At 33.3% G+C, this 72,089-nt stretch overlaps 3 protein-coding genes across 3 annotated transcripts; 1 reads left to right on the top strand and 2 right to left on the bottom strand.

Moving 5' to 3' along the window:
* Positions 1-7,870: 7,870 nt before the first annotated feature.
* On the bottom strand, positions 7,871-8,929 carry LOC133181512 (uncharacterized). Its single transcript, XM_061316000.1, has one exon. It carries the CDS (start codon positions 8,927-8,929, stop codon positions 7,871-7,873), a length of 1,059 nt encoding a protein of 352 aa, XP_061171984.1.
* Positions 8,930-30,021: 21,092 nt separating this feature from the next.
* On the top strand, positions 30,022-32,090 carry LOC133183236 (transmembrane protein 196-like). Its single transcript, XM_061318186.1, has 5 exons — positions 30,022-30,320; positions 30,538-30,731; positions 30,819-30,875; positions 30,956-31,219; positions 31,782-32,090. The coding sequence occupies exons 2-5, from the start codon at positions 30,582-30,584 to the stop codon at positions 32,088-32,090; spliced, it is 780 nt and encodes a 259-aa protein (XP_061174170.1). The 5' UTR covers positions 30,022-30,320; positions 30,538-30,581.
* A 6,930-nt stretch (positions 32,091-39,020) lies between these two features.
* Positions 39,021-55,316, bottom strand: LOC133183235 (arrestin domain-containing protein 3-like). The gene is made up of 7 exons (XM_061318185.1): positions 55,136-55,316; positions 48,528-48,668; positions 48,032-48,255; positions 43,093-43,275; positions 41,701-41,883; positions 41,220-41,382; positions 39,021-39,503 (listed from the first exon to the last, which is right to left on the bottom strand). The coding sequence occupies exons 1-7, from the start codon at positions 55,251-55,253 to the stop codon at positions 39,322-39,324; spliced, it is 1,194 nt and encodes a 397-aa protein (XP_061174169.1). The 5' UTR covers positions 55,254-55,316; the 3' UTR covers positions 39,021-39,321.
* Between the last annotated feature and the right edge of the window lie 16,773 nt (positions 55,317-72,089).

Raw genomic sequence — 72,089 nt, 5'->3', positions numbered from 1 at the left:
TTTAATATTCTTATGATACAGAATTTATTAAAAAAAACTTCTACATGAAAAGAAAACTTGCTGTGGACTTCAATTCGACACTACCGCCGAAATATGGCTGAAATATTGCCGACTCGGCGTAAAACAATAACAATCAATCAATCAATTCGACAATATAAATTTATTGCATAATCGTTTATGATATTTATTTAATCGTTTAAGATTTATTTAACCAAGGAAAATAATAATAATTCCCGAGGGAAATATGATTTTTCTTGGCTGAATGAATCTTCGTGTTTCCTGAACATTCATGCAATAAATTCTTTATTATACAGAAACAAACCAAGTCTCTAAAAATAAACACAAACTTTCAAGTTCGACACCGCTTTCAGTTAAAAAAAATGTCAGAAATACTTTCCTGTTCAAAGTCCACTGGACACTTCACAGACAATTGTCTTCAACCTCTTTGTTTTGTAAACCATCCTTTTTGGAAAAAGGATCACTAATTTCATCACTCTGACGTCTGCTGCTCTCGGAAGTTTTACACAAGAACTTAAACCCTTTATGTCTCTATCTCTTTCATTACAAGTGTTAGTGTGTTTCTTGTTATTTAATTAAGATAATGATGATAAAATCCTAACTAGTGCCATTTTATATAGTCCCAGATGTGATAATTATATCCTCAGGAATACATGTACCTAGTCTACAAGGTCAGGTGATAGTCTACAGTGAGTAGTTTTCAAACACAATTGGGTTCATTTCTGCATATTCAAAAACTCTGTATGAAGATAGTCATGTTTAGGTGTCTTGTGGACATTAGTAAAGTTTTCTTTTTGAATATAAAATGGTCATATTGCTCCAGAAAAGGCAAAGAATTCCACAGAAAATGCGACCAAACAATTGTATATGTTTGGATTGCCTCAACAGTGAAGGAAAGTTGGTTTAAACAATATTTATTCAGAATACTGAATAGACTGGACAACAGGCATACAATGCCTATAAATACCTTCTCTATACAAGGAAAGTTAACAAACTAATTGAGTAATATAGGACTGTCCCTGTGTATTTGAAATTAGTAACAAATCATATATTGACTTCTTGTTGTGTCCTCTTAATTGGAATCGAAGACAAGATGTAAGTAAACTTTTTTTTTTTGCACTATTTATGGGATATAATTCCGGCTGAAGTATCAGTGACACAGCGTAAATCCTAATTAATCAATCAAGTAAACCTTACTTGAATTTCTGTTTTAGTTTTTGGCTAAAGATGATCATGAAGTCAGAAAGAAAGAGAGAGGGGAATAGACAGATTTTTTTCTTTACTAATTTAATTTGTAAATTTTATTAACTGTTTATTAACTGTTTAGCATATCAGGTCCAAATTAATTGTTTAGTGACCCTGTGCTGTGTCCATGAATGTAATTATTAGTACATATTTCAAACATAGAACAAAGGGCTTTTGCAGGTACCAAATCACTTGGTACACTCCAAGCCTAAGCTTCATGGTTGGGTGACTACCGTATGTCATTGTGTGTCTTGCATCATGTATTTTGTTTGATATCGTTGTTGTATTTTCTCTATGTTGTTTTGTAACCGGTTCTTGGGTTTTATATAAAAAACAACAAGAAGGTTTCGGGTGTGGATCCAATGTAATTGATATATGAATTTTCAATATTTTGATGATTAGGATCATTAGGATCAACACTACAATAATAGCAAATACAAACACACACATACATACACAGAACAATACAAAGACAATACAAACAGACAAACGCATCTTTAACACAAAATTATTTCTAGGTCACTTATATTTACACCATTAAATATTTAAAATAATTAGGTCGCATATCACTCAATTAGCTCTTTGAACCATTATACAAGTCTTTACTCCTAATTTATAGAGATATCCTATAAACAATAGTTACATTACTCAATCTGATGTGTACACATTTCTACCTTTTATCAGCATATACCTATTTATGGAACAAGGTGAATTCCTATTTTCTAAACTGACTTCACCTCAGATATGAAAATGACCTAATTAACAGTATGTAAAATTATAACAAATTCGCAAATCCCTTCTTTAAGATGCAAGAATACATCAAAATGTTAACTTGCAATTAAAACTCTTGCATATATAAATTTTATCAATATATATATATATATATATATATATATATATATATATATATATATATATATATATATATATATATATATATATATATATATATATATATATATATATCTTTCAAACACTCACACTTTATTTAGCACGTTTAGATTAAAATGAATTATGTAGATTCCTCATTCATAAAGAAATTATTTAGGTGCTTCTGTTACCGGGTTGACAAAGTAACAAATAGTGTTGGTGTTTCAATCCTTTATATATCCAATATTCAATATTCAACAAGTCTGAAATAAACACAGACATTATTTAACACACAATAACACACACACATATAAAATACACAAAGAGAGATAACTCTTCCTGTTTCTTTATACTCACTATTCAATAAATATTTCAGGCATAAAAACTATTTCTCACTTTAGTATAATATTGAGATTATCCCTACAAAAACTATAATTAACTGTATATGATTTACTTTCTTTGTATATCATAATTTTTATAAACTTCAGTGAATTAAAATACGACAGCAGTAATTCAAATGTAAGTCACTACTATTAATGAAATAGATACGTTTCCCGTTATGATTCACATAACAATGGAATGTAAATACATAATATACAGACTCACATTACACCTAACATGATACAAACATATACATCACATATCTTACCCAATATATGGTATCAGACCCTTGTTATATATACAGCAATTCAGCTACATGTACATCATATCAAGTGGATCTGAATAATAACAAATATCATAATATACTCTTTACTTATTAATTGAATTTATAAAAAAAAATGATTCACACATTCACTTTTACTATTCATCAAATGAATGTATTTATAATATTAAAATCAACTGACCTTCTATGGATAAATAAAGTCCAAGATCAATATATCACAAGAACTGAATGACCAAACTGATCATTCCAGACTCAATTTGAAAAAATAATAATATCAATAGAAACTTCAAGATAAAGATCACATGACTTAAACTTTCAGCCAACCAAAACAAGAATTCAATGATCCATGAAAAACTGACCAGAACTGGTATGGAAATCCATTTCTGACATATTTAAATAGAATGAGAATAAATTTATGGAAAGCTGTTACTGTAAATGATAAATGTTTTAAATTAAATTTATTTTATAATCTGTTAAAATAAATCAACTCACACACTACTACATACTTCCCCTCGTTCAATAAATGACTTCCATGTCATTTCATGCTAATCATCCTGGTAAATGAAAACATTAAACATGATTTCCCTGAATTACATTTTGAAAAAAAAAATGTTCATATATCAGCAAACATCCATTACGATTTTAAAATGATTTGTAAAATTGCACCAGTAGAATTTGGTGTCTCTTTAATTACACCACTCTTAATTAATTGCACAGCATAATCTGCTTTTTCTCTCCACTCACGATCTTTTGTTGTAGAGGATTTCGACACAAATTCACCTGTAGTCATCCACTTTGGCTTTCCTTTCTTTCTGATTGAACGCCTAGGGACTACTTCCTCTTCATCAACTACTTCTGCTGCTTCAACTTCAGTGTCAGTTTTGACTGCAGAATCAATTTCCTCAGCCTCGGCTTCAACTTCAGTGTCAGCTTTGACTGCAGAATCAACTTCCTCAGCCTCGGCTTCATGTAACTCATCATCATCAATATTCTCTTCATCAACATCTGTAGCACTGTCTTCATCTACAACAGTATCTTCAATACTATATTCAACAGTGTCGTCCATACTCTTTTCAACACCGGTGTTTTCTGTTTCATCTATCTCACCTATTTCTGTATCTGAAGCGCTTCTTTCTAATTCTGTAACAACATCTTCTGTAGAAAACTGAACATCTTTGTCATGACTGGATGAAGTCAGACTATCCTCAGTAACTACAATGACTTCTTCTGAATCATCTTCTTCTGATGAACTTTCATGAATTATAGCTTTAGATTTTGTTCTAGGCTTTGGAATTGGTCTTGTTTTCCTTTCTGTTTGTGTTGAAATCTTTGTGGAATTAACATTATCCTCCGATATGAATCCGATAGGAAATAAAAGGTTCCTGTGTAGTGTTCTTTCCTTGCCTTGACCATTCTGCTTCTTCACTGTATAAACAGGAATCTCTGGATTAGGCTGTTTTATCACTACATATATATCATCTTCCCATTTATTGGCCAGTTTATGCCTGCCATCAAATGCTACGATCTTTACAAGAACTTTATCACCAGGTTGTACCACTGTTCCCCTGGATCTTAAGTCATATCTGTCTTTTTGTTTCTTCTGCGCTCTCTGTATCTGTTCTGTGGCCACTCTGTATGCTTCCAATAGTCTCTCTCTTAAATCTTGAATATATTTGGTATTAGGTTTTTTATTGTCTTTTCTTGTTAAACCAAATGCGATATCCACTGGTAAATTTGGTTCTCGCCCAAACATGAGGAAATAAGGTGACTCTCCTGTAGATTCATGTTTAGTACAGTTGTAGGCATGTACCATAGTTGCAACATGTGACTTCCAGTTCAGTTTCTTGTTTGCATCTAAAGTTCCAAGCATATTTAATAGAGTGCGATTGAATCTTTCCGTCATGCCATTGCCAATCGGATGATAGGGAGTAGTTCTGGATTTATCAATTCCTGTTAAGTTACATAATTCTTTGATTAAGTTGCTCTCAAAATTTTCCCCCTGGTCCGAATGAATTCTTTGTGGTATTCCATAATTTACAATAAAATAGTTGAACAAAGTTTCTGCAGTAGTTTTTGCTGTTTGGTTTCTGGTCGGTATAGCTTGCGCATATCTGGTGAAGTGATCTGTTATAACTAAAATGTTTTCATAGCCTCCTTTAGATTTTTCTAGCGAAAGAAAGTCAATACAAACAAGTTCTAGGGGCTGAGTTGTCTGAATGTTCACTAGTGGTGCAATATTAGGTTCCTTTTTCCTCTTGATACACTTTTGACAGTGGCTAATCCAGTTGTCGATGTCAGTTGTCATTCCAGGCCAATAGAATCTGTCACGAATAAGGCTGGTTGTTCTGTCTCGCCCTTGATGGCCCATTTCGTCATGTAATGCTTCTAGAACATTGTTAATATGTAGTGATGGCAGTATAAGCTGCTTCCTCTCTTTATCCTGTACTATTGTTTTCCTGTACAATGTATCATCTTCCAATATAAGCTGATCAAAAAGTTTGAAAAATGGACTATTTGGCATTTGTCCTCGCTTTGGCTTCTTTCCTCTACGTACATGTTCTTTCCAAGCTTTTAGTACTGGATCCTGGTTCTGTATCTCTGACCAATTGACATCATGTCTCATATTCATCTGAAGATCTATCTCAGCTGGGCATAAAGTATTCTGCTCACAAGATATTGTTTCAATATATGGAATGCATATCCTATTACAAATAGATTTGATAGAATCTGCTGATATGTGAGTACTATCTTTTGATGTGGGTAATCTTGATAAACTGTCTGCATCCACATTACTTTTTCCTGGCCTGTATATGATTTCAAAATTGTAGACTCCAAGAGCAGCTAGCCATCTATGTCCCGTAGCATCCAAATTAGCTGTGGTTAACACATAAGTTAATGGGTTGTTATCTGTGACTACCGTAAAGGTGTTTCCGTAGAGATAATCATGGAATTTATCACATAGAGCCCATTTTAACGCCAAGAATTCTAACTTATGTGCGGGATAGTGTTGTTCAGATTTTGATAAACTGCGGTTGGCATATGCAATAACCCTCTTTATCCCGTTCTGCTCTTGATATAAAATGGCTCCAAGTCCTGAACTGCTAGCATCAGTGTGAATTTCAAATGGTCGATCATGATCTGGATAACTTAAAATTGGTGATGTTGAAAGTTTCTTCTTTAATGTTTCAAAAGCTGCTTGTTGTTCATTTCCCCAAATCCATTCTTTCTGCTTTACTGGTTTCTTCTTGGTTTTCTTCTTATTGTTGATTGGCATAAGTTCAGTAAGAGGTTTTGAAATTTGGCTGAAGTGTTGAATAAATCTTCGGTAATAACCTGCAAATCCAATGAACTTTCTGACTTCTTCAGGACTAGTTGGAGTAGGCCAATTGATGATCTTTTCAATCTTTTCTGGATCAGTCTCTACACCCTCTTCTGATATAATGTGTCCTACATATTTGACTTTGGTTTTAAAAAATGAGCATTTCTTTGGTGATAGTTTTAAGTTGGCATCTCTGATCCGATCAAACACTTGCTTCAGTCTTGTTAGGTGTTCTTCAAATGTAGATGAAAAGATGATAATGTCGTCTATGAATATGCAACAGATCTTCATGTGCAACTCTCCCAAAATATCCTGCATCAATCTTTGATAAGTGGCTGGCGCTCCTGTCAGACCAAATGGCATTCTGTTGAACTCGTACAGTCCAAGTGGGCCAACTGTAAAAGCAGTGCGTTCTTTATGAGGTTCGAAAATTTCTACTTGATGATATCCTGATTTCATATCGATGACTGAAAAGTATTTGTTGCCTGCCATGGAATCTAAAAGTTCTTCAATACGAGGTAGCGCATATGCATCTTTCTTTGTTCTCTTGTTTAACTGTCGAAAATCAATGCAAAAACGAAGAGAGTTGTCTTTCTTCTTGACTAATACAATGTTGGAAGACCATGGAGAATGAGATTTTCTAATAATGCCAGATTGTAGTAATAATTTCAGATGTTGTCTAACTTCGCCTATCATTGATGGTGGAATTCTTCGATAACGTTGCTTGAATGGATATTCATCCTCTAACTCAACCCTGTGTTGTACTGTTCTTATATGTCCAACATCAGTATCTCCTGTTGAAAATATATCTGCGTAATTGTATATCATATTTCTTCCTCGAACAAGTTCTTCCTTTGTCAAAGTTTTCTCATCTATGGTGATTTTATCCATTTGTTGTAGTGATTCATTGTTAGTAGCATGGGTGGAGTTCTGTACAATGGATACTGGTTGTATTTCACAGATAATAGCCTTCTCTGGTATTGATACAGTTCTGGTTGTTATATTGCTGATTTCTACTTCTATCAAGCTGCTGTCCATGTATCTGTACTCCATAAGAGATGGTACAATATCTAAATCCTCAGGTACTACTGATCTTTCTGTTCTCTGTAACATAGCTGCTGTATGGTGATAAGGAATCTTCTTGTCCAAATATCCTGTCAAAGTTATATTACTGTTTGGTGGAATAATGATTCTCTTTTGTGCATTTCTCAAAATGGCCAACTTTGAACTGTTTCTCTGCAACTCTTTTTCTCGTAAGTGTATGGATCTAAATGTAAGGTACCATTCGGTTGTCAAGTTAGACTTCTGTAGATATTTTTCACCTTCTTGTTGTTGAAGTATTTCCATAATCACACCCAAGACATTCGTTCCAAGCAGTAAGGGTACTGAGTTGTTGTAATTACTCTCTGGAATGACTAATAAAATGGCACTAAATTTATGTCTGATTTTAGGTACTTCTAATTCAGCTTCAATGAATCCTTCAAAGGGTAATGATTTTCCATCTGCACATTCAATATCAAGTAATAACTCTAATTTCTGGATAGGAATGTTGCTCAAATTTTCATAAAATTTTCTGCTGATAGTCGAAACGGTTGATCCTGTGTCTAACAGTGTTTGAGTTTCTATTTTGTTGATAATAATACTGGTTTCTGTAGGTTTACCGCATATTCCAGGTGGTAAATATTTAGCCATTTTTGCAATCAAAGGGTCCTTAGGTTGTTTGTCTACGGCCGACCCTAGCGCATAGACAGCATCTAGTTTAAATTCTTTCCATTGATATCAGTGTTGGCACGACATCCTCTCTCGATGTGTCCCTCTCTTCCACAACGTCTGCAGGTAATGCTAGGAAAAGTAAAATGTTCCTTACTGCTTTGCTTCGTTCGAGTAAAATCATTTCTCAATCCTCTACCCCTGTAGGTCTGATCTCGATACCGTGATCCTCTGAATGGTGTTCTAAATTTTGATCTACCTCGTTGTGCCGTCTCTAGATTTTCTAATCTGTGTGCAATTTGCTTTAATACTCCTTTTATCTCATCTGATGATGATGTATCTTCAACAATGGCCTTCTTTGATAGCTGTTTAGAAATTTTCCCTTCACTTTCTTGTTGATTTTCTTTTTCAATTTTCCTCAATGCTACTCGAAGTGAATCAAATGAGTGGTATTTCTCTCGCTCATAGTGTGTAATGTCTTTCAAATCTGGTCTTAATCCTTTCCATAGCATATCATGTAGCATCTTGTCAGAACTGCTTTCAAAAACTTGACCTGTCATTATCGCTCTTCCCAGAATATCTTCCAATCTGCAGCTCCATTCTGTGATGTTTTCAGTCTGTTTCTGCCTTGCACCATAGAATTCACTAAGGATAGATTCTTTCTCATCTACGTCTCCATAAACACTTGTAAGTTTATCCAATATTTCTGGAATCTTTGCTTTGGGTCCAAGTCTCATTACAGTCCGTCCTGCCTCGCCCTTCAATGATTTTCTAATTGCCTGAGCAATTGCTTCTTGTGAATGGGTTTTCTCAATCATAAGACACTTGACTTCATACAGCCATAGGTCAAATGTAGTAGCACTCTTTCCTGTTGGATCTGTTCCTGAAAATGTACTAATGGCAGGAGGATGAATATAAGTAGTCGTTTTAGGAATGGCACCAGCATTCGCACCAGTTCCAGGTTCAATCTTGATTTCCACTTTCTCTTTTTCCAGGTACGCTTTCATCCAATTAATTAATTCTTCTTTAGAATCAGGTTTTGGTACTACTTCCATACCCTGAAGGGTTTCAACTAATTTCTGGTATTCCTCTGGTGTTCCCATTTCGTAAAGTTATGTAGGATTATTTCAAAAGTTGATATGGACAATTGTTCTTGAGGGTCTGGTGGTTAATATTGCTTTTACATTGCTATTTTAAATTGTATTTTACTCGACTAATTGTATTTAATTAAAGTTTAATTTATTTCAATTTAGTACAGTATTTAAATTTTATTTTATATCCTGATAAATTTATTAATAGCTGTCTTTAAATTTAATTTGATTTACTATCAAGTGATTCCAAGTTCACTTAAATTTAACTAAGTTTTAAATCAACAATCAGTTTTCAATTGACACCAATTGAAAACTTTAAAAAAAAAATAAACTCAATGTAAATGACACACCTCAGTTGGCAATAACCCAAATAAAAATAAACACCAACTGAACTAACTTTGTACTACTTAATTAATTCCTCTATATATGACACCTACAGACTGTATCTGATACTAAACTCTTATCAACACCTTGTAATTAAAGAGCAATATTCTTCTTTGCTTGTAAAATATTTCTCAAGTGAAAAAAATAAATTCTAATAATTGCTTTCTAAATATGTACAAGTTGGTTCTCAATCAGGAAATACCAGGCCTTTTGTCAATAATGTAAATTCAGGTTACTTCCGGTCAAGGTCACTCAACTTCAGAGTAGATAATCTTAGCATATAAACATGCTCATATTGCACCAAAAAGTTGTAAAACAGATGCTTATATATTATAACCTTCTAATACACACACACACAAAAATATATCAGTTCATGCAAAAGAAAAATCAATCTATATGTATACAATATAGTGTAGACCAATATCTACACACACGGTCAAAGAGTATGCTAAATCATCAATATAAGAAATGTCAATTGACAAAGTCTTTCCTGCAAGTTTGCAAGCAAAAATCAAATATAGACAAAAAAATAAATTTAAAAGTCTTGAACTTTATCCATAAGTTTAATCATTCGGTCTTGTTGTCCACCAGTTCACTTACGTTGTAACACACGCTGTAAGTTAATAAAACAGTACCTCAAATTCAATGTGGTTCACAGTTCACGGTTACTTCACTGTTTACAAGTGGAACTTCCGGAAATTCAGCTAAAGGTCACTTCCGCTTGAAGACCATGGCGAATGACGTCACTTTGCGGGAAAACTCCTGGCGAATACCGAAATGGCAATTCGTTCACAGTCGTAGTCGAAGTCGAGCCAAAGCCCCACGTTGGGCGCCATTTGTTACCGGATTCACAAAGTAACAAATATTGTTGGTGTTTCAATCCTTATATATCCAATATTCAATATTCAACAAGTCTGAAATAAACACAGACATTATTTAACACACAATAACACACACACATATAAAATACACAAAGAGAGATAACTCTTCCTGTTTCTTTATACTCACTATTCAATAAATATTTCAGGCATAAAAACTATTTCTCACTTTAGTATAATATTGAGATTATCCCTACAAAAACTATAATTAACTGTATATGATTTACTTTCTTTGTATATCATAATTTTTATAAACTTCAGTGAATTAAAATACGACAGCAGTAATTCAAATGTAAGTCACTACTATTAATGAAATAGATACGTTTCCCGTTATGATTCACATAACAATGGAATGTAAATACATAATATACAGACTCACATTACACCTAACATGATACAAACATATACATCACATATCTTACCCAATATATGGTATCAGACCCTTGTTATATATACAGCAATTCAGCTACATGTACATCATATCAAGTGGATCTGAATAATAACAAATATCATAATATACTCTTTACTTATTAATTGAATTTATAAAAAAAAATGATTCACACATTCACTTTTACTATTCATCAAATGAATGTATTTATAATATTAAAATCAACTGACCTTCTATGGATAAATAAAGTCCAAGATCAATATATCACAAGAACTGAATGACCAAACTGATCATTCCAGACTCAATTTGAAAAAATAATAATATCAATAGAAACTTCAAGATAAAGATCACATGACTTAAACTTTCAGCCAACCAAAACAAGAATTCAATGATCCATGGAAAAACTGACCAGAACTGGTATGGAAATCCATTTCTGACATATTTAAATAGAATGAGAATAAATTTATGGAAAGCTGTTACTGTAAATGATAAATGTTTTAAATTAAATTTATTTTATAATCTGTTAAAATAAATCAACTCACACACTACTACACTTCTTTAATAGTTTAATTATTTATTAGATTTACTTACAGGAATAAGGATAATTTCCAACTCTATGAAATAAGTATATCTATAAGCTTCACACCCTTCAGAACCAGTTCTCAGAATAATAATGAAATCATGAATGTAATTCCCGCCAATTCCAGCTTAAAACCATTCAACCACACTGACCAATAGAAATCAATGTTGTAATAAATTATGGAATAACCCATCTCCTACAATACCTGGTAGTCTACCTGGAATGCCACATTATTTAAAATAGGGGTGTTTAGGTTTACAACAGACACTGAACAAAGACAGCATAGAGTGTTAGTATAACAACCACAGTTTTACACAATGTGAGAATAAATTGAATTGAATTGTGCATAATTATTAAAACTATCTTCATCAATGAAAGGTTATAATCATGGATATAGTGGCAAGGTCACTAAACAATGAAAGTTGGGTCTGGGGTGCTAAACAGTCAATAAAATCTAAAGTTAATTTAAAAACAGATCTCTCTCTCTCTCTTTTCCCAATGTCTTTCTTTCTTTATATCTATATTCTTTATATATATATATATATATATATATATATATATATATATATATATATATATATATATATATATATATATATATATATATATATATATATATATATATATATATATAATATCTATATCTATCTCTCTCTCTCTCTCTATATATATATATATATATATGTCCCATCAGACTGTGCAAAAAAATATATGTTTACTCGCCATCTTCTATTCCAAAAGGACACAGCAAGAAGTCAAAATATGATTTATTACAAATACACAGGGACAGTCCTATTTGCTCAAGTAGTGTGTAAACTTTCCTGTTACTGTTATAAGCTGAAACATTCCAAACATTTATATTTTTGTCGCATTTTCTGTGGAATTCTTTGATTTTCTGGAGCAATATGACCATTTTTCAAATCTATATCTACATCCAAAAACAAATTTTCACTAATGTCCAAAAGACTCCTAAGCTCCTGATTGATTTACATTACAAAAGACATGACTATCTACAAAAATTTTGAATATGCTGATATGAACCTAATCATGTTTGAAAACTACTCACTGTGGACAGTTACCTGACCTGTTACAGTCAGGTAGATATACCCCTAAGCCTGTATAAAATGACACCAGTCAGAACAAAATCATTATCATGATGAAATAACAAGAAATAAACTGAAGTTGTAATGATATAGATAGAGACACAAAGGGTTTAGTTTCTCGTGTAAAACATGTACTAAGTATGTTGTTAAACTTTTCCCTCACCATTCGATCTGGTCCGTCACTTCGTTCGGCACCACATTTTTATTCTTTTACTCTTACTTCTGTATTGTCTCCCATACGATTACTTTGGTTTCTGTATTGTCTCCCATACGATTACTTTGGTTTCTGCATTGTCTCCCACACGATTACTTTGGTTTCTGTATTGTCTCCCACACGATTACTTTGGTTTCTGTATTGTCTCCAATACGATTACTTTGGTTTCTGTATTGTCTCTCATACGATTACTTTGGTTTCTGTATTGTCTCCCATACGATTACTTTGGTTTCTGTATTGTCTCCCATACGATTACTTTGGTTTCTGTATTGTCTCCAATACTATTACTTTGGTTTCTGTATTGTCTCCAATACGATTACTTTGGTTTCTGTATTGTCTCCCATACGATTACTTTGGTTTCTGTATTGTCTCCCATACGATTACTTTGGTTTCTGTATTGTCTCCCATACGATTACCTTGGTTTCTGTATTGTCTTCCATACGATTACTTTGGTTTCTGTATTGTCTCCCATACGATTACTTTGGTTTCTGTATTGTCTCCCATACGATTACTTTGGTTTCTGTATTGTCTCCAATACGATTACTTTGGTTTCTGCATTGTCTCCCATACGATTACTTTGGTTTCTGTATTGTCTCCAATACTATTACTTTGGTTTCTGTATTGTCTCCCATACGATTACTTTGGTTTCTGTATTGTCTCCAATACGATTACTTTGGTTTCTGTATTGTCTCCCATACGATTACTTTGGTTTCTTTATTGTCTCCAATACGATTACTTTGGTTTCTGCATTGTCTCCCATACGATTACTTTGGTTTCTGTATTGTCTCCCATACTATTACTTTGGTTTCTGTATTGTCTCCCATACGATTACTTTGGTTTCTGTATTGTCTCCCATACGATTACTTTGGTTTCTGTATTGTCTCCAATACGATTACTTTGGTTTCTGTATTTTCTCCAATACGATTACCTTGGTTTCTGTATTGTCTTCCATACGATTACTTTGGTTTCTGTATTGTCTCCAATACGATTACTTTGGTTTCTGTATTGTCTCCCATACGATTACTTTGGTTTCTGTATTGTCTCCCATACGATTACTTTGGTTTCTGTATTGTCTCCAATACGATTACTTTGGTTTCTGTATTTTCTCCAATACGATTACTTTGGTTTCTGTATTGTCTCCCATACGATTACTTTGGTTTCTGTATTGTCTCCCATACGATTACTTTGGTTTCTGTATTGTCTCCCATACGATTACTTTGGTTTCTGTATTGTCTCCCATACGATTACTTTGGTTTCTGTATTGTCTCCCATACGATTACTTTGGTTTCTGTATTGTCTCCAATACGATTACTTTGGTTTCTGTATTGTCTCCCATACGATTACTTTGGTTTCTGTATTGTCTCCCATACGATTACTTTGGTTTCTGTATTGTCTTCCATTCGATTACTTTGGTTTCTGTATTGTCTCCAATACGATTACTTTGGTTTCTGTATTGTCTCCCATACGATTACTTTGGTTTCTGTATTTTCTCCCATACGATTACTTTGGTTTCTGTATTGTCTCCAATACGATTACTTTGGTTTCTGTATTGTCTCCCATACGATTACTTTGGTTTCTGTATTGTCTCTCATACGATTACTTTGGTTTCTGTATTGTCTCCCATACGATTACTTTGGTTTCTGTATTGTCTCCCATACGATTACTTTGGTTTCTGCATTGTCTCCCATACGATTACTTTGGTTTCTGTATTTTCTCCCATACGATTACTTTGGTTTCTGTATTGTCTCCAATACGATTACCTTGGTTTCTGTATTGTCTCCCATACGATTACTTTGGTTTCTGTATTGTCTCCCATACGATTACTTTGGTTTCTGCATTGTCTCCCATACGATTACTTTGGTTTCTGCATTGTCTCCCATACGATTACTTTGGTTTCTGTATTGTCTCCCATACGATTACTTTGGTTTCTGTATTGTCTCCAATACGATTACTTTGGTTTCTGTATTGTCTCCCATACGATTACTTTGGTTTCTGTATTGTCTCCCATACGATTACTTTGGTTTCTGTATTGTCTCCCACACGATTACTTTGGTTTCTGTATTGTCTCTACGATTACTTTGGTTTCTGTATTGTCTCCCATACGATTACTTTGGTTTCTGTATTGTCTCCCACACGATTACTTTGGTTTCTGTATTGTCTCTACGATTACTTTGGTTTCTGTATTGTCTCCCACACGATTACTTTGGTTTCTGTATTGTCTCCCATACGATTACTTTGGTTTCTGTATTGTCTCTCATACGATTACTTTGGTTTCTGTATTGTCTCCCATACGATTACTTTGGTTTCTGTATTGTCTCCCATACGATTACTTTGGTTTTTGTATTGTCTCCCATACGATTACTTTGGTTTCTGTATTGTCTCTACGATTACTTTGGTTTCTGCATTGTCTCCCATACGATTACTTTGGTTTCTGCATTGTCTCCCATACGATTACTTTGGTTTCTGTATTGTCTCCAATACGATTACTTTGGTTTCTGTATTGTCTCCCATACGATTACTTTGGTTTCTTTATTGTCTCCCATACGATTACTTTGGTTTCTTTATTGTCTCCCATACGATTACTTTGGTTTCTGCATTGTCTCCCATACGATTACTTTGGTTTCTGTATTGTCTCCCATACGATTACTTTGGTTTCTGTATTGTCTCCCATACGATTACTTTGGTTTCTGTATTGTCTCCAATACGATTACTTTGGTTTCTGTATTGTCTCTACGATTACTTTGGTTTCTGTATTTTCTCCCATACGATTACTTTGGTTTCTGTATTGTCTTCCATACGATTACTTTGGTTTCTGTATTGTCTCCCATACGATTACTTTGGTTTCTGCATTGTCTCCCATACGATTACTTTGGTTTCTGTATTGTCTCCAATACTATTACTTTGGTTTCTGTATTGTCTCCCATACGATTACTTTGGTTTCTGTATTGTCTCCCATACGATTACTTTGGTTTCTGTATTGTCTCCAATACGATTACTTTGGTTTCTGTATTGTCTCCCATACGATTACTTTGGTTTCTGTATTTTCTCCCATACGATTACTTTGGTTTCTGTATTGTCTTCCATACGATTACTTTGGTTTCTGTATTGTCTCCCATACGATTACTTTGGTTTCTGTATTGTCTCCCATACGATTACTTTGGTTTCTGTATTGTCTCCAATACGATTACTTTGGTTTCTGTATTGTCTCCCACACGATTACTTTGGTTTCTGTATTGTCTCCCATACGATTACTTTGGTTTCTGTATTGTCTTCCATACGATTACTTTGGTTTCTGTATTGTCTTCCATACGATTACTTTGGTTTCTGTATTGTCTCCCATACGATTACTTTGGTTTCTGTATTGTCTCCCACACGATTACTTTGGTTTCTGTATTGTCTCTACGATTACTTTGGTTTCTGTATTGTCTCCCATACGATTACTTTGGTTTCTGTATTGTCTCCCACACGATTACTTTGGTTTCTGTATTGTCTCTACGATTACTTTGGTTTCTGTATTGTCTCCCACACGATTACTTTGGTTTCTGTATTGTCTCCCATACGATTACTTTGGTTTCTGTATTGTCTCCAATACGATTACTTTGGTTTCTGTATTGTCTCCCATACGATTACTTTGGTTTCTGTATTGTCTCCCATACGATTACTTTGGTTTCTGCATTGTCTCCCATACGATTACTTTGGTTTCTGTATTGTCTCCCATACGATTACTTTGGTTTCTGTATTGTCTCTACGATTACTTTGGTTTCTGCATTGTCTCCCATACGATTACTTTGGTTTCTGCATTGTCTCCCATACGATTACTTTGGTTTCTGTATTGTCTCCCATACGATTACTTTGGTTTCTGTATTGTCTCCCATACGATTACTTTGGTTTCTGCATTGTCTCCCATACGATTACTTTGGTTTCTGTATTGTCTCCCATACGATTACTTTGGTTTCTGTATTGTCTCCCATACGATTACTTTGGTTTCTGTATTGTCTCCCATACGATTACTTTGGTTTCTGTATTGTCTCCAATACGATTACTTTGGTTTCTGTATTGTCTCTACGATTACTTTGGTTTCTGTATTTTCTCCCATACGATTACTTTGGTTTCTGTATTGTCTTCCATACGATTACTTTGGTTTCTGTATTGTCTCCCATACGATTACTTTGGTTTCTGTATTGTCTCCAATACGATTACTTTGGTTTCTGTATTGTCTCCAATACGATTACTTTGGTTTCTGTATTGTCTCCCATACTATTACTTTGGTTTCTGTATTTTCTCCCATACGATTACTTTGGTTTCTGTATTGTCTCCCATACGATTACTTTGGTTTCTGTATTGTCTCCCATACGATTACTTTGGTTTCTGTATTGTCTCCAATACGATTACTTTGGTTTCTGTATTGTCTCCAATACGATTACTTTGGTTTCTGCATTGTCTCCAATACGATTACTTTGGTTTCTTTATTGTCTCCAATACTATTACTTTGGTTTCTGTATTGTCTCCCATACGATTACTTTGGTTTCTGTATTGTCTCCCATACGATTACCTTGGTTTCTGTATTGTCTCCAATACGATTACTTTGGTTTCTGCATTGTCTCCAATACGATTACTTTGGTTTCTTTATTGTCTCCAATACTATTACTTTGGTTTCTGTATTGTCTCCCATACGATTACTTTGGTTTCTGTATTGTCTCCCATACGATTACCTTGGTTTCTGTATTGTCTCCAATACGATTACTTTGGTTTCTGTATTGTCTCCAATACGATTACCTTGGTTTCTGTATTGTCTCCCATACGATTACTTTGGTTTCTGTATTGTCTCCCATACGATTACTTTGGTTTCTGTATTGTCTCCCATACGATTACTTTGGTTTCTGTATTGTCTCCAATACGATTACTTTGGTTTCTGTATTGTCTCCAATACGATTACCTTGGTTTCTGTATTGTCTCCCATACGATTACTTTGGTTTCTGTATTGTCTCCCATACGATTACTTTGGTTTCTGTATTGTCTCCCATACGATTACTTTGGTTTCTGTATTGTCTCCCATACGATTACTTTGGTTTCTGTATTGTCTCCCATACGATTACTTTGGTTTCTGTATTTTCTCCCATACGATTACTTTGGTTTCTGTATTGTCTCCCACACGATTACTTTGGTTTCTGTATTGTCTCCCATACGATTACTTTGGTTTCTGTATTGTCTCCCATACGATTACTTTGGTTTCTGTATTGTCTCCCATACGATTACTTTGGTTTCTGTATTGTCTTCCATACGATTACTTTGGTTTCTGTATTGTCTCCCACACGATTACTTTGGTTTCTGTATTGTCTCCCATACGATTACTTTGGTTTCTGTATTGTCTCCCATACGATTACTTTGGTTTCTGCATTGTCTCCCATACGATTACTTTGGTTTCTGTATTGTCTCCAATACGATTACCTTGGTTTCTGTATTGTCTTCCATACGATTACTTTGGTTTCTGTATTGTCTCCCATACGATTACTTTGGTTTCTGTATTGTCTCCCATACGATTACTTTGGTTTCTGTATTTTCTCCCATACGATTACTTTGGTTTCTGTATTGTCTCCAATACGATTACTTTGGTTTCTGTATTGTCTCCCATACGATTACTTTGGTTTCTGTATTGTCTCCCATACGATTACTTTGGTTTCTGTATTGTCTCTACGATTACTTTGGTTTCTGCATTGTCTCCCATACGATTACTTTGGTTTCTGCATTGTCTCCCATACGATTACTTTGGTTTCTGTATTGTCTCCCATACGATTACTTTGGTTTCTGTATTGTCTCCCATACGATTACTTTGGTTTCTGCATTGTCTCCCATACGATTACTTTGGTTTCTGTATTGTCTCCCATACGATTACTTTGGTTTCTGTATTGTCTCCCATACGATTACTTTGGTTTCTGTATTGTCTCCCATACGATTACTTTGGTTTCTGTATTGTCTCCAATACGATTACTTTGGTTTCTGTATTGTCTCTACGATTACTTTGGTTTCTGTATTTTCTCCCATACGATTACTTTGGTTTCTGTATTGTCTTCCATACGATTACTTTGGTTTCTGTATTGTCTCCCATACGATTACTTTGGTTTCTGTATTGTCTCCAATACGATTACTTTGGTTTCTGTATTGTCTCCAATACGATTACTTTGGTTTCTGTATTGTCTCCCACACGATTACTTTGGTTTCTGTATTGTCTCCCATACGATTACTTTGGTTTCTGTATTGTCTTCCATACGATTACTTTGGTTTCTGCATTGTCTCCCATACGATTACTTTGGTTTCTGTATTGTCTCCCATACTATTACTTTGGTTTCTGTATTGTCTCCCATACGATTACTTTGGTTTCTGTATTGTCTCCAATACGATTACTTTGGTTTCTGCATTGTCTCCAATACGATTACTTTGGTTTCTTTATTGTCTCCAATACTATTACTTTGGTTTCTGTATTGTCTCCCATACGATTACTTTGGTTTCTGTATTGTCTCCCATACGATTACCTTGGTTTCTGTATTGTCTCCAATACGATTACTTTGGTTTCTGTATTGTCTTCCATACGATTACTTTGGTTTCTGTATTGTCTCCCACACGATTACTTTGGTTTCTGTATTGTCTCCCATACGATTACTTTGGTTTCTGTATTGTCTCCCATACGATTACTTTGGTTTCTGTATTGTCTCCCATACGATTACTTTGGTTTCTGTATTGTCTTCCATACGATTACTTTGGTTTCTGTATTGTCTCCCACACGATTACTTTGGTTTCTGTATTGTCTCCCATACGATTACCTTGGTTTCTGTATTGTCTTCCATACGATTACTTTGGTTTCTGTATTGTCTCCCATACGATTACTTTGGTTTCTGTATTGTCTCCAATACGATTACCTTGGTTTCTGTATTGTCTCCCATCCGATTACTTTGGTTTCTGTATTGTCTCCCATACGATTACTTTGGTTTCTGTATTGTCTTCCATACGATTACTTTGGTTTCTGTATTGTCTCCCATACGATTACTTTGGTTTCTGTATTGTCTCCCATACGATTACTTTGGTTTCTGTATTTTCTCCCATACGATTACTTTGGTTTCTGTATTGTCTCCAATACGATTACTTTGGTTTCTGTATTGTCTCCAATACGATTACTTTGGTTTCTGTATTGTCTCCCATACGATTACTTTGGTTTCTGTATTGTCTCCAATACGATTACTTTGGTTTCTGTATTGTGTCCCATACCATTACTTTGGTTTCTATATTGTCTCCAATACGATTACTTTGGTTTCTGTATTGTCTCCCATACGATTTCTTTGGTTTCTTGAAAATAAAATTAAACCATTATCTATAAATCTATGTCTGATTTCATTTGTAATAGGGATGTAAATTGTATCAATATATTGAAAGTACCAACACATTGATAGTTTCAATACGTATCGATACATCACTTCTACGTACTGATATTTTTTTGCCTTTCATCATTTGTTTTCGATTTTTTTTCAAAACCCTTATTTTCCTGAATATAATAGAACTCAAAACTCTACATTCAGAGTTCTTAACTAATACCAGGAAAGCTCCTGTCATTTCTCTTTGTTGTTAGTATGCGTATTTGCTTATACATGTATGCTTATTTGAAGTCACATAATGCTAAACAAAATATAAGTTTCATAATTAATGCTTCTTTTTGTTAATTTGGTAGATCATTTTAATAAAAAGAAGATGTGTTTGAGAAACACTAATATCCTTATATGACAGCTTATGGCGAAGGTTAAAGTTTCTCAAATGCAATTCAAACGCCAAGGTCAAGAGAAAAATGTTGTTACCCATAGAAAGGACCTCTGTCAATGGATATACCAGGTAAATATGAAAGCCCAATCACCAACAATTCAAAACATATGGTCAAGGTTAATATTTTCTAAAAGTGGGTCAAACTTCAAGGTCAAGGGTTTAAAATTAATTGTATGCAGGTGAAGACCTTTTCATAAGAAACACAAATGCAAAAAAATATAAATGCCCTAGCACCAACTGTTCAAAAGTTATGGCGAAGATTAAAGTTTTCAAAAGTAGGTCAAACTCCAAGGTCAAAAGGTCAAAATTGTTGGTATCCCAAGGAAGGTCTTGTCACAAGATCTAGAAATATAATTGTGAAATTTGAAAATCCTAGTGCTGACTGTTCAAAAGTTATGGTCAAGGTTAAAGTTTTTTTGAAGTTTTTTAAAAGTGGGTCAGACTCTAAAGTCAAGGTCAAAAGGTAAAAAAATATTTACATATATGGAAAGGTCTTGTCAAAATAAATGCACATGTGAATTATGAGAACCCTAGCACCAACTGTCCAAAAGTTATGGCCAAGGTTAAAGTTGGGTAAATCTTTGCAAAAGTGGGTCAAGCCCCAAGGTCAAGAGGCAAAATGTTGCAATGTCAAGAGGCAAATGTTGGTACCAAAAGGAAGGTCTTGTCACAAGGAATGTACATGTGAAATACGAAAGCCATAGCTCCAACCAATAAAAAGTTATGGATATTGTTAAAGTTTTTGCTAAACAGATAGACAGCTAGACGGACGGACGGAGGCCAAAAACTATACACTCCCGAATCTTCGATTACGAGGGCATAAAAATGAAAATCACATTTTGTATTGAAATATTGATCAATAGTATTGTATCATATTGAAATTTTCATTTCGATATACGGCCCTTATTTGTAATGATGTAACAGAGAAATACCCAGAGAGTTCACAAATGACTGAACACAAGACTTGTAAAAAGGAAATGAAATTTGATTTTGAAACACTTGAAGTCGATTCTCATTGTTTCATTTCTACCGAGTTAAAACATTTTGAACTTTAAATCTCAACAAATCATTATTTTGACAGTATTGTGTAAATTCTTATCGCCTGTCATGCTTCCTCTCACCAGGAACAGGGGAGTGTAATAATACCGTTCATCTAGAATTTTTTATCCACATGAGAAGATTCTCGGTGTTTTTACAACTTTGAGGCCAGCAACAAAGGTATAGTTGAATTAACACATAATATCTATAGACATACATATTAATGCAATGTTTCATACAGCATGGAGCTTCAATGGTTGAGGAAAGGGATTCAAGTTATGTACATGCAGCATATCACGAGCGATATGCAGTCCAAATTTAAGGAGATTGAATCCTGCTATCAAAAGTTTTGAGAATGTTTTATCAAGTATATTTTTAGAATTTACACACACATATATATTTAGAAAAGAAAATTAAAAGTTGGGGTCTATGATGTATTTTTTAAAAGATATTACTACAATAGTGTTAATTTTAAGCTTAAAGTGGTTTTTCCCCAGACTTTCACAATATATTTGCTATATTTAATTTTTGATGATAGAATTCAAGACAGTTAATTTAATAAATAATTAAGGACCTGCATGAAACATTTCACTGCACAAAATAACTGTGTGCAGGTTGCATGTAAAAAAAGGAATCCAAACTTAACAATTCCGTAAATACTTTGAAAGAGAAAAAATGAAAAAAATTCTTCTAAAAAAGAGAAAAATTTCTTCTATAAAAACCTTCCGCCACAAAATATATATCCCCACTTAATGCTTTCGGTATGGAATTTAATCATGGGGTTTTAATTAGATATAGTTTAAGTAGCATTATAAAATCCAAATTTATTATAAACACTAAAACATTATGCCGATCTTTTTAAACAGCGGTCAAAAGCTCAGGAACTAACCTCTTTTAGATTGCAAGTTTGATTTCCATCTAAATGTTTTCAGTATTTGAAATATACCATATACCAAGATTTGCTGATCATTAGAACATGATGAAAAATTTAAAACCGTGCATTTTTATTGTATTTAATTTTATTTTTTCGTAAACAGGAATTGAACTTTTAGTGCAAAGATAATTAAAGACCTTGAAATGCGACTTCGACACTTTGTACAATTTGTACATAATAATCATGCTGAGCGAAGTTTCTACTTAATCTTGTCGCAAAAGGTCAGTTTAATGGGAAGCTATAAGAACTGCGCATCTTCTGTTTTCAACTTCTGGTATTTCATCTATCCACACAAATAAAGTGCTCGTCTAAGATAAGAAAAGTTGCAAGTCAAGCCTCTTTCTCGACAGAAGCTTTTGTCACCTTAGCACTTATCTTCGGAAACTCAGTAATGGGTTTTATCGGGTATTTGATAAAGGAAGTATAAAACGAAATGGTATTGCCATTCCTTGATAATACCATAATTCGCAGAATATGAGAATGTGTTACTCTATTTTTATGCTCCTGTCTATAATCCTCGTAACTGTAAAAGGTGTTCCGAAAAACTTATCCGTATGTCGGTCTGAAGAAGACATCTTTAACTCTATCATGAAGGAGTACAACAGGCATATTAGGCCTTGCCTTGGTTTACACGAACCGATGGACATTGGCATCATTTTTAATTTGATGAATATAAACGGATTAGATGAGCTCACCGGCAAGTTTTCTGTCATTGGATTTTTCTACATATCATGGTTCGACAAAAGAATTCAATGGAATCCAAACGAATATCAAAATGTTCGGAATATATTTCTTCCACAAACTCAGGTTTGGAGACCTGGCATTTTCCTGACGAATTCCTACTCAAAAAATCGTAACCTTGGAAATGATGAAACGATAATTCATTACACCCCTAAAGGGCACGCAACATGGAACCCTGGTGATGTCATTGAAACTGTTTGCGACATGGATGTTGAGAATTTTCCTTTCGATGTCCAAAAATGTGAACTGAAATATGTCACTTGGGGCTTTTCGATAACGAAGATGAATTTCAAAATTCTCTCAAATGAAGTAAATCTCAGATACTTTTCGCCTCACGGAGTTTGGGACATTCTTGAAACTCAAGCTTATACGAAATCCGAAAACAATCTAGATTTTGTTCATTTCGTCATAAAACTAAGGCGAAGGTCAATATTTTTCTTAGTCAACATGCTAGTACCTGTCCTTATGTTAGGAATACTTAACATATTTGTCTTCATGATTCCCGTGGCCCACGGTGACAGAATAGCGTATACACTCTCTGTTCATTTGGCAATCATCGTGTATCTGACCCTGGTGTCTGAAAATCTCCCACAGACGTCAAGACCTCATATTTCTCTTATATGTTATCTACTTTTAGCAAACGTTTTCCTTTCAGCTTTTATCATTATTTTCACCATCATTGGGCTCCGAATCCATCGCAAATCGGTAAAAGACGTCCCACGGTGTATCAAGACTGTTATCTGTCATTTCAGAAACACTGAAAAGAAAGAGTCAATGGAAAAAGACAATGTGTGGAAGGATGCTGGGAAATGCTTCGACCGTTTGTGTATATTCCTTTTCGTGACTGTATTTATTTTTACTAATTCAGCATTTCTCTTAAAAATGAGCCTCTCAGTGTAGCTCACACATGTATAGAAAGCGACGGGTTTGGATAAGAAATCGATTTGACTACATTTTATAGCTCTTTAACGACATACGTGTAGAAGTAAACCATATTTTTAATATTTTGTTTAGTTTGAAACTTAATTTTTATAAATAAAATTCACAAAAATGATTTTAATTAGTTTTAATTTTACAAGATATGTAAACAATAGTAATATATATTGAGTAAGCTAGAACTATAATTATTTTAATAAAATTCGTAACATTCGTAAAAATTGTTTTTTCGTTAAAAATTATTCCATATTTTTTTCGATGCAAAATTGGTATGATACAACATATTAACAACGTATTAACGCTGAAACTACAGAGTTTTGTAGTATATTCAATACCTAGTGGAAAAATGCGTTCTTTTACGTATAAAACATGAAGTCAGGGGTCTTTATAGCCCTATATATTTATAAAATCTGTGCATCTGTGCCAAGATGTACATGTAGAGGAATCTTTGGTTGCTTTTGAAAAGGAAGTAATTGTCCAATCCCATGAAAATCATTGTAGAAGAAAGAAAAGAAAAAAACCCAAACAAACAAGAATTGCTAAGAATTCGTTCAAAAATAATTACCATCTCTCTGGATAAAAAGTGAAATTTCTACAGTAATTTCTAAAAAAAAATCTCAGTATTAAGTTTTTTTTGTACTGGAAGATGAATAAGCATGTACAACCTTGCTCTATATTTAATTTTTTATGTAGTCTGATATTACTTCTGTTTGGAGTAAAAAAAAAAAAATCAATGAGCTTGAACCCTTTTCTCTAAAAATATACGATACATGATGAGTTAAAAAATATTTATCTCCAAAAGCGATCAGTCCGTACCTCTGAGCAATTTTTTTTTTAAAAAGTACAATGTCAATGTAACTTAATTTTTCTTTTTTCAACGTTGCTGGTTAAATAGTTCCCCGGTCTTCTTCGATCAAATAATTATGATTTTTTCTTAAAATAAAATGAAAATGTCCTTAATTTTGTAACATATGTAGATTAATATGTAGATAAATACCTAATACCTTTCAGCTCTTATTATTATTTTCACCATCATCGGGCACAGGCACTTGTTTCTATGATAAACTTTCCTTCCCATAGTATAATAATAAAATGAGATCCTAGTCTCTACTTCCGAATTATAGGGAGTACCATTCCCAAGAATCACAGTTATTTACGCTTTCATAGATATACAATGACAAACTGTTTATTACCATTTTCTCCTACGATAATTCATGTACAAAACCAAATATGGCATGTCTGTCTTTATTTTCTTTTATCCTCGTTTACAGCTGCGTCCAAACTTTGCTTGCCGATTGGAAAATATCTGTACTTATGTTCAAATCAATTGTACTTATATCCAATTGAAGACAGGTTTAATTCAATTATACCTATCTTTAATTCATTTGGAGATAGGTACAATTATTTTGAAGATCGATATAATTAAATTGAAGATAGGTACAATTACTAAGAATTCAAGGAATTAGTTATAAGTGATTTAAAGGTAGGTGCAATTGAATTGAATCTAGGTGTAATTGCTTTATACCTATCTTCAAGTACGTATATTTTTTGTGGAAATGTATAAATTGTATCTATCTTTAATTGCATTGTACCTATCTTTTCAAATTGAACCTATCTTCAAATGATTTAGAGTTAGGTAAAATCAACTGAATCTATCTTCATTTGAATTGCACCTATCTGTAATTGAATTAAAGATAAATTTAATTTATTTGAACTTAGGTACAATTATTCTCAGATAAGTTTAATCATTTACATCTATGTTTAATTCATTTAGAATTATCTTTAATTCAATTGTACCTATCATCAATTTATTTGAATATAGATTCAGTTACTTTAAGATAGGTACAATTATTTGATTTGTACATATCTTCAAATATTTGTAACTATCTTGAAATCAATTGTACCTATACTCAAATGAATTGAAGATTGGTTTAATTCAATTTTAATTTTCTTCAATTCTTTTGGAGATAGGTATGCTGGATTTGAAGATATGTATAATACAATTGAGGATTCAATTTCTTGGTTCAAATACCAAGAATTAAAGACAGGTACACTAGACAAAATTGCTAACGCACCACCAAAAAAATTTAATATTTTACATTTCAAAACTTGTTTATGATGTACTTGATATATAATTATGTTACTTAAATAAAAAAAAAATGAGGCATTTAAATGTCTTTACTGATAGATAACTACAATGTTTACTGAAGCGTAACCATTTCACAGAAAAAATTAAAATCGTGTCCATACTTTTTCGGAAGAAAAAATTTCTATTTTTTCTTTGTGTTCTTTATATTTGTACTAATTAAAAACTCAGAAAAAAAGTTTCACCGTATGCGTCGTTTGACCTTAGAAGAGCGTGTTAAAGCAGGCAGTATGGTGGCTGCAAGGGGTTCCTTTGGAGAGATTTGTAAAAAATGAAAACAATTAAAAGATTATGAATTCCTTTAATGAGAAATTGTTGCAAATAGATTAACAAAAATTAAAATGTTTACTATAGATAGCCACGGCATTAAGTAAGCAGCACACGATAATTTGAAAATTGTACCACAAAATTGGGTCAACCGGAAGTTGGGTGGATTTGCTATGGGCACCAAGGCACTGGATGACTACAGGCGATATGATAGTCAATAGCTGTATATTATTTGATTTTTAACTGGGAGACTGCTTCTGTGGCAACCTCACGGACCACCTTTGGTGATCACCTGGACAAAAACGGTGCGCAGTGCACGTCGGGAAATTAGTTTTCGGGCAAGAAGGTCATTTAAGGGTCTTGTCATGACATAAAGACATTTGTCAATCCCACTGTTTTGGAAAAGATGGCATATTATATATACTATTACCGATCGGGCAAATGTTCAATTCACAAATAAGAATAACGAGTGGTGCGTTAGCAATTTTGTCTAGTGTATAATTGATTTTGAAGATGGGTGCAATTGAATTGAACCTAGGTAAAACCGTATTATTGATTTGTACCATTTTTCAATCATTTGTGGAGATGTTTTAATTGCACCTATCTTAAAATCCAGTGTACCTAGCTTCAAATGATTTAGAGGTAGGTATGACAGAGTTGCACCTACCCATCTGTAATGGAATTAAAGACAACTTTAATTTATTTCAACCTAGAATCAATTATTTAAAGATATGTGTAATTATTTACTCATTAAAGATATGTGTAATTATTTACTCATATCCTTAATTCATTTAGACATATCTTTAATTCAATTGTACCTATCTTCTAGGTACAAGTATTTGAAATATTTGACGATAGCTTCAAAAATCATTTCAGTATTGAAAAGATAAAATAAACAAGTGGTCCCACATACCCCTAAAACTGGGGGGGGGGGTATGATTTGAACAAAATTGAATCTACACTACCTGACGATGATTCCACATGAGTTTCATCTTTCTTGGCCCATTGGTTCTCGAGAAGAAGATTTTTAAATGACGCCATTAATTTTTCACTATTTTTTAATTATCTCCCCTTGGAACAGGGCATGGCCCTTCATTTGAACAAACTTGAACCCCCTTCACCTAAGGATACTCTGTGCCTTGTTTGGTTGAAATTGGCCCAGTGGTTCTGCAGAAGAAGATGAAATTGTGAAAAGTTAACGACGACAGACAACGGACAAATTTCGATCAGAAAAGCTCATTTGAGCCTTCGGCTCAGGTGAGCTAAAACTCAGTGCGATTAAATATTCAATCCTAAAGTTTAAATATTGCAATTAAAATATATTTTTTTGGTTTACATTTTATTTTTAAATACATAACGATATTTTTCTGATTTAATATTAAAAACATTTTTTATAGCAAAACACAACTAGATATTCTGATGATATTGTAGAAGAGAATAGTAATAAATAGCTGGCCAATGCATTTTCTCTGAAAGCGTAAATGACTACGATTATAGGGAAGGGAGTACTCCATGTAATTCGGAGTAAGATACCTGGTGTTGTTACTATACTATCGGGTTAAAAATTAATTACAGAAACAAGTGCCTGTGACATCGGGCTCCGAATCCATCGCAAATTAAATAAAGATGTCTCACAGTGTATCAAGACCGTTATCTATCTTTTCAGAAACACAGAAAAGAAAGATGCCAGGAAAAAAGGCATGGTATGAAAGGATACTTTGAAATGCTTCAACCGTTTGTGTATATCTTATTTTTTACTCTTAAAAATGAGCCTCTCATTGTACCTCGTACGTGTACATGTATATCATGCGATGAGTTTGGAAAATAAATCCCTTTTAGCCCACCTGAGCTGAAAATGAAGCTCAAATGAGCTTTTCTGATCACCCGTTGACCGCCCGTCTGTCTGTAAACTTTTAACATTTTCAACTTCTTCTCAAGAACCACTGGTCCAATTTGAACCAAAGTTGGCACAAAGCATCGTTGGGTAAAAGAAGTTCTACATTGTTCAAATGAAAGGCCAAACCCCTTCCAAGGGGAGATAATCATGAAAAGGCAAAAATAGGGTGTGTCATAAAAAAGTCTTCTTCTCAAGGACTAGTGGACCAGAAAAGGAGAAACATATGTAGAAGCTTCCTGACGTAGTGTAGAATATAAATTTTTCAAGTCTTTGTCTCTGGGATAGGTTGAGCCACAATAGGGGATGAAAATTTTACATTGTTTTATATATAGAACAATTATTTTAGAATCTTCTTTTCAAGAACCATTGAACTAGAAAAGATGAAACTTATGTGAAAGCTTCCTGATCGCTGAGGTAGTGTAGATTTTAAATTGTTCAGAACATGGTCCCCGGGAGTAGGGTAGGGACACCATGGAGAATCAAATTTTTATTTTAAATATACAGGAACAAAAAATTTTAAAAAATCTCAAGAACCACTGGAACCAGAAAAATTTAACTTAATCAGTATGTGAAAACTTCCTAGTACTTTTAATATATCAAAAGCTCTTAATATTAGCAAAAATGGCTGCTGTTTTTAATCATATAATGATTCCATATATTTTTTTTTCTAATACCTTTGTGGTATGAAACAGCATATACACGACTTATTAATGCTGTCACTATAGGATTGTGTAGTATATTCAATGACAAGTGGAAACATGCATTCTCTGACGTACAAATCAGCAAAGAATGAAATTGAATTTCGCTAATTGAGGGGCATCAAAAGTGAGAGTAAGTCATTTCTTGACGTCAACAAAAAATGATCTTCATTGGTTTGTATAGACCTACGTATTATGTGTGACAAGATGTAGAGGAATCTTTGTTACTCCTCAACTGGATGTAATTGTCAAACCACAGAAAAATCGTTGTAGAAAAAAAAGAATCGCCAAAAATTAATTTCAAAAATGAATTCACTGAATCAAAGGTGAAATTTTAACAGTGAATTCCAAATACATCTTAATATAAAATTTACTGGAAGATGAATAAACAGCAAGTTTGCTTTATATTTGATTTTTTGTGTGTTGTCTGATATAATTTCTGTTTGGAGAACGTCCTCTGATTTAATTGCAGAACATTAGATAAAAGAAAGAAACATTTTGATAGAAACAAAGTTAGATTTTGAAACTACTGTATAATTTAATCATTTGCTACTGATGTTATTAAGTGAATAAATGGACTGGAACTGTTTTCTCTAAAAATAATTCATATTCAACTCCAAAATACGACCAGTCATTAACTCTGAACCAATTAAAAAACTTACAATGTCAGTACAATTTGACCGTCCTTCTCTTAACGGTCTTTGTTAAATATTAACGAAATCCAAAAAGGGATACTGACGTTTTCTACTTTGAAGTAGAGAATCCTTGGTTTATTTAAAATGTATAACCAGTGTATGGTCCTGTTGACTTATTTTAATGAATATAAGCATCTAGATTTAGCGTGCAAGAAATACAGACCCACTGTATAAGAATTTCGATTTCAGTGTGTTGTATAAATCATACACAAAAGCCACATCTGTTGTTCCCAAATTCTTCACACAGAATTGTAAGTCTGTCCATAACAGTGTAATTATTTCAATTAATAACTGATGATATTTAGACGTGGTAAATAATCTTCATGGGAACTATTAATCAAACAATGTAGACATACAACATCGATTTTTTTTTCTTTCGTCCTTTACTGCAGACAGTGTCCTGGCTCGGCTTTATTACATAGTTTGTGTACAGCCAACGGATCAATGCAAAAAGAGTTGTATCGATCGACAGCATTACGCTTCAAGTTTAGTTCTTAGATTGTCGAGTATTGGATTTCTTACGGCAAAAGACTAATATTCGGGGTCTCTTCCAGCAAACAGCTAGGTTGGCGTGTTTGACGCAATTGAAGCTTTTAATAACATGGAAAATTTGGAATCAATCAGATTTATGCGCCTCTGCAAAGGCTGTTTCAGAGTTCTATTAAGCTGATTGGATTTTAATTCAAACTGTAATATGGGTAAGATCTACAGGTGTTTGTCATATGATGAATTTCAGTAATGACTATGACTATTCTTAGATATGTAAAATCTAAGTAATTTAAAGAACTTATAGATTATGAAATACTTGGGGTACGTAATCGACAGTTTTGGCTTTCACATGTGAAATAGATTTGCTTCGTTTAGCCGTACTCATTCACTTTCACTTAAAATACATGAAATAACTTCCCTTTTTAGAGATATTCTCTTGTCGATGACAAAGCTACCCTAACATCTCCAGTATGGTTCGTTGGGATCTGGCTCTCGTGTTCTGTGCCTCTGGTTTTCACATCTTTCTGGGGGTTCTCAGTGTGTGTGTGGGTGTCATTCTCAGTATTCAGGCGGAAGTCTGGTTAGCCCACAGCGTATCGCCAATATGGAGTGGCGGTATTGTAAGTACATGTTTTGTGTCTACAAAAGGTCCTTCTCTTAATCCTATCGAACTCGTTCTCAGAAAGTATTTCTCTCTTTATTGGCAGTTTTTCATAACTGGACTAGTTGGAATACTTTGTGCAAGAAGAAAAACGTCCTATGTGGTAAGTAATTCTTTTGAATTCATTTGTTTTATTTTCAATAATAATATTATAAACAACTAATAGTATCATACTTTCTTTAGATAATGTGTTTCATTGCCATATCAGCCGTTTCCATGGTGACGACCTTTGTCAGTTTTCAACTCTTGAGAGTTGGTCTTCAGAACCATGCTACTGACGGCAGTACTTTCCAGAAGGAAGAGAAGGACCCCCTGATTCTGATTGCCCTGGTAACCGCGGGGGTAGAATGTCTGATTTGTATCCTCTCTATCCTCCTCAGCTGTCGCGTGGCCAAAATAGCAAAGGAGGAAATGTGTCAACAGCGAGAGGGGATGTTCCACATTAAGGTACTTGGACAAAAAGACATTGTGGTCGTAACCAAACCGCTCCTAGATAGTGCTAAAGACACTGTTATGTAGGCAGCGCTTATAAAGACGGTGCTAAAGACACTGTTAATTAATTGTAACGCTATATGTTCACATTTTGTTTTTAAGAATGACATTTAAGACATATATTTGTCAGATATTATGGTTGGCAAATGTATGTTTAAGAAAGTTCGGCAGAACAATCCTCGCATTTATCGTTTATGTGAATATAATTATATATTGCAACGTTTCTGTAGGACAACGAATGTATATCTCTATATTGTTCCCCATCGTAAAGAAAATCATTGATTATCCGACAATTAAACCCATCAGATCACATGATTTATTAATATTGTGAAAATTAAGAGATGAGCATGCACTGATGTAGAATTAGAAGGTGATTCATGTTAATGTATAGATAGAGTATGAAAGATTAAAATAGCAGAAAAATATTTTTCTTTTCTCTATTTTTGTATTGCCAAATTAATTCCGCTCTGGTCCTCTGATAAAAATACGATGTCAATAACACATTTTTCACGTACAGGAAAATGGTTCCTCTTTTGTGTTTACAAATATCCAGGACAACTTTAGTAACCTCGAAGAGAGCAGTGTCGACATGCAAGCGGAAGCACCGCAGTTGTCTGGTTCCCATCCGTCCATTTCGAGGAACACAAAGGGGATCCGCTATGGATGTCATGAACCAAGTTATACGTCAGAAGAATGGAATAACGGATCAAATCCGGTGTCTATACCGGTTATCAAAATTAATACAGAACTGGAGGAAGAAATTTCACAATCTGAAAGTCAGACAGGGGAAGACGGATCAGCTATTTATATAGAAATAAATAGATAAGAAATCAGAGAATCATTTATTTATGTACAACAACGAATTCTAATATAATCCATACCAAAATACTAGACTGGGAAATAAGATTCTTAATGGTAAAAAAAGGAACCGTGTAATTATGAACTCCTTAACACCCTATCTGGTGATACAACTGATTAAAATGCTAGAGTACCATCAATATCATACGTACTCGTGTGGAAATAGAACAAAGGGCTCAGGTTTCCGTTTTAATAGAGGGATATGACACCGATTTCTTGTTTCTCTTGAAACTGATTAAAGATGATTTGTCAGATATATAGTGCCTTGACTAAGTTAAATAAGATGTCTACAAATAAAGACCGGTGAAAAACTTTAATTATGTGTCTCTAAATATTGATATAGGAGATTTGTTACACCTTTCTTCTCAAACTGATCGGCCTCCACATCATGCAAAGGGATTGCAAGCCGAAACCTTTACCATAAACCAAGATATACGTCAACCCCTATGTTTGATGTGTGAAGTAGTAAAGAAAGGGCATAAGAATCGACTATCACTGATTTTTAAGGAAACAAGAATAATAGAGAAGAGGCCCTTTTTCTGTTGTAATCTTTAGTACTTTATAAAACATTTTTCCAAAGATTGCTTTGCTTTCATGAAGGTTATTCTCGTCGTAACCATAATTTTTCTTAAATACTTGGTTAAATACAAGATACAAGATACAAGATTTATTAGATTTATTAGTCCAATTTGGGCCCCCGGAGGAGCAATATAACCTCCCAGTTAATAAAACAGTGTATGGGGATTAAATGTAAAATATGTATACAGTATGTAAGGATATAAATGATATATGCATTTTCTTCAACCTCATATTTAGTTAAATTTATAAAATGCTCCCTTAAAATTGAATTCTAGCAAAAAAAAAAAAACAACTATTTTTCATTCACATTCATATAAGATTAATGTCTTCTCGAAAGAAAAAAAAACCATATTTAATTTATTTCATGGAATGCTCGAAAATTTCGTCAAAAAAAGTTACGAAACCAATTAAAATTTAAACGCCCTTAAGTTTAAATAATTATTATTTAAAAGAACCATTCATGTGGCCACAGTCAGTTGGATTTTTCTCACATCGAATCTTATAACAGTATTAAAGAATTAAGACATCTGCCTCAAATTTTAATATTCTAATTTTTAAGTTTATCATAAGCATAAAAATTATCAATAAAAATGAATAATATATTCAATGGTTGATAAACTGTGATAATCAAAAATCAGGTGTTAGATAGATTTATTTTTCATTGTTGACCTTAGCGTCTTTATCATTCCTGTAACAAAAACCATGAATTCTTAAAAACATACTGATAAAGCTGATGAAGTCTGTGTTCGGACCATCTATTAAGTACTGCTTTTTTTCTGCATATCGATACTATATTACGTTCAGCTCCTTGTATCATAACCTGTTAAGACGTCACTTTTTCTCATGTGGTTTGTTTTTTACTCTTGAATTGTTTTTTTTTAAGTAAAGAAAGTTTTATATGGAAAATGTCTGCAGTATTTATCAATGAATTCAGTTTTAGAGAAACTGTGTTTCAAAGATGAGACGGTCTGAAGCAAATGTTTGTTTGAAGGTATTTACATGTACATGTATTTTGATTTTTTTTTAAATTGAAACGTATTTATAGAAATCTTTTTTATTCTTCATTTTTTCCTTTTATAGATATTAAAGGTTTGAAGTTAATATTTTCTCAGATTTTCTGTATAATATCATGACTTATATGTTGCTATAGCATTTCATAGTAAAATATAATAAAAATCTTATTTCATCTCAAAGTTATTGAAAATTCAAATTTCTGGACGCGTTTGATTGACACATCCTTGCACTTTCACAATTTTTAATTTTATTCTTAATATTGAAGAAAAGTGGCAGTTTTGTTGTGTATTAATGAAAAGTATTAAAACTATAATCCAGAAAATTCAGAGTAGAAATGTTCGAAAGCAAAACCCACTCACAGTATTGTCAGTCCGTGCTCAGTGGTGTGTGCAGACTTTAACAATTGAACACACCCGGTGAATTGTTAACATTAACAATAACAGAGCTCGTGCCCTGTTTACAGAAACAGTTTACGTTTCACGGGTGTATTCAATTTGTTAAACTCTGTACACAACACTGAGCACGGGCTGATGATATTAGTGAGGGGTTTGCTTTCGCACATTTCTACTCTGAATTTTCTGGATTATAGATGTAATGTTTTTCATTAATACAAAACAAAATCGCTTCTTTTCTTAAATATTAAGGATAAAGATAAAATTTGTGAAAGTGCAAGAATGTGTTAATCAAACGCGTCCAGGAATTCGTAGTTCCAATAATTTCCAGATAGAATAAGTTTTTAACTGTATTTTCGTGTGAAATGCTATTGCAATATATAAGTCGTGATATTATACAGAAATTTTGAGAAAATATTAACTTCAAATCTGTGTCTAAGCACCTTTAAGTATAAACAATGTTTTGTTATTAATTTCAAATTTAACGATGTTTTCAAATAAAATTATCTTGTTGGATTTGTTCAGCTCGTTCGTTGAGACTATACTGTAATCCTCAACACATATGTACATGTAAGCTTAGCCACAGATGCATAAAGAGAAGATCCAAGTCAATTAATTTTAAAAATTGTTACCATATAAGGCCGATATATTATGAATAGGAAGGCAGTAGTATCTAACCTTCCTACTATATTACATATTTAACTTACATGATGAAAAAACATAGGAAAACAGCAATAAGGTTATAGCTGTTCAAAACAACCGTTTAGTAAATCTCATAATACTGTTAGAAATTGTGATTATACGCAGATGCACAGGATACGAGCATTTTGTTCCAAATATTTTTCTTGCATTAATGAGAAATTAATGATTTTTGATTGTATTGGACTACTATTTTTTCGTGACTTTTGCTTAACAGTCGTAATAACCATAAGGTTACAAATATGATTTATGGACCCCATTGGAAAATAGTGATTATTGGTTGTTTGAATTGAAACAAGGCTTAGACCCTCTGAGGAAACGCTATAAATAACCAATAGACACTACCGAAAGGCATCTTAACTATTCATAGAAAAACAGCAAATAAATAAAAATGTACCAAAGCCAACATTTGTATAAAAAGCTTTATATTTTATATTATTAGTAAAAAAAAAAAAATATACATTAGGACAATGTGTACGCATTCTCTGCTAAAACTAACACAATCAGTCAACATGTCATTACATGTATTTTGCTAAAAAAAAAAAAAAAAAAAAAAAATTAAGAAATAAGAAAATAAGGTTGACAGTTTTTTTTAACAATTTTAAAAGGATTAGCAGTAATATAAATGCGTAATATATACTACCTAAATTTGACTTTATACATATTTCTAAATAATACTCATTTGGTAGGCTATATGAATTTGTTTCAGGCACATTACTGCTGCCATCATGATAGCATCGTCTAAAGTCTTTGGCCAGCACTTCATTTATAAACCTTATTTCTGCTTACCAAACGCATTCATTTTATCAAAGACTACCATTAGTCTAGATCGAATCAACACAGAGGTAATTTACCCTACGCAGCATGCAATCATTTCCGTAGTGGATTCCCAAATAACTAATTAAAAGATTTTTCACTTCCTGTTGTTTGAAATTTTTTTTGCAAATTCTACCACTTTTCATTATAATATTTTATGCATTTTGACAAGAGCAGCAAAAATTTTAATGGTTAAGGGATGGGATTCGCAACCATTTTCAGAAGATTATAATGGTAAAGATAAATCAACATTTCACCATTTTAACTCATTCTTGAAATATTTAGACATTCCTGATTAGCACGATCAATTAAAGGGAGGATTAGGATGACTATAAAGTTTATGACATTTGACTAATAAGTGCGACATCAGAAGGAATAAGTATATACATTTACATGTATATTGCTGAAATTCCAAAATTTTAGGATTTATGACCAAAGATTACCCGGTACTTCCTGAGGTTTTTACACACAAATGACTTTGAACGGTTGCACCCTATCAATAAAATGCAGATAACTCTCAAAAGTGGCCAGGTTATCTGTATGAATTATCGTACGAAGTGAGTGATGCGTAAAGCATTGTATTATTGACCTATAGATTACATTAATGGAAGAACCCAATTTTTAATAAATATTCCACATAGATTGCTTTGAAAATGCTCTAGATAGTTTAGAGTTAATCGACTGATTAACAGGAATCATTTTTCCTATTAAATAATTGGGAAGTTACCCAGTGGGTGTAAATAAAGAACATTAAGGTTCGTAAACCTCTGCTCTAACATAAAATGTTGCTTTATGAATCATGGAGATAACGAACAGTATTCAAGCTCAAAGTCCATTTAAACAATACAAATCGGGAGCAGAGCAAACACGAACCTCCAAAAGCAGAGGTGGGATCAGGTGCCATGAAGGAATGAGTATCCCCTACCAACCGGTCACACCGCCGTATGCTCCTTGTAATGATCGCTAAATAACTGAAAAATCCGTCGACAATTCAGTGTGTAAATAATGGCCTAACATAAACGTCAGTGAGCATATGACTTAATGATAGATTGTAATTGCTGACAAGGTCATAGTATAGACCACAGAACTTACGAAATGATGACTTTAAACGAGACTGTTGATATACTTGTTTCATCAACTTGTTTGTCAATAACTTATCTCCTTTAAGAATTTGTTCATACGTAGAGCATGCTCTTGCGTATCGAATCAACTGAGAGACATATATCCCATATGCAGGTGATAAGGGTATATTGCTGCATAAGTGAGGGAAATTGACGATTGAAAAGTTGAAGTCATCATGTTTATCATAAAGCTTTGTTGTTAAATTACCATTAACGTCTTTTTCTAGTAAAATATCCAAATATGAAACAGATGTGTCAGACTCTGTGGTATCTTTTATTTCAAGCTCACTGTGGTATATCGTGTCCACATATGAATGGAAATAACAATTGTTAATTGATAATGCGTCGTCGATACATCTAAATGTCAAGTTGAAGGCCACAGCAAGATTTCTTTTCCGCATGTTTAAGATTTTGAATAAATTCTGCTTCATATGAATACAAAAATAGGTCTGTTAATAAGGGGGCGCAATTGGTACCCATGGGAATTCCAACAGATTGTTGGAATACCTGGTCTCCAAAAACCACATAGATATTGTCAATCAGAAACTCAAGCGTTTTTTTTAATATCAACTTCAGTACTTGTGTGCACAATCAGAATGTTTTTTTTAACAAAATAATTTTGCAAGTGACCAATGAAAAGGTAAGTAAATTAACGAGTTCCATTTTTATTGAAAAAGCAGCTGTCAATGACTTTAATTTATTGTGGGGAATGATTGTATACAGAGTTGCAAAGTCGTAAGTTTTTATGTTATTGATTTTAGTAAAATTTTGTGATTTCAAATTTTCCAAAAGGTCTTTTGAATGTTTAAGTATCCACATCTGATTTACACCACTTCTCGAATATATTGTTGCACAGTACTCTTGAAGTTTCTCCTTCACTACTGTTAATATCTCAGGGAGGAGTAAAGAAGGAGACTTTGTAGAACATTTACTGGAACCCGCTATATATCTTTGTTTGTAAGGACTTTTATGAAGCTTAGGAATCCAAATTTAAATATGTTAATTCAAATTCATTTTGGTTGTTGGGAATATAAAAATATTCAAATATGACATATGATTTTGAAGAATTTCCTCCTTAGAAGGAGAGCTACGGGTATAAGTTGGATTACCACTTGTAGAATTAAATCCCAGTTCTTCTAAAATATAATTGAAATAATGAGCCTTACAAACAAAGACAATATTGTTGCCTGCTTTGTCAGTTGGGACCAGTACATACTGATCTTGTAGTCTATCTAATTCTTTTTTCACTTCTGAATTATTGTTCACAGAAGGATAGATGGTTTTCATATTGCCCCTAAATCGCTTAATGATTGATTTATCAATCTTGTCTTATTGAATCTTTTTTCCTGGCATGTACTATATGTTGAAAAGGAGATAAATAAGTTATAGTTTTATCATGCCCTATGCAGCATAATTTTCTGTCTAAAAACCATTTTTATTAATATATAGAGGACTTTTAAAAGTTTTCAAGACATTTGATCATTCAAAGTTCCCGGATAGGTGGGGGTGGGTGGGGGATTTATATTCCATTTAAAAATGCATACAACTGTATGTGTGTGCACATGCTTGTGCGCGCAAAATGACCTTTGTTCCGCAAATCTGCGTATACACAACATGCCTCTTAACCCTCAAAAGGATTCACGGCAATCGGATAAGTAGTTTTCGAGAACGCTCACGGACAAAAAAAGTACCAGGGCGAAGAATGATAATGTTAAAACAAAATGTTACCAAACTGGGGAAAATAATAAGCACCATGTGCAATTTAGAGTATGGTAAAATAATTAATACTATTGTACAAAATACGGGAATAAAGGTTGCCAAACGCCAGCCGCGGATCTAGAAGTTTTCTAAAGAGGGGGTAGTTGGGGCAAATATGGCAGAAAAACAGGGAATTGGAGATGAGTATCGTAAGGGCGATGTCAATGGGGGATAACTCGGTTGAATTTGGAAAGCCCCCCCCCCCCCATACTGATAAAAGTTATTTTCATATGTACATGTATATTAAATAACAAATTTACAACTACACTTCCAATGATAAAATTTCTACCGAGATTAAACTGGAATCAATTTAGTGCAACATCTGTACACAGGAAACAATTTTTCTTTACATTGTACTAGATATTTTAAAAAGTTTTATAAAATAAAATGTATAGAAATACAACTTCCTTTATTATATATAAAAACCGTTATATTTAACAAAAAATTCATAACAATATGAAAATACAGAAACATTTATTATTTCAAAAATTTTACTTTTTGTATGAAAAAAGACATAGGTATTCCTCACCCATTCTTGCTATGTATTCAAGTGATATGTAGGCCTATGCTTATATTAACATTAGAAATAAGACAACTTTTGCAAAATTTGAAAATAATAATAATGTTCCTAAAATCCGCAATTTATACAGAGTATATCATATTTATGTTGAAAGGGTAAATAAAACTGTATACCTGATAAATAAAACATCACAATTCAAACCCTTAAGTCTTCAAGATAATTGACAGAAAACTCGGATTCCTCAAAATAAACAGTTGTTCAGTGTTCTGAAACAACACAATAAGCAAGGCGGGGTATCTTCTATCTATCCACTCTCTTCATACAAGGTTTTGGCGAATTGACTTGAAAACTGTCCGTTTTATTTGAGATTGAGTGATATGGATAAACAGGGGCGAAAGTGATGTCGTACGAAATCTTGTCACATTCTGGATCATCTTCCACGCTTACCTTTCCTAGTACACTTTCCGTATACTTCACGCAAACTGTAAAAATTAAAATAATGTCAATGAATTAATGCTGAATGTATATTTTATACTTGATTAAAATCCCTTCCACAATCATGTCACTGTTCACATGCTATCAATGCATTCGCAAAAAAAAAAAAAAAAAAAAAAAAAAAAAAAAAAAAAATGAAAAATTGAAAAATTAACATGAAATATAAGACACTTAAACCCTAAATGGTTTTAATTAAAGCATGCTTGTAAACTCTAATATTCAACAAAAAAAAAAAAAAAAATAAAATAAAATAAAAAAATAAAAATAATCGATCTATTGAAATATTCTTTAAAACTATACTTATATCGAGAATTGTTTATTTGATAAACATTTTATGCCCGTCCGTACAATTGCGAGTGAGAATTCAATTGGCAAACAATTGACCACATCACCCGTCCAATTTAACTGCATTTCACAATTGTCCATTTTCTGGAACCAAAAATTACCGGGGTCAGCTTTTGTTATATCTGGTCTACCAGGGCTCTGTGTGCACTGACGCAAAATGCGTGCAAAATTTCGTTTGCTCGTGGGCTGATTGATAAAACAAACAATAAAGGTGACAAAGAAAAGAAATGTCCATATCTAAAAAAATATTTTCTTCACTTTTAAAAATTTCTTTTTGTCTCTTCAGAAAAAATAATTGTTGAAAGATGTTTATAGTTCCGGAATTTGACGATGAATAGGCATGTCAGTTTAAAATAGTCGCCATTTTGGCGACTTATGGAGAAATTTTAGGTGCCAATCAAAACTTTTAGGCTCCATGGCGACTAAATCAGTCGCCGATCAGAGCCCTGTGATGGATGGAAGGTAAAAATGTTACATTGGAGATTTGTAAAATAAAATCTCCGCAAATCAAACAAGAAGAAGGGCTTTTGTGGGTTACCCGAGTATCAACAGTTCTTTTAACATTCCAAGTAAGCTCCATCTGGAACTCTAGAATCATGTGGCATGAATTTTACCATTTGCTTAGAGCGCATCTATGTTCTCTATCATATTCGTAAAAGCTTGTTAATGAGTGAATAATTTTTCAAAAACAAATTACGTGTATTTACTTTTTTTTTTTTATTTTTTAAATTAATCACTCTAGAACAAGCTTTTACTGTGTTTGTATGGTGTAAATAGAAAATATTGAGGTATTTATCTTAACAATGACAAACTGTTGTCTAAAACCATCTTTAACCAGAAAAGGCAGTTTCACTCTTTTTTTTAAATATCTATGTGTTTTGAGCAGGTATGATGATTGCTTTATAATAAACTTGCACCTGTAGAAATAAAATACCGGGTATGTTGGCCTGCCTTGAATTGAAAAGGCACATTTATTAATAGAAGATCGGAAGGTCGTGGGTACAAATCCTGGCCGCCACTGACCTAAATCGATAAAAAAAAAATAGGTAGCAACTGTTCCTTCGCCAAGCGCTGATTTTCGCTTCTAGTACCGGGTACTTTGGGAAGGTGCAGTTTCTACCTATAATAAAACGTCCCAGGTTTGACGTGCAGCGCCGGGAACGAGCACCAAAACCTCCAAATCACAAAGCGAGCGCCCTACTACGAGACTCCCGCCACCAGTTTAATCTATAGTTAATTATTAATTGGATTAATCTTGAAAATGATTTTAAAAAAAACCAAACATATATTAAAAAGTAAAAAAAATAAATAAATAAAAAAGATTGTAAGGTAATATATCAAACTATATCACTACTTACTTAATTTTTTGTTGTCGTTGGTTTGGATGACTGGAGAGTTTAAGGAAACTCCTGATCCACTGTACGAAAAGTTACTGACTGAATTCTTTAAAGGCTTCGTTCCTATAACAATTTCCATTTTAACTGGCAGAGTGAACGCTGGTCCAGAGGGATGAATCTTTAACTGAAAAAAACCCACACCGACATGAAGATTCAATTACAAAATGTTCTCTTGTTTATCATTAGAATCCATTATCATTGACTTAAAGCAATTCCATAGAAATATTTGAAACAAAATGAATTTCTTTTGTGAAAGGGGAAAATATTTAAATGTACAAAGAACAAGATTTAACAAATAAAAACCAAGTTTAAATCTACATAGCTATGAAAACCATGGGGGGCATACATAAACAGGTAGCAAGAGACTAATCCCAGATATTCGTTAAATAATCTTCATTCTAACGGAGATGTCATCAGGCAGAAGTATGCGAACATTAATCACCTCGAGTACATATGAGATGTCGATGATGTCACATCCGTGAAGATAAGATGGCGGAACAGAAGGTATGACAAGTCGCTCCCCTGTCCACACACCTGTTTTCCCAGCATTCCATTTGTCCTTACACACAGATGCCACTTGATTAGTGTGAGTTTTCGATTTTTTGGACGTGTTGTAACGGACAACCTGATTGATAAAAAGAAAAAAAATCTTCATTAATAATTACTTTATAAAGTGGAGGAGGTTGCATATAAAACATCATATTGCTAACAAATTGAAATGTAATCCCTCTCTGTGAAAAGATTTTCCTTTTCACACAGGATTCAGTATTTAAATTCAGTGGGTTTTTTTTCATTTTCATAGACTATTCCAGTTTAACTCAAAATAACAAAAACGAACAAGTTGTACATAAGTCTAAAATACATTGAAACCCAACCTAAATTGTATGACAAACGATGAAACCCACCTAAATTGTATGACAAAAGATTTGACTAAAACCTTTCCATCTTAAACTTATTTATGTAGTACTAACCCGCTATCACCTGGATAGGGTGTTCACATCTCCCGACTTATTCGATATTCAAGAACATGCTCCGAGTTTAAACAAAATTTAAATCGAGGCAGGCTAAAAGTCAGCACTTCGTAAGTTTATGGTCGTTATAATTGCTTTGTAAGCAAAAAACCTATCATTGGGTTGTATTTTGGCTGACTTGTTTCATACCAGATGTTAAGCCTTTGTTTTTATATCAAATTTGACTACGGAATGTTTCGTCTACCTGATGAATACATAGGGCTAACGCGGGTGTGACCTGTCAACAGGGGATACTTACTCTTCCTTGGCACCTGATCCCACCTCTAGAATTTCCAGGGGTCCGTGTTTTATGCCCACTTCACAGAATTGTATTGTTTATAGATTTTTTTTTTTAATAGATCTTTCACTGTTCGTTATCTTCACCTTTTTCATTCATGCACAGTATATTTTTTTCACACTAGATATCTGTTGAAATCCAGTTTCATTGCCTCACAATCGATATCTATCATGAAAGTGCATTACTAGATTTATTTATAGTGTAATTTATTGGTTTTATTAATTCACAACCCCTTAGTTTTAAGACAATTTAAGTGGGCTTACTCGACTCCAATTCATCCCCTTTTCATAAAAAGAATTACTCCTTTTGTAATTTAGACATCCTCGACATACTCAATATTGTTTTCATTATCTTTCATTCACATTGCTTAAAGATATGATTGGGGGGGGGGGGGATTCCCATTCGTTTGTTAATTCGGAACAAAGCATGCCTTTCCCTCTACACTAGTCCAAGTCATCGAGTTAAATTAGATACATTAAAAGTTAACTGAACATTACCAAAGTAATTTTTTTTAAAAAGAATATACCATCAGTAACGTTACACTAGCTGCGGAAACTTTCCTGCCACTTTTGTTTTCAATCTCCACGTGGATGGGAATTCCTTCCCCAGGAACGAATCCAATTGTCTCTAAATAAAGTGTGGCACAAATTGGTCCGGACTTACAACACAGGCAGCAAAGAGTCATCTCGTTACTTGCATCTGTCGATTGCTGTCACAAAGAAAATCAAATAAATTCATGTTTCATAGATTTAGAAATAAGAAACTAAATAAATATTCATAAGTAATCTCTTCTAAGATAATAAAATAGGCTATTGCTGTAAGTAAAAGAAAATTTAATCCTACTTTCTTTTAAAAATATAAATATGATTACTGTATTGAATTGGAAGATGCTTTTCTAATGATTTAAACTATGACTATTAAAAACTACAGTTGTATCCCTCTGGTGCATTGACTCCATGAGGAATGGGTTCATGACAGAAGCTTATATTTATGATGGGAGTCCGTTAATAATTTAAAGAGGAAGGGGCATTTTCTGTCAGGATACTTCATATAAGCAACAAATTCTCAGAGGACTTGGTAGAGTCAATAAAATGTTGCAAACACATTAATTATCAAACTGTAATAATGCAAGAAAATGTAACGTGAAACAAGTATCCTGTAATTTCAAAAAGCAAGTTTTGAAATATGCATATTTATACGCTTCGTAACATGAATAATGTATACGTACTTTTAAGAGTTTTACTAAAAGCGAAGCATCATATCCCATCTCTAGATTATCATATATATAAAGGATGTGAAAAGTCATGAAAGTTACACCTGGGCAGTTTATACAACATTGAAATTTACTAGTGACGTCAGTTTTCAATGCAAGAGCCTGCCACTGTCAATATTTGTGATATTTCTGATTCTTCTTAATGAAGCAGTCACAAAAGGAAATTTTTAAAGTGCAAATTTGTTTTTGTAGACACAAGGTCGTTTCTCCATCTTTTGTTTTGCTGTAATAATATTATCGGTGAAAATAATCACATTCCCACACGTCTTACATAATTTAGATTCGTTTCGTACATATGGCCCAGTTTCAAATTAAGAGGAAACAGCTTTAAATTTGTTATTTTTTTTTGCAAGAAATAATATTTGAATGAAAAAGGCGTAAATAACGAACATTGATCGATCTCAAAAAGAAAAAAAAACTACATTGAATACAAATCTGTAAGCAGGGCATAAATAATGGAACCCCAGAAATTCCATATGTGAGATCAGGTGTCTCGCAGGAGTAAACATTCCCTAAACTAACATACATATTTGAAATTGATTTTCACTCTTTCCCATCTCTCAAAAATATACATGTCCTCTGAATATGAAAAATATGAATTAAGCAAAGATAAATTTTTATGTTCTTGAGCGCCCATATTTAACAAACGCATACCTTACAAGTGCTCAGAAAATGCTCAGAATCTTAGCATTTACACAGAACGTTACTCTCACGATACATGTAATAAACATCTATACACTTTACAGTTGTGGCTATTATGCATATAAATCACGAGGAAGTCTTCTGAATGATATGATATTCAGACTAATAACTCAGCTACATCTGACTACTTATACAAGAAGCTAATATTGTACTTATAAATTTGCTATCACTGAATATCATTTCCTTATTTCTTATAAAAATGATGGTCGTTTATCAATAACACCGCTAAGCAAGCCATCTAGATTTCTAGGAAAGTGGCTCTTCCATCAAAATAAAACAAACAATGACGTACTTATCAATAATACAATATTTAATATACTTTATCCTTTGAATGATAATTTATAAAGACATAAATATAAACAATAAAATGTTATTGCAGATATTACAGAAAAAAATTACAAAACCCGATTACTTGGCCCTGGATTATGTATTTTTTCTGCAACAGCTGCAAAATTAATTCCCATTCTAACCAAAAAAACAAACAAACAAACAAACAAACCAAAAAAAAAAAAAAACAAAAAACAAAAAAAAAAAAAAAAAAAAAAAACAAAAAACCAACAACAACAACATCAACATTTTATTGTTATAAGTTATATGTAATGCGAAGGTCATTAAAAAAAATTCGTGGACTTTTGTCATTATTTTTTTTTTACATTCACATTTCCAAATATTTTTCCTTAAGATTCTTTGCAAATTAGAAAAAAAAATCATATTCTCATGAACTACCGTGGGATGAGTAAGAATACTTCCACTGTGATGTGACTGAAGTCAAAACATAATGCTTTTTTCTGTTAAATAACAAAAATATGTGGCAAGTCATCAGAAAAATAATGAAAATATAAGAGATGAATTTAATTTTTGAGAATTCACGAAGTACATGAACTACAACGCTTCACGCCTGCATATTTATCATGAAGCGCTAACGCGCTTCATGAAATATGCCGGCGTGAAGCGTCGTAGTTCATGTCCTCATGAATTCTCAAAAATTAAATTCATCTCTTAAATTCAACGTCATATCGTAACCAAATTTGTATACATATTTTAACAATAAATCTAAATAATTTAAACTTTAAAAATGAAATACATATAATATATATTTTGATAAACTTCGAAGCTATTTGAAAATTAAAAAATGTGATCATGGAGCATGTCAAAATTTAGTTACATACTAACAATACTCAGTATAATGTCTATTGTCATATCCCTGTAACATAGTGCTAAAATAAAATAAAATATAAAGGTTAAATTGGGTATATATAGTAGCATCATTTCACTTCCCAAATTGGAATATGTAAAATATATATACATAGCAGCGAGGGGCAATGCAATTTTAAGATGCACTTACAAAACTACGAAATAAACTCTGAAAATTCTGGCGAGAACAGGAAATATATCAAAAGTGAGCCATGTATTTATATTCAAATGGTGGATGTAGAGAGTCCGTATCGGACAATTGACGAACTGAGAAAGAACGGATTATTTGTGAAAATCTGGTAAAAAAAAAGAGTAACATCATAAAATGTGAAGGATGTTTCACTATTGTGGAACGTATGAAAGTTATGGGGTTATAAAAATGAAAACACTGAGGAACTAATTAATTATGAGCAAACTAGGTGTCAAGAGGTACAATGAAAAAGGTCATGAAGGTGGAGATAGCGAAAAATGATCGATCTAAAAAAACAAACAAACAATACAAATCTGTGAACAGGGCTTAAAACATGCCCCCCCCCCAAAAAAAAAAAAATTTTATGTTGGATCAGGTGCCTGGGAATAGTAAGCATCCCCTGTCGACCGGTTACACCCAACGTAAGCTTATGCATTGATCAGATTGACGAAATATTCCGTAGTCAAATTTAGCATATTTACATTTCACATGCATTTTGTTATATTGATTGATGGTATGTTGTTTCACGTCCCATTCGAGATTTTTTTTCAGTCATATAGAGACGTCATCATATACCAGTGAAGGGCTTCAAATTTAGACTTATCCTCGGCACTAAGGGCCATTGAGCAGTGAGGGTTCTTTATCTTGCCGCCTACCGTGACACAGACCTCGGTTTTTAAGGTCTCATCCGAAAGACCCGTGACTTTCACTTCTAGTGCCGGGCTCTTGTCGAAGGAACAGTCACCACCTATGTTTACATCTTAGGTTTGATGTGGCGCGGCGAACAAGAATCGAACGCCGGCCTCCCGATCACGAAGCGAATGCCCTACCACTAGGCAACCGTGACCGGTTTGTATTTTGTTATAAAGTGTGTGGAAAGTTATGGCATTCAAAACACCATAACACGGACAGAGAGGTCAAAAGGTTAAAGTTTGAGTTTTATTTTGACGTCACTAACTTTGAACGCCATGCAAGTGCAACTTCATAAGCAAAAATCTTAATTAATGCTCACATTGAACAGAAGCTGTTGCAATGGCTCTTCCATTAATTGTTTACTTGAACGAAGGATAACACAGGGATTTTGAAAAATAAATCACATTTGCAGACAAGGCAAGTAGTTTAAAGATGTAAAAGAAGTAAAAGTTAAAAGATGTAAATATTGCGCGTTACTCAATTGGTTTGCACACACCGTTGCAGTTATGAGACTACATCTTGCAAGAATAATAATAATATGATGCTTAAATATAAAAAAGGCCTAACAATTGGTATGAAATATATCAGTCAAAATACGACCAAGTGACAGGTTGTGTTTGCTAACAAGGTCATTATAATGACCATAGAATTTACAAAATAATGACTTTAAAAGAGGTTGCTGACATATCTGTGACATCAGTTTATTTGTCAGTAGCCTGTCTCGGTTTAAAAATACTCCGAGCATGCTCTTGAGTATCGAATAAGTAGGGAGACATAAACACCATATGACAACTATATGCCGGTGATAGCGGAATATTACAACATAAATAAGGAAAAACTAATGATGGAAAAACTGTAGTCATTCAGTTTTTCATATAATTTAGTTGTTAGTCGGCCTTTATAGTCTATAGTCAGTAAAACATCTAAATATGAAACAGATGTGGCAGACTCTGCGGGGTTTTTTATTTCGAGTTCACTGGGATATATCGAGTGGACATATGAATGGAAGCAACTGTTGTTAATTGATAAAACGTCGTCGATATATCTGAATGTCAAGTTGAAGACCACAACAAGTGATTTCTTCTTCTCATGAAGAAGTTTTTAAATGAATGTTCTATATTCATTTTCATTGATTGGGTAATGTGCCAAAGATAGAGGGGGAGTATTTTGAGAAACGATATTGACGTCAAGACTTCTCCGTGGTGACAAAACATATTAAATTCAAATTGTTAAGTATCGTGGGTTTCATTTGACCAAATGAAATGAAATTGCACACATCAGCAAAATAAATGCTTATATATTATGATAAAGTGTTGATCTTGAATTTCTGAAAATAAAAACAAAACATATTTTTTTAATGACCCTCGTATGATACGACCCACATAAAAGTCACCGTGTATAACTTAACTGCACCTGTAATCGTAAGTCGTTGTTCAAGTCAAGGTGATTGATGACGGTGAAAAGTTTCATGGTAGTGTGCTCTATTTCATACAGTTTCCTGATTCTGGCAGACACGTAATAACGTATACGACCAATGGACCCCTCATAGGAAGTAGGACAATCCGCGGGAAGATGGAACTCAAATGGAAGGGAGTGGAACCCAGCGGGGAGGGTCTGCACATGGTTGCCGCTGTTGCCTACATCAGATGGTAAAAAATTAAGTTTTTTTTTATCATAACCATTGATTATCAAAATTTTTCTATGAAACAAAAAAGTTAGTTTCAGAATAAAAAAGGCAGCAACAATATGTCACATCATGGAGATGTGAATACAATACAAATGCTTTATGTTTAGGAATCATATTTTACTATTTGAATATAAATGCCAGTTATCAAAGAATGCGGAGTTAAGATATAAATAAGGCCTATTAAACACGTAGATAAGGCTTCACACTATTGGGATTCTTCACCATAAACATGAACGGTGTGGTCAAAATATATTTCTTCACTAGAGAAGTGCTTGGCCACAGCTTTTTTGTTCTTTCCATGACCACTGGAATGTTTTTCCACCCAACCAACATTAGCGTAACCATGGAAGCGTAGTAATATGTCTACAATAATAACAAAAATATCGTTAATTTCTAAACTTATGGATTTACCAGAGAACAGCTATGTATACAGAGAAAGGATATGATATACAATATATAGTATTTACAATAATAAGCGCACAGAAATGCATAGAATATTATACATTATGTACACACATACACTTAACGAGACTATTATATAATCTGTTTCAAAAAAGGCCTGAGAAAAAGACGAAAATACACCAAAACTGATGCATTAAGATGGAAGAGCTATAATAGAGACATTTTAAGCAGATATTTATAAAGCATTCCTCCTACCGGATTACAGGGTCTGAGTTAAACGCCAATTACAGATTTCCTTAACGGGGAAACGAATTTAGAGGAGTAATTAATTGAAGGCAATGCTTATGTACAGTAAATATTTATCATATCTGTTAGTTCAAATGAAATAATGAGGTTATCGATGATATTTGTTTTTCATGTCGCTATCGTAATTGCATGACAGAACAATACAGTTTAAATCCAGGCAATTTATCCACGCTTTCGAATGCGTTCAAAATACTATACACAAAACGAGTCATTACAAACCTCCTCATAATCGGATTTATGTAGTGAATGCGTTATAAATCCATTTATCACAGCGCCCCACGTGGAAGGATGCGCGCGCAATATATGCGCAAGCATTTGTACATTCCATTCTCACACCATTTCCAAATGTTGCACGTTTAGGGTTTGCTGTGAATTTTTAAGAAAATTTAGAATATTGCACAATTACATTGTCAAAAGACTGTGGTGTACAAAGACAATGACATTGTCAAAAGACTGTGGCGTACAAAGACGAGGTTTTTCTGATTGTTTGCACTAATTGTACCGTTAGTGTACTTCAACATGCTAGAGTTTTTGACTTCGCGCCGAAAGGGCTGTAAGGAGGGTATGGACGTTAGCCGAGGCTCTTACTTGTAGGAGTATCGTTGCTGTAAATATTGACAAAGATGTCCACAACATCTATAGTCGCCAAAGCCAAACAAGGCATTACAAAATGGAGAGAGAGAATAACGTCAATACCAGCAATGAGGAGGACATGCATAATACTACTACTACACACAGCACAAACGGTATGTCATCTTGTATGCCTACATCAATTATTAGTATAATGTTTTCACTGTTGTATCAATTACATTTAAAAAAAAAAAAAAAAAAAAAAAAAAAAAAAAATGCACAAGAAAATATTAAATGTTCAGTTAATCGATCATTCTGTTAAAATCAGTGGGAAAAGGCAAAGAATAAGCTAATCATTACAATTGGTTTTAGTGTATTTAGTAGAATCTAAATTTAAGCACACCCTCTTCAACCACAGAGTTTAGAGCAATATAAATATAATTATGCACACGTTAAGACTGGGTTCCATAAAACTCCCATTGACTTGAATTAATTTAACCTCATACTCTTAAGATCACGCACTCGGCATCGTCGGTCATTGTTCCGATGTTGTAAGCGCCCGAGTATATACTTCATGGAGCCTTAAGGCTATAATAATAAGACTAATTTATTTATTTACCAATCAATAAGCTTTGAAAGGGGGGCATATATATATATATATAATTTATAAAAACAATACAATTACGTTTATAGCAAGTAATGGCTGCATTATGTGCAATATTAACCTGATCCTCACTTGCAATATTTAACTGTCCTCGCTAGCATCCCTCATACAATTGAAAGACTAGTGTTTCGATGCCAAATATCGTTACTTATTGTGTATATATGTGCACATTGTTATAAAATATGTATTTTAAGCTTGTTCTCCCTTCGATTAACATCTTCGTGTCCGTCCTCAACAAATCAGCAACCCCGGCCTGGGGAACAATTTTTGAAAGAGAAAACCTTAAATTCCGTTACTCCTAGGCATTCAATTAATAAACATCGGTCATTCTTAAGTAAATATTAAACTACTTCCAATATTTATGCATGTCATGTTCCACCAAAGCAAGAATTAGGCGATGAGTTGAGAAATGGTTTTAATTTAATTTAGGGCGCATGGAGTGAAGAGCAAATTAATTAATTAATTAATTGAAATTAATTTCAGTAGATCTGTATCAAGACAAATTCAGTATATGTTGCTGAGTGAAATAGCTATGGGCGAATGGCTGTTCCTTTTTCCTTAACACCTCTATCAAAACTAGGCCCATAAATCATGGAGGGGGATCAATATCCACATAACAATAAACCAAAAATTCTATAGATTGAGGGCCATAATCGGTATGATAGCACCATTGACAAGATCTTTACCTGGCAAAATGGATACAAAAAATCGTTTTTAGGCTATTGTCTAGAAAACCAGATGATTTTTTGCGTACTTGGCTTCGAATAACTACTATGTCAAACGCCTTCCATTTGTTGTTACACATCGTCACAAATAAATAAATAAATGAAGTGATTAATAAATTAATTAAACACAAATGAAATATTATCTTTTTTTTTCACTCGTCAGGTCACAACCTGGTTCGAAATAGGAAACGCATTTATTTATCTTGATGTCTTTCTGTTTTGCAAGTTCAGCTCACGCCAACATTTGCTCAAAATTGATGACACGTTTGGCGATTTTGGTCAGCATTGGGAATTCTTCAATGCGTTGAACATTTGTTCCCGTCACAAAAATTAATTCATCTGGGTTTGGAAATTGATACATGTCAAGTTTGTATTCTGACGAAAAGCTAATTAAACCTAAGATTTTGCTGATAGGAAGGGCCAATAAATCTTAAAAGTCACTTCAAATGAAATGCAATTCTTTCAGTGCCGTCTTACCGCTCTGTTACCAGCGTTCCCACGATGCAATGATTGGCATAAAAAAATGCAGCAACTTTTCTTTTGTATAAAGACCATTTGTTTTTATGTCATTTAAATTTTGAATCACTTTATATTTATTTCTTTACGATATGGCTGATTAAGCAGTAATATTCTTAAGCGCAGACGGAAGGCATACTGGCTGCGGGAAAGCCAGCATATGGTTATACACCTATAATTGTAGTAAAGTTATTTTGGTTACGATTAGATCACACAACTTTATAAACAGACGTCAAAATATGTAAGATCTATACAGTTTGATTTGATGTTTAGTATATTTATAAATGACTTATACACGTTTTTAGATTTTACCTTATTAAATTGAGATCTCCATCTTAGAATTACTTGATCACACTTCACATGTTATCATCACGGAAGTACTATTTCATTTATCAATATTACTTACATATACAGTGTCAAATTTTACAATATACAAATACATGTATAGATTATTTAGTATGTATACACATAAATTTTTTGTACTGTTTGTAATTGTAGAAATCATGCTTGTTGTGATGCCTGAAAGGGCCCTGATTTGGAAATAAAGAATCTTATCTACCATACTATCATCATCAATAAATAAATAAATAAATAGTGTATTCCATCTCATGTTCTCATTAATGTTAATACATGTATGTATCCAACAGTAGATAATTAACTATCTTTAGTAAGAAAACCTTTTTTATACTAAGCACTTTAAGTTTAAACTCGGCACTGCATAAGTACAACCTCGTTATATAAAACGAGTACTTTCATCACGTAGGCGTTAAACTGCAGGGGGGGGGGGGGGGGGGCAGTAGGGTAATGAGACACAGTTACTCTCTGTATTGTTAATTATTAGTCATGCACCATTGTTTACGGATTAGAGCAAACATTCCTGGTAATTTATTATTTATATTAACCTTAAACTAGATGTGTTGCGTCTCAATATAATGAATCAATTCAATTATTTGGAAGAGAACAATTTAAATGTTATCATTCATAGATTATAAACCCTACAGGTCAATAGAATAAGAAAGACATTTGAACTTTTTCTCTAGATATTTGGTTCATCTGTTCATTTTAATCACAGGCTTCTATAGCAGTAAATTTTAGTATGTTGTAACAAAGCAAGAGAGGAATGTGCTAGAATGGAGTTCCTAATCCGATATTCTATTGCGGGGCAAATGACCTTGGCTGTGTAAAGATATGCATTGATAAAACTGCCGAATCCTTAAATAAGTTCAGTAAAGTTAACTATAGGGTCGTTTCCAGATGTGATGGGAAGTTCGATCAGGAAAAAGATCGCAAAAGTAATTAACTCAGTTACCAAGCATAATTAATCTAGTTACAACAGAGGATATTTTATATATACAATTCGTCTGGCAGTAAGCTAAAATTTTTAAAAGCGGGCTTAAAAACATAGTGAACTGCCAACTTGATTTAATATTATCATTTATAGTAGTAGTAGTATCATTGATATATATTGTGGGGGTCACGGCTGGTTTTGTGAGTAGAGTGTTAAGCTACCCCCACGTTTGTGGCGGCGTGCATATTACATGAGTAACTATGCACGTTTGGCGGATTTAGCTTAACACACTTCATCTCGACTAGCGCCGCTGTGAACAGGGCGCAGCTGCAACATAATTATTTTGACAACTGGTCAATGGAAAACAATTGACAGAACATTGATTAATTGAAATATTGTTTGGCTTAAACATAAACTTACTACAATTCATTGAATTGAGTGAGTATTGATTGATTGAACATTGATTGATTGAACATTGATTGATTGAATATTGAAACATTGATTGATTGAACATTGATTGATTGAATATTGATTGATTGATTGAATATTGATTGATATTATTGAAAATGGATTGATTCATTGGACTGAAACTTTTTGATTGATTCAACTGAATATTCATTAATTGATTGGATATTCATTAATTGAATTGATAAATTTATTGATTGATTGATTGATTGAACTTGATATTGATTGATTCAATTGAATATTGATTGATTGATTGAATATTGTTTTATAAGGCTGGCGCACCGCAAAATTTGAAAAGCAAACGCCAGTCTTATAGTGTAAAAAATGACATGTGTACAGTTAATATTGATTGATTGATTGATTGTTTGCTTTGATTGGAGGTGTGCCAAAAACCAATTGGGTCGGCACCCACTGAACACATGTATCTTAAATAATTGATCTGCAACCAGCCGTGGCCATATGATGCCAAACTTAATAAATAAATAATTAAGAAATGGTGTCACTTGTTTTTTAGTGGTAGTCTGTGATAATCGGATTTATGTAGTGAATGCGTTATAAATCCATTTATCACAGCGCCCCACGTGGAAGGATGCGCGCGCAATATATGCGCAAGCATTTGTACATTCCATTCTCACACCATTTCCAAATGTTGCACGTTTAGGGTTTGCTGTGAATTTTTAAGAAAATTACCCGCCCTTCCACACCCCATATTACTTTGAGTTGTTTTCTGCGCCGAGTTCTTTTCATTTCAGAGAAAGAGGCCTAAGGAGCCAAGCTGTCAATCATTCTAAGACCTTGCCTTAGTCATGACCGGCCAAAGCTGCCATTCCTTGCCATACAGTGATGAATGCTATCGTGATGGACACTTCCAAGTACCAGAAGGAAGGACTTCGCTCACCCAATCGTATTGGCTTATTGACTCTAAACAGGGTGAAGCTGCAACACGATAACTATCGATCAAGGACTAGATAACACCCATCGTCACGGCTGGTCATCTTATTATGCGGACAGTATTGTCTCTGTAATTAACAGAGGGAAGAGCCAGTTGGAGAGATACATCGAATAGCGCTTAACACAAATCATCTTGACACGCGTCGCTGTTAACAGGGCGCAGCTGCAACTTGATTATGTGGATGACTTATCGATGGAAAACAATTAATTGACTTGATAATTAACACAGAATATTGATTAATTTATTGAAATATTGTTTGGCTTAAACATAAACTTACTACAATTCATTGAATTGAGTGAGTATTGATTGATTGAACATTGATTGATTGAACATTGATTGATTGAATATTGAAACATTGATTGATTGAACATTGATTGATTGAATATTGATTGATTGATTGAATATTGATTGATATTATTGAAAATGGATTGATTCATTGGACTGAAACTTTTTGATTGATTCAACTGAATATTCATTAATTGATTGGATATTCATTAATTGAATTGATAAATTTATTGATTGATTGATTGATTGAACTTGATATTGATTGATTCAATTGAATATTGATTGATTGATTGAATATTGTTTTATAAGGCTGGCGCACCGCAAAATTTGAAAAGCAAACGCCAGTCTTATAGTGTAAAAAATGACATGTGTACAGTTAATATTGATTGATTGATTGATTGTTTGCTTTGATTGGAGGTGTGCCAAAAACCAATTGGGTCGGCACCCACTGAACACATGTATCTTAAATAATTGATCTGCAACCAGCCGTGGCCATATGATGCCAAACTTAATAAATAAATAATTAAGAAATGGTGTCACTTGTTTTTTAGTGGTAGTCTGTGATAATCAAAACAATTTCATCAATCTTATGACGATCACTCTCGCCAAATAAATAATTCAACATTTTATGGTCTTTCTTACGTTGAAAATTCTCACCTTGAATTTTTAATTTCCCAGAAAGCTCCAGGACAACAGACCCACAAAGAGGGTTGCCGGAAACACAAACACCGTCAGGATTTTTGAATTCTATATCAAATCTATCTAGTTTTCCCATGTTAAAGGGGATGATTCTTAGAGGACGTCAACTTCCATATCTATTTCTTTTTTATTTTAAACGTCCATTGCCTGAAAATAGATTAAAAAAATAATTTGAATTCTAAAATACTAGTATATTTATTTCAAAAGAGATCAAGTACATTGTGAGTTACACAATCTGACCAAGTACTTTTTGTGATAATAATATGTAAAGCTTATTGTGATATGAATCAAATTAAAAGAGATTGGCTGATCTTTAGGCTAAATGCGTTTCATAAAGTTATTAAAGTACAATACAAAAGAAGCAAGAGACTAAGCCTTATGAATTTCTCAGACTATATTTAACTTGATTATTAAACGCAGCTCCCACCTGAAAATTTTGTATTCATGTAATATGAAATTTCAATTTGCTACAGAAACGCAGCCCCCACCTGAGAATTCTGTATTTATGTAATATGAAATTTCAATTTACTACAGAAAGGCAGCTCTCACCTGAGAATTCTGTATTCATGTAATATGAAATTTCAAATAGAGAACGCTGTTCGTGATTTCATTTATTTGTTGGACCTTCAAGGCCCCTGGACACCGAAAAAGCAATCTGTTTGCATCACTACACTCATCTTCGGAAAGCCAAGGTTTACCACCCTCTTCGCAAACCTCTGACAGATTTCACAACTAGATCAGGACATTTTTCTAGGCAATCAATTTACTTTACTATATCTAAATCTGTGACCAATTCTATGGAAATTTTTCTAGCCGATCAAAGTACACAACTATATCTCAATCTGTGACCAATTCTATGGACATTTATCTAGCCAATCAGGTAACAACATAGAACATTTTTCTAGCCAATCAGGTAACAACTTAGGACATTTTTCTAGCCAATCAGGTAACAACGTACGGTTCCGTACCCATTGCAAACAAGAAATGCAGGTGTACTAGAAAGTCGAGAAAGAAGGTTATAAAGGTACATTAATAACAGATTATTTTGTAAAAATAGAAATAAAGCGAGGACAGGATGTTTATTTGGGTACAACTAAGACAAAGATTTATATCGCTAATACAAAGCTCCCCTGGAGAAACACTTCGTATCAATGAAACACCACTGTCATTTGGCGTTATGTAATGTAAAAAACAACCATAAACATTCTTATATTAGCAATTTAATTTTCAGAGGTTTGTGATGAGCGTAGCAGGTGCTTTAAAGATTGACCTACCCCTCAGAAGCCTGAGACCGTGAAAATCATTTTTTTTTTACTTTATACATATGAAATATATGCAGATAACGAACAGTATTCAAGCTCAAATGTCCATTAAACAACACAAATTTTGGAGCAGAGCAAACACGGACCTCTAAAACATCAGAGGTGGGATCAGGTGCCATGGAGGAGTGAGCATCTCCTGCTGACCGGTCACACCCACCGTGTGCTCCTTGTCATGATCGGGAAATAACGGATAAATCCGTCGACAAATCAGTGTGTAAATAATGGCCTTACAATTAGTATGAAAAACATCAGTCTGCATATATATGATCATAGTTGATAATGATCAGTTGAAGAGATCGAAGAATAAAACATACTCAAGTAAAAATACTCAAGTGCCATTACCAATCACAGAATTACAATATTTATTTCAATATAATTGTAGGTACAATGGCGTGAGAAAGAAAATATAATTTACTGTAGACAATGGGATTTTATCATAAAATATAGTGTGGCGTGACTAAAAATTTCTCTGTATCAAGCATTCAGATCAATTTTGGTGATATCTAAAAGTTTCACCTTATTCGATTCTTTAGAAATTTTACGGAAAGCTGCAGCCATATAATACCTATACACTTTTCTAACAAACTCTTCGTTCTTTTCAAGCTAGAATCGAAAGGGATTACCAGAAGAAACAATTGAACTGCAGAGATACCGAGGAAATCCGATTTTTGTTCCTCTTATACATGTATATATGTATTAAGATTAGCATCACAAGAATTCTTTCAATACTTGATCCTTTAAAGAAACTTCTAAAAACTGAGACAATTTAAATATCAAGAAATATACATATATAAGCAAAGGTATGTCCATGGTTCATTCACTGTCATCGACGTAAAATAATTATACAACTCGTAAATATACTTACCTTGTCATTGTTCATGTACAAAATTATTTTGTTAAATAGCACTCTGATTGTACACACAAGTACTCTGAAGTTGATATTAAAAAGATGCTTGAGTATCTGATTGACAATATCTATGTAGTTTTTGGTGATCAGGTCTTCCAACAATCTGTTGGAATTCCCATGGGTACCAATTTCGCCCCCTTATTAGCAGACCTTTTTTTTGTATTCATATGAAGCATGAATTTATTCAAAAACGTCTACATGAGAAGAAGAAAACACGTGCTGTGGCCTTCAACTCGACATTTCGACGGTATTACCAGTATCAATTAATAATCAATTCATATGTCGACTCGATATATCCCAGTGAGCTTGAAATAAAAGATACCACAGATTCTGACACATCAGTTTCATATTCAGATATTTTATTAGAAAAAGACGTTAATGGTAACCTTACAACAAAGCTTTATAATAAACGTGATGACTTCAACTTTTCAATCGCCAACTTCCCTTACTTATGTAGCAATATACCCTTATCACCTGCATATGGGGTTTATGTCTCTCAGTTGATTCGATACGCAAGAGCATGCTCTACGTATGAACAATTTCTAAAACGAGGCAAGCTATTGACCAACAAGTTGATGAAACAAGGATATCAACAGTCTCGTTTGAAGTCATCTTTTCGCAAGTTGTTCGGTCAATACAGTGACCTTGTCAGCACATACAACCTATCATTGAGTCAAATGCTGACTGACGTTTTCCATACTAATTGTTAGGTCATTATTTATACACTGAACTGTCTACGGATTTTTCCGGTTTTTGTTTTCCGATCATGACAAGGAGCACACGGCGGGTGTGATGGTCGGCAGAAATGCTCACTCCTCCATGGCACCTGATCCCACCTCTAAATTTTGAGGTCCGTGTTTGCTCTGCTCCAAATTTGTATCGTTTCATTGAACTTTCGAGATTGAATACTGTTCGTTATCTTTACATTTCATCGAGCAAGAATTTCTCAGACAGTAGAAAACATCGAGGAACTTGACATTCTAGAAAAATCTTATACTTGGCATCCAAGAAAACAACTCAAAGTATAAGAATATCTTGTACAGCAATCTTGTTTTGTATGTGTTTTTTTCTAGATAAATAACACTCAATAACATACATGTATTAGTTTATCTGCAAAATGTTTTGTAGTAAGATGTATGCTGCACGGCATTAAGGATAAAGTACATTTTACTTGAGGTTCAATTGAAATAATCATACCGCCGAAATATGGCTGAAATATTGCCGACATGGCGTAAAACAACGACAATCAATCAATCGAAACAATTGTCAAACGGATGAAATATGCCCAAAAGATTCATTGACTAAATGTAACCATTGACTTTACGATAAACATTACCTTATAAAGTACTTAGAGAGGCTTCTTTCTCTTTTTAAAGAGAAAATTATACAAAGGTATTTTGAAACCTTTGTTATCTCCAATAATAAAAATTCCATCTAATTGTTTACAGTGTGCATTATATGATATAGAATCTGGTAAATGATGTGTCTCCTGCTACCTGTATATAAATATGGCAAGTTTTAAGACAAACATTCTCACTTGGCAGAAAAATGTCATATCTGTTAGGATAATAACTTATCACAGTATCCCGGATAGTTAACCGTCTCTTATCTGAAGGTTTATACTGTCTTGTTTTGAGTTGTTTTACATTGAAACAGAATCGACCGATAGTCACAGAGCAAATAGTAATAAACGAGTGAACTTTTAAAAATCGCTCCATTAATTTTCATAAATAGCCAGATGATTGTTTGAGGGTCAAATACCATCAGAAAAGACGAAACTATTTGCTGTACTATGGATTAAATTAATATAGTTAACAGAAATAGCTTGCAGCAGTGTTGTGGAGATCACAGCAAAGTAGAGACGTAAATAGGGACAATAGCAGTCATGTCAACCCTAATCAAAGTCATTTCACGCCTTTGCAATTATTTACTCTTTGAAATATATTTCATACCAGAAATTTATGATGAAACTGTATTTCTTCCAGTTTGAACTAATAATACTCTAAGGAAAGAAGTTGAACTTTCACTTCTTGCATTTCTTAATGAATGTTTCAGTGTGTTTTTTTTTAAATTAAAAAAAGTGAGAACGTTTTTTTTATCAGTAATTCGTTCGTAGCTTCATCATTAATCACAATTACAAAAATTATTTTTAGTATTTCAATCCATTTAAATGATATTTCTTTATGTAACAGCAGCAACATTCTTCAATGAAATCAAAATTCGATGCATAGGTATATACATCTCATATACAACAAATGTAGTCTACATTTGTTTTGGGTTCTTTTTCAAAGTTTAGATATGTAGGAAAAGAACGTTCTGAAATGACAGATTATAATTTTATGTAGTAAACATAACATCATTTATTGAAATTAAACATTTACTAAAATAATTAGATGTCTTAAAGTATCAAAAGAATAAAAACTATTATTCATAATTGTACCAAGTTTTATTTAAACAAAAGAAAGCTATGAAAGGGGACTTTGAAATAAATTGATTTATACAATTGAAATACTTATCATTTAAAATTAAAAAAAAAATCAATAAACAGGATATTAATGTACTCTACCAAGTCTCATTGAAATCAAAACTGTAGAAAGAGCAGCATTTTGAGACAATAGTTATTTTCATTTGTATGTCGACTCGATATATCCAAATGAACTTGAAATAAAAGACACCACAGAGTCTGCCACGTCTATTTCATATTTAGCCGTTTTACTAACTGTAGACGATACAAGCCAATCAACAACTAAATTGTATGACAAACGAGATGACTTAAGCTTTTCCATTGTAAACTTTCCTTATTTAAATAGTAATACTCAACTATCACCTGCTCCAAAGACTACAACTTTTAGAAAACTTGAAATCACAAAATTTTACTAAAATCAATAACATAAAAACGTACGACTTTTCAACACTTTATACAACCATTCCCCACGATAAATTGAAGTCCAGGCTTTTTGACATCATAAACAGCTGCTTTTTCAATAAAAATGGAACTCGTAAATATACTTACCTTGTCACTGGTCATTTGCAAAATTATTTTTTAAAAAAGCATTCCCATTGTACACATAAGTACTCTGCAGTTTATTTTAAGGGTGCTTAGACACAGATTTGAACTTAATATTTTCTCAAATTTTCTGTATAATATCACGACTTATATATTGCAATAGCATTTCACACGAAAATATAATTAAAAACTTATTTTATCTGGAAATATTGGAACTACGAATTCCGGGACGCGTTTGACTAACACATCTTTGCACTTACATTAATTTTAACCCTATCATTAATATTTAAGAAAAGAAGCGATTTTGATATGTATTAATGAAAAATATTACATCTATAATCCAGAAAATTTAGAATACAAATGTTCGAAAGCAAAACCAACTCACCAGTATTGTCAGTCCGTGCTCTGTGATGTGTACAGAGTTTAACAAATTGAACACACCCGTGAAATGTAAACTGTTTTTGTAAACAGGGCACGAGCTGTATTATTGTTACTGTTTACGATTCACCAGGTGTGTTCAATTGTCAAACTCTGCACACACCACTGAGGACGGACTTACAATACTGTGAGTGGGTTTTACTTTCGAACATTTCTACTCTGAATTTTCTGGGTTATAGTTTTAATATTTTTCATTAATACACAACAAATTTGCCACTTTTCTTAAGTATTTAGAATGAAATTAAAATATGTGAAAGCGCAAGGATGTGTCAATCCAAAGCGTCCAGAAATTCGAAGTTTTAATAACTTCGAGACGAAATAAGATTTTTATTATGTTTTAGTATGAAATGCTATAACAACATATAAGTCATGAAATTATACAGAAAATTTGAGAAAATATTAACTTCAAATCTGTGTCCAAGCACCTTTAAAAAGATGCTCGAGTTTCTGATTGACAATATCTATGTAGATTGTGGAGATCAGGTCTTCCAACAATCTGTTGGAATTAACATGGGTACTAATTGCGCCCCGTTATTAGAAGACCTATTTTTATATTTATATGAAACAGAATTTATTCAAAAAGTTCTACATGAGAAGAAGAAAACACTTGCTGTGGCCTTCAACTCGACATTTCGACATATCGACGAGGTATTATCAATTAACAATAGTTACTTTCCTTGAGCTTCAAATAAAAGATACCACAGAGTCTGACACATCTGTTTCATATTTAGATATTTTACTAGAAAAAGATGTTAAAGGTAACCTAACAACAGAGCTTGATAAACGTGATGACTTAAACTTTTTAATTGTCAACTTCCCTTACTTATGTAGCAATATACCCTTATCACCTGTATATGCTGTTTATGTCTCTCATTTGATTCGATACGCAAGAGCATGTTCTACATGTGAACAATTTCTAAAACGAGGTAAGCTATTGACAAACAAGTAAAAAAGGATATCAACAGTCTCGTTGAAGTCATATTTTCGATCGATACAATGACCTTGTCAGCACATAAAACCTATCATTGAGTCAAATGCTGTCTGATGTTTTTCATACTAATTGTTGAACCGTTGTTTGTAACTGAACTGTCTACGGATTTTTCCGGGTTTTTTTTTCTGATTATGACAAGGAGCACACGGCGGATATGGCCGGTCGGCAGGGGATGCTCGCTCCTCCATGGCACCTGATCCCACCTATAAATTTTGAGGTCCGTGTTTGCTCCAAATTCGTTTCGTTTCATTGGACTTTCGAGATTGATTACTTTTCCTTATCTTCATATTTCTGCTTATGGTATTTATATCTCCCAGCTTATTTGCTACTCAAGAGCTTCCTCTGCGTATGATCAATTTTTAAAGCAAGGCAGGCTACACACTGAAAAGTTGATGTTACTGGGGTTTCAACAGCCTCGTTTAAAGTCAGCATTTCGTAAATTTTATGGTCCTTATAATGACCTTGTAAGCAAATATACCCTTCACTGGGTTGTACTATTGGCTGACTTATTTCATACCAATTGTTAGGCCTTTGTTTTGTACTGAATTGACTACGGATAGTTCCGTCTACCTGATCAATACATAGGGCACACGGTGGGTGTGATGCTCACTCCTCTTAGGCACATGATCCCAGTTCTTGAATTTCCTGGGATCCGTGTTTTATGCCCTCCTCTCATATTTGTTTTGTTTGTGGATTTTTTTTAGATCGATCACTGTTCGTTATCTTTACCTTTTACATTTAAAAGCTCTCTCTACTTTTATGTAAAGATCAATCTATCTATAAAAAGAACAAAAATGATAAGCGAAACTAATAGTTCAGATATACAAATTACTTGATGTCGTCCATTTATTCATTGTTTTATTGGAATCGGCTACAGCGGGTTACGCGGGTTATGTATTTTTTGTGTAATAGTTGCAACTGTTATTGCGTGCATTTACAATCAAAGATTAAATAAAAATTGTCAATTGTTATTTTATCAATTCACCTTGGGAATCAATTTATACGGGGAATAACACCTGTCTGTCTGAAGTAATACTTTTTATAATATGTATATGTGATCTGTTCTTCTTGAAATGTTATCTTTTATCATAATATATAGACAGACTTGACCTTATCTTATAGATCTGGTTTATGATAAAAGCTGTAAAAGAACAAACTTAAGTCAAAATTCAAATAAGTTCAACTTTTAAAAGAATATATTTTAAAGATCATCATTTGTATTTGAATATAATACAACCCCAAACTTTTTAAACATTTTGTGACATGAAAATATATTCAAATTCTACTCACATTTTACGGTATTTGGACATCAATATCAGGATAAGTGGACCTGGGAATATAAAGTAAAGCTAGGGAAAGGTATTATATAAAGTATAGCTATGGAAAGTATTGTATAAAGTATAGCTGGGGAGAAGTATTATATTAAGTATAGCTAGGGAGAAGTATTGTATTGTATTGTATAAAGTATAGCTAGGGAAAGGTATTATATGAAGTATAGCTAGGGAAAGGTATTATATAAAGTATAGCTAGAGAAAGTATTGTATAAAGTATAGCTCGGGAGAAGCATTATATTAAGTATAGCTAGGGAGAAGTATTGTATTGTATAAAGTATAGCTAGGGAAAAGTATTATATTACGTAGCAAGGGAGAAATATTATATTAAGTAAGTCAAGGGAGAAATATTATATTAAGTATAGCGAGGGAGGTATAGAAAGGTAGAAATATTATATAAAAGTATATGAAGGGAGACATATTATATAAAGTATAACTAGGGAGAAGTAATCTTTTCTTGAGGCTATCTTTAAAAAATTGTTTTGTATCCCTCTCCCGACCGACTGGCTAAAATGGTCCTACTCAAAACTTTTTTTAATCTTCAAGAAGCAATTTTTTTAAATTTTTTTTTATGCATTCTGGAAAATTGATTCTGAAAATTAAGTACTGAAAGTGAAGATTTCTGAGAAAAAATAATTACATCAGCCAACAAACCCAATTTTTTTCATCCTGACTCGGGAGAGGGCAAGCGAATTATTTTAAAGTTGGCCTGACTTAAGAATTAAGGAAAAAAACCCACTCGCTTATCATTTTAGTACGTACCGCCAGTATTTTGTGTTAAGATTATCATAGACCTGACTATCTAGTTAAACTTATTTCATCTAAGAATCAATAATTGTCAGTTGATAGCTGTAAAATAAAATTAAAGCGCTGTGTAAGTGTAAAGATATTGAATAATTTAGCCTCTATCATACTAATGTCTAACTACGTAACATTTCAAATTACTAGCAAATACATCAGACCATTCTCTCAATTTTAGACTAATGTACGATGAATTTTAACTATATCAGACATACAAGGGAAATGGTTTTAAAAATTAACGAACTCATTGCATTATCGCTGGTAAAGCAATTAAAACTTGAACATATAATCCACTCTCAAATACATCGATAAACAAGATGTGTTTGTGAAACACTAATGCCCCCGTATGGCAGCTTATGGCGAAGATTAAAGATTCTCAAATGTAAGTCGAACTCCACGGTCAAGAGATCAAAATGAAATATATGGAGATAACGAACAGTATTCAAGCTCAATTGTCCATTCAAACAATACAAATCAGAGCAAACACGGACCTATAAAACATCAGAGGTTTGATCACGTGCCATGGAGGAGTGAGCATCCCCTGCCAACCGGTCAAACCGCCGTTTGCTCCTTGTCATGATCGGGAAATAACGGAAAATCCGTCGACAATTCAGGAAGTCAATAATGGCCTAACAATTTGAATGAAAAACGTCAGTCAGTATTTGACTGTTGATATTCTTGTTTAATCAACTTGTTTGTCAATAACTTACCTCGTTTAAAAAATTGTTCATATATATAGCATGCTCTTAAGTATCGAATCAACTGAGAGATGTATACCTCGTATGCAGGTGATAAGGGTTTATTGCTGCATAAGTAAGGGAAGTTGACGATTGAAAAGTTAAAGTCATCAAGTATCAGAAAGTTTTTTTGTTAGGTAACCATTAATGTCTTTTTCTAGTAAAATATCCAATCATCAAACAGATGTGTAAGAATCTGTTGTACCTTTTATTTCAAGCTCACTGGGGTATATCGTGTGAGCTTGGAAGTATTACAGGTGACAGATGACAGTCTCGCATTAAAGGCTGGATCATATAACTATGAAGATTTCTCCCATTTCATTACAAATACAGTCATATAAATATTCAAATATTGATAATACCGGTAGATTCCATAGTTTGGTATTTATATTGTATGATTCCCTTTCAAAATAGGTATCCTTCAAAAGAACCTGCCAATTCTCCCCTCAAATAAACGAATGGCAGAGGTCTTTAAGGAGCCCCCATTGGCTGCATACAGACGCCCGAGGAACCTAAAGGACATGGTAGTTAGAACCAGACTGGACAATCCATTACCTAACGGGGGCTTTAAAACTTGCTCTGACAGAAGATGTCTTCTCTGTAAGCACAGCTCTGACACAGACAGCGTTACAGGCCGCAGCTACAAAATACTAGGGAATATGTCCTGTCAAACAGACAACTGCATTTATCTCATCAGTTGCAAAGTTTGCTCCAAACAGTATGTTGGTGAAACAGGAGACCTTCGCAGGAGAGTCAATAATCACCGTTCTACCATTAGAACCAAAAAACTCAATGAACCCGTTGGGGAACATTTCAACCTTGAAGGTCACAAATGGGAGGACATGACAGTAGTGGTTATTGACCATAATCCAAGATGGAAAGACACTCAGAGAAAAGGCAAGGAAAAGTTCTGGATGCACAGGCTGAAGTCATTCCGCCCTAATGGTATAAACAAACTTAATGACTTCATCAGGATGAACGTGAACTAGACCTAATCCCGGATTGTAACAAACAAGTTCATTCTCTCTATATAGTGTAAACTTTACCGTTAATTCGCATAAGCAATTCTGGAACAACCTACCCAAATATTTACAGCTTATATTTTTGTTTATTTCTTTTATCAGATTTCCAAATTTATAATATATCCAAATTCATATTTTAAAATTGCCCCTCCATATTATCTTTAATTTCTTTTTATCATGTATAGTTACGCTATTTTGAGAGAATAAGACAATGTACGATTTACTGCTTGGTCGTAATTAATTAGCGATAATTAATTCGTTCAATTATGTAAATCGCACTTCACCAGAGTACATCCGATAGACCGGACGCAATTCATAGCGCTCCGGATTTCTTTGTTCACAACTGTATATAAACTTCAAATTAAACATGTAATACTGTAAATATTTAGTGTTTGGTAGTTTAGTAGTAGTGCTAGTTGTTTTTGTTTCTTTATTTCCTTAAGTTTGTTTTTATGACTTCTTAACTTTTTTCTTTGTCCTGAGGAAGGGACAGGTCGTTCCGAAAATTTGACAATTATTATTGTTCGTGTCGTTGGTCATTTTAAGTGCTTTATATATATATATATATATATATATATATATATATATATATATATATATATATATATATATATATATATATATATATATATATATATATATATATATATATATATATATATCTTTTACTCCATAAGTCATGGAAATCCATCAATATCTTTTCCTGAACAAATACAACGAAAATGCAAAATTTCTAATTAATAGGATATATATAGGATAATTAGATAAGTATTACTAAAGTCCACCAGGAGTTTGATTGTAGGTGTTTAACAAGGTTTTCAACATCTGATTTCGTGACTGCGCCGGGTACACGTACCATTGGCACGTTATTATACCATTGATTGTTTGTTTTTTTATTGTTTAACTTCCCTCTCGAGAATTTTTCACTGATATGGAGACGCCACCACTTGCCAGTGGAGAGCTGCAAATTTTGACCTATACTCGGCACTCAGAGCCACTGAGCAGTGAGGGATCTTTTTCGTGCCAGCACTAGCTGCAATAATGTAGCCCTCTCCGATTTTTTTAATCTGATATTAGAGGGCTACAATTCCACTGCATCTCCGTAATGGTGCAAATATATTTTTAGATACGTGCAACTGCAGGCAAAATAAATTGTTTTTGCATTCAACTTACTTCCAATAAGACGGAATTTTTATTCACTATCAACATCATAGCCCATTATACGCGAAAACCAAGTAAAATAAATCTGCGTGTTTCCCAGTCTGCAGCCACGACAGTTCTCGCGTGATGTACTGAGACTTGCGTTTGAAATTTAGAATCACTTGATAAAGTAAATGTCGGTGTTGATAAATGTTTGTGTTGTATGATATCGCTAAACATCGATAAATAAAAGCATTCCATGTAATATTTTTTTCATAAACAGTGATATTTATGCTTATAATAAGGGAAATCCAAAACAGATCCGCTCCCCTAGATCCCGATTTCTCATTGGTTGTCCCAAAATAAAATCGATCAAAGTCAGTAAACATGGCGGATAAATTCAAGTTGTGATGTTGACATACACGAAAAATAACCGATATACGGATTGTTCTGTATATTTTTGGATCAATTCATGTCTTGCATAACTACATTTTATGAGTTCAGATAAGATATGTTAATAAAATATCCGCTTACTGATAATTTGAGCCGAAATCTGTGCGGTAGTGAATCACTCCCGCACTTGCACCATTACGGAGATCCTAAGGAGTTGTAGCCCTCTCCCCCCCCCCCCCCCCCAAAAAAAAAAAATCGGAGAGGGCTACATTATTGCAGCTAGCCAGCACCGACTGCGACAAGGGACCTCGGTTTATATGGTCTCATCCGAAGGACCGGTATCCACGTCCCACAGTGGGATTCGAACCCGCGACTATTATACCATTGAAAAGAAGAAATAAACTATTTGTAAAATATTTCTTGCTTTTATTAGTTCTAAGTGTTTGTAAAAAGTATATATCAATATTCACCAATAGGCGTTCATTAGAAAGAAGAATAAACATAATGTCTCAATCACTCGTATATACAGGTGTATATACATTCATGTTCTTTTTCAATCGAAATTACTTGTTTCTTTCTATGAGCAGCATACTCGTATTACAATGATACTGAATTAAAATTAATGATCAAAAGATAACAATGAAATTCTGAGATGAGTTCTAACGGGACGAGGAAGCATCAAAGCAGATCGTGTGAATCCATTAACAAGATATAGATCTACTAATACTAACTACGATGTGATTAATTGTCTTTTGTAGCAAAAGTATGCGTTAATTAGCCAGTTCTTGGACTTTCTCAAAGATTCACAGGAAAACATACACTTAATATTCTATATTCTAATACCATTGATATTTGATAAGGAATATGCTATACACTGAATGACATTTAAAAACACGGAATTTGACTAGAAATTTGACTAAAACATATTGTAGTCTTCCTGCTCTGCACATTATCCAGCCAGCATCAATAAAGAGATGCAGGTATTCACAATAAATAAAAAAAACACTGTTACTTGTATCCAGAGAGAATGATATGTTAAAAATTATGAAAGGATTAAATATTCAATAAAGAATTCAATTATGGTTGAAATGAACCAAATGTTAGCAAAGAATAATTCATATTTCATAAGAGGGACGATTAATTCTCTGTACCTGAGATTAAGGTTAAACTTTGGTATTTTACTGTAAAATGTAAAGCTGCTTTTTTTCTTGCTTGAAGTAACTTCAGATTCAAAGACAGAGGCGTAGCTAGACAAAAATAATGTCGATGCTTTTCTGTCGGACTGCAGGGGGTCTGAGGTCACATAAGCCCCCCCTCCCTCAACAGCGGATCCAGACTGGAGAATCCCCAAGCTCCACAAAAATTGACACTATTTAGATGTTAGAATGCGTCTATCAAGATAATAAACAAATCTTGAATATCAAAAATTTATTGAAATACATTCTTTCTGACATCAAAGAATTTTGTATTTAATGTAACTTTAATTATGATTTTTTTTTGGGGGGGGGGGGGGTATGTGAATGCTGCGGCATATCAGCATACAAGGTAGTTACACCACTGACTGAAAATAAAGTCAAATTCTCGAAAAAGTAAAACTTTTTAAAAGAATTTTGCAAATAAAATCTTATTTAAAAAATTAATGTGTAATAAGGGTCTCAAATGGCCCCTTAAAATGAATATCTTAATTTTACATTATATTCACATGTATAGGTTTACTTTGCATAGCTATATCAAACATGAAGATAACAGTAATCAAGCTGAAAAGTCCAGAGAAAAAATACAAATCAAGAGCAGATCAAACGCGGACCTCTAAAAACATTGCGGACCTCTAAAAACATTGCCGACCGGTGTCGCATAACCGGTCAAACCCATGCACCGTGTGCTCCTTGTCATGATCGGGAAAACGAAAAAAACAGTAGACAATTCAATGTGTAAATAATGGCCTTACAATTAGTATGAAAAACGTCAGTCAGCATTTGACTTCATGTTGGATTGTATTTGCTGACAAAGTCATTGTATCGACTAGAGCTTGCAAAATGATGACTTTAAACGAGACTGTTTACATTCTTGTTTCATCAACTTGTTTGTATTCCACATATCTACAGCTCTGTAACCACAGAACCTTTTCTATAAAAATTCTGTCTATGATCATCTTTTTTAGAATATCAATATATAATTTAGGAACACTTTTATATTAACTAGCAAAAATAAATTATTTTACAATCAGTATTAGCAAGTTTTGTAATTTGTATATATTCTTGTTCTCATATTTACCAAACAGTATAGCTAGTCTATCAAAACTATAATGAATAACAAACTTCATCCTTTATTATTTCTGTAGAATATAAAAATAGAATTTGGAATTTTGGTCTAATGAAATATAAAGATAATTTTTAATCTTTTAATTTCCTCTATTCTTGCATACTTCATTATTCTTATTATAGCTCTCGTAAGACCATAATATTCAACAAAATTTGTTTTCACTTTTAAATTTACCATGGTGTCAAAACTTAAAATATGACCATCATTATCAAAAAGGTCATTTAAAAAGATAAAGCCTTCATCAAAATAGTTTGTCCAGAAAAAATATTTTTTTTATTAATCACTATGCATGGGTTATTCCATGTACGTGCTGATAACATCTGTCTGTTTTCTTGGTGTATATTTATAAGTCTTACCCAGGAATTAAGGAACTCTTTCCAAAAATTATTGGTTAATTTGTTTGTTAAATTTAGAATGTAATCTGAGCCCCCTATCCACAGGCTTATTGTGTCTGTTTTTAGTTCACTACAAACAGCTTTACCCAATTTGCATCTGAGTGAATAATTCTTCTAACGCAACTTGATTTAAGGGGGGGGGGGCGTGGGGGGCGCACGCCCCCCCCCCCCTTAAAATTTTCAAAGTATGATATGACTAATATCAATAATGCCATACTTTGGTATATAACAAACCAATACCGGTATTTTTGTGCCTGGTTTTACTCTTAAAATACACGAAAACCCAGGAGCTTCCGGGGGCTTCGCCCCCTGGGCCCCCTCTATTCAAAGTATGATATGACTAGTATTAATAATGCCAAACTTTGGTACATATAAACTAACCAATACCCCCATTATTGTGCCTGGTTTTACTCTTAAAATACACGAAAACCCAGGAGCTTCCGGGGCCTTAGCCCCCTGGGCCCCCACCAGGGCTTCGCCCTGGACCCACTGGGGGCCTTAAGGCGGCCCCCAGACCCCCTGCCTGAACAAAGTTATCCACGCCCCCCCCCCCCAATCACAAATCCTGTATCCGCCCATGAATCCTTCATATATATAGTCCCAAATTATAACATTTTTCTTTAAATTATCTTATGTATTTTACTATTCCATAGAAAGTGAAACAACTCCTTGGAGTTTTTTAGTATCCACATCTGATTTACACCACTTCTTGAGTATACTGTTCTCCAGTACTCCTGAAGTTTCTCCTTCACTGCTGTTAATATCTTAGTGAGGAGTAAAGAAAGAGGCTTGGTAGACCATTTACTGGAACCCGCTATGTATCTTTGTAAGGAAGACATTTATTCATGAATTTCTATTTGATCCAATGCCTCTAATTAAGGAATACACGAATGAGATCATGAATTTCATCCTTTCCATTCCAAACTGTTTATTTTCAGCAGTTTTTCTTCCAGAAAATATTGAGCACAGACTGGAACAAACTTATAAAATTTTCACCAATGATGAGACTAATAACTGAAGAATTTTTTTTGTAATCACATTTAAAAGTATAGATTGATGGGGGACGGGGGTGGGGGGGTGGGGACAATATTGACTCTTTATGTTATATAATTATATATATGGTCCATTCTTTATTTGTTTGTATTTGAATAATAAATAAACAAATCTTAACTGTTTCAACATGCTAGGTAAAAAAAATCAAGATCAAGATCTGAAATTTACGGAAGCCGGTAGGTGCCAAGTAGAAAAATAATTTATGTGGCTGCCGCCAAATAAATTACTGACGGCTGCCAGAAACTTATCTTGCGGCCACCAGATATATAGATCCCTTTCCCAATGCTACTTTTGATCAATCAACGTGTTTTAACAGTAGTAACATTCAAAAAATGAGATTAGAAATAGATACTAACACAGTCCTTGACCTGTATTTTAATCAGAGACGAAACAAGCCCATGGAAGCGATCGATGTTTAATACGTTAAAACAAAACAAAGCTAATGTTTTCTAAGGGTAAACAAAGACTATCAAATTTGACAAAACAATAAATGATTCACAAACTAGCGCTCGAATTATCACAATAACGGGCATAATGCTTACTAAATTTTGTATAAGAGACTTGTAAAAATTTAAAATGCTTAAAAACTTATTTTGCATCGTAATGGTTAAATATTATCGTAAATCAATTAATATTTTAAAAATAAAGAGATGAAAAATTAATACGCATGCTTTACTTAAAAGGATCCAAAATAAAAATACTGTCACATCTCCCTCCTTCCTCTCATTTCTTTGCGATCTACAAACTACATGAAGGAATAATGGGGGGTGGGGGTGGGGGGGTAGACATTGTTTACATCACTGTAACTGTCAAGCGATAACTACTAGATTAACATGTATCAAAACTTTATCTTATGTGAATTACACGTAACTTCCTTGACAATTGTCTTACTTTTTGGTCTATAACTTTTTAAAATTTATTTCAACCATTTCTTCAGTTTATAATTTTATTATTCATTTATTCAGTTTACGGTTTTGAATATTAAGAAATTACTATCAAGAAATCAATGAATGTGTTTTTTTTCTTTAAAAAGAATTGACTTCCTTTGATGAT

The sequence above is a fragment of the Saccostrea echinata genome, unplaced genomic scaffold (genome assembly GCF_033153115.1).
Source record: "Saccostrea echinata isolate AGI-Se365-2 ecotype Australia unplaced genomic scaffold, CSIRO_AGI_Sech_v1 ptg000009l, whole genome shotgun sequence".
In the NCBI taxonomy this organism is placed as follows: domain Eukaryota; kingdom Metazoa; phylum Mollusca; class Bivalvia; order Ostreida; family Ostreidae; genus Saccostrea; species Saccostrea echinata.
Note: the sequence above shows the minus strand (reverse complement) of the source record. Positions and strands in the feature narration are given on the sequence as shown.

What these genes read in the sequence shown, in the direction of transcription:
- LOC133181512 (XM_061316000.1), bottom strand. Translation starts at nt 8,929, where the DNA reads ATGGGAACACCAGAGGAATACCAGAAATTAGTTGAAACCCTTCAGGGT.
- LOC133183236 (XM_061318186.1), top strand. Translation starts at nt 30,582, where the DNA reads ATGGTTCGTTGGGATCTGGCTCTCGTGTTCTGTGCCTCTGGTTTTCAC. An exon ending in CAATATGGAGTGGCGGTATT is followed by an intron (nt 30,732 to 30,818) that starts GTAAGTACATGT and finishes CTTTATTGGCAG; the next exon opens with TTTTTCATAACTGGACTAGT. An exon ending in AGGGGATGTTCCACATTAAG is followed by an intron (nt 31,220 to 31,781) that starts GTACTTGGACAA and finishes TTTCACGTACAG; the next exon opens with GAAAATGGTTCCTCTTTTGT.
- LOC133183235 (XM_061318185.1), bottom strand. Translation starts at nt 55,253, where the DNA reads ATGGGAAAACTAGATAGATTTGATATAGAATTCAAAAATCCTGACGGT. An exon ending in TGGGAAATTAAAAATTCAAG is followed by an intron (nt 48,669 to 55,135) that starts GTGAGAATTTTC and finishes TTATTATTGTAG; the next exon opens with ACATATTACTACGCTTCCAT. An exon ending in CTAGTGTAACGTTACTGATG is followed by an intron (nt 41,884 to 43,092) that starts GTATATTCTTTT and finishes TTTATCAATCAG; the next exon opens with GTTGTCCGTTACAACACGTC.